The sequence below is a fragment of the Canis aureus genome, chromosome 1 (genome assembly GCF_053574225.1).
Source record: "Canis aureus isolate CA01 chromosome 1, VMU_Caureus_v.1.0, whole genome shotgun sequence".
In the NCBI taxonomy this organism is placed as follows: domain Eukaryota; kingdom Metazoa; phylum Chordata; class Mammalia; order Carnivora; family Canidae; genus Canis; species Canis aureus.
In genome coordinates, this window is record NC_135611.1 from 85,386,365 (window position 1) to 85,447,312 (window position 60,948).

The following is a 60,948-nucleotide window of genomic DNA, read 5'->3' on the forward strand; positions in this document are numbered from 1 at the left end:
GCTATTAGATTAGCTGCTGCCCACAACTAGTGGTTTATTCTCCACTTCCACATCCCATACACCCCCTTCTTCTTCTTTTTTTTTTTTTTCAAATGTGTGAGTTCCTGGACAATACAGATTTTGACATTTCTCATAATATAGAATGGCTCAAAAATCATTACAATCAACAATCATTACAATCAACTGAGTGAAATGGCTGGAAGATGCTTAAATGCCTTTAGTGCCAGCTTCTCACTCACTGAAGCAGACCTCAGACCATCTCTCACCACTGATTAGGCCATCACTTAATGCATTTCCAGCAATGTAGCTGGGACTCTGATTTCATAGGGAAAAGGAGAAATGGGGGGGGGAGGATGAAAAAGTTGAATGTTTTCATATGAACGGAAAGGTTTCCCTTGATCTTTCTATATCCTATAACTTGACATCAACAGCATTCCCCTTCTAATTGTGCTGACAAGAGATTGTTTTGGATTCTATTTTAGGGCAAGCTTCTTTAGGTTTCATGTTTGGCTTCTTAGTCACAAGATAGCACTAAGTGTGAGGTTTCCCCACACATGTGTATTATTTAGACATTTATTATGAGAATGAGCTGTATGTGCATCTCAAAGAAGGTCAAGAGAGACCATGCCCTATAATGGAGGGAATTCTAGGTTGTGAGTCACTAAAAAGCAGGATAAAATGGAAACATTCCCATAGTTCTCAGGGTTTAGTTCCTTTGTCAGTAAAACAAGTAAGTACTTGGACTAAATGTTATCAGATATTCTTTTCATCCTAAAACTCCTAGAATTTCTCCCTAAAACCATGGAACAAATATAAAAATGCTCACCAAATAATCCATTTCTCCAAATTTCCCAGCCTCCTTTGGACTTGGTTTGGGACCACATACTAGTTCTAGCCAATGGGTTGTGAGCAGAAAAGAGGTATGTCACTTCTACGCTTAGATATCTAAGAGCAGGTTTGATTTAAGATCGCCAGATTTAGCAAATAAAAATACAGGGTACCCAGTTAAATCTGAATTTTTAGTAAATTAAAACATTTTTGGTAAGTATGTGCCAAGCAATTTTTTGGACACACTGATACTGAAAAAGTTATTCATTGTGAATTTAAAACTCAAAATTAACTGGGTACCCTATGTTGTCTGAGAAGTCTAGTTTAACTTTTAAGAATCTCTCATCCGCTGCTGAAGCTACCCCTGTTGACCTAGAAGCATAACTAGCTGCAGGAAGATGAGATTCCTGAAAAGCTAGGAAGAAGTTAATTGCCTTGGAGAGTCCTACAAACAGCATCAGAATTCTCAGGGGGGAAAAAAAAGACTTTTTTAGGTTAAGTCTTTGCAATTTCAAGATGTATTTTTTTACAGCTTTATTGAGGTATAATTGACATATAGCATTATATCAGTCTTAGGTGTATAACATGTTGATTTGAAAACTTACATGTTACAAAATGATTACCACCAGCGCATTAGTTAACACTTCCATCATATCTCATAATACCATTTCTTTTCTGTGGTGAGAATATTTAAGATCTACTCTCCCAGCAACTTTCAAGTATGTAATACTGTATTATTAACTATAATCACCAAGATGTACATTAGATTCCAATAACTTGTCTTAGAACTGGAAGTTTATACTCTTTCACCAGTATTTCCCCATTTCCCTTACCCTCCAGCTCCTGGTAACACCATTTACTCTTTGTTTCTATTAGTTCAGTCTTTTTAGATCCCACGTGTAAGTGGTATCATGTAGTATTTTTCTTTCTCTGTCTGGCTTATCTCACTTAGCATCATACCATTGAGGTCTATCCATGGTCTTGTAAATGGCAGGATTTCCTTCTTTCTCATGACTGAAGAATATTCCTTTGTGTACATACACTTCATCCATTTATGGACACTTAGGTTGTTTCCATATCATGGCTATTGTGAATGATGTTAAAACAAACATGGGAGTGCAGATATCTTTTCAAGATCCTGGTTTCATTTCTTTTGGGTATATAGACAGAAGTGGATCCTATAGTACTTCTATTTTCAATTTCTTGAGGAACTTCCATGCTGTTTCCCACAGTGGCTACATCAATTGACATTCTCACCAACAGAGGTTCCCTTTTCCCCACAACCTCACCACTGCTTATTTCTTGTCTTTTTGATAGCAGCCATTCTAACAGGTGTGAGGTGATATCTTATTGTGGTACTAACACTACAAGAGGCTATTTTCCCTTAGACAATTTTCTGTTCCAATAAAGGGAACTGACATTCAAAACAATTCAAATTGACTCTCCATAGGATGTTCCTATGAATGTTCAAACCATAGAATCTTCCAATTTATTATGTGACAGGTTCATATTTTAGTCTACTCTGTCTATCTAGGATAGAGTTGGAAAACTCAACTGTCTTCAGGAGAGAATATATCAATAAGTAAAGCATTCCAGGAGTTAGAGGCATTTGGAGAAGCAGGGAAGGAGGGGGCATGTTCAGAACAAAGGCAACCATGTGACTCATTATCAGTTAAGTAGCCAGTGGGGATATAAGCCCAGTATTGCCAAAGATTCCATTATTCAATGGAAGCCAGAAACTCAAGAGAAAGATTATATGAAATCAGCTATATCATATATTGAGAATATGTTGAAGCACTGAGCCATGATACTAAATAAAATATGCCTATAGACTCATAGTTGCAGCCTTTTGTTAGCCATTAGTTGTTGAAAACTAGAAAAATTCTAGGAAAATGATATGATTCAAGAAAGGGGGAAAAGTTTTGAAAACACAAAGCTATTTAGGATACTATCAAAGAAGAGATCTCCAAAGACCTGCCTTTAAGGAGAAGTAATAATAGTGGCAAGCTATATTCAATTTCTCCTTTGGCTGGAGATAATTAACAATGCATGACTTAAACAGTCTGCCCACCAAACTCTACTGGAAAAAATGACCCAGTGAGCTTGTCGGTGTGGAGAGGGGGCAACAACTGATCCAAATGGAAGAAAAAGTTAATCAAGCTCCATTCATAGCTGTCTATCTAAGACTAACAGTTAATCTTTACATTCAGCTTCTCCCACCCCTCAGCTTCATTTCAGCCACACTGACCTACTTGCTGTTTCTTAAACTTGGGGAGCCCAGCTCCCATTCAGGGGCTTTCTTCTTGCCTGCAACTGCCTTCCCCAGATATACATGTCACCTCCCTCTATTCCTTTCATGTCCTTAACTGAAAGTCATCCTGTCAATAGGGCCTGCCCTGACTACAAGATCCCAGTTTTTTTTTTTTTTTTAAGATTTTATTTATTTATTCAGGAGAGACACACAGACAGAGGCAGAGACACAGGCAGAGGGAGAAGCAGGCTCCGCGCAGGAAGCCTGATGTGGCACTCGTCCCAGGACTTCGCCCTGGGCCAAAGGTGGCACTAAACCTCTGAGCCATCCAGGGATCCCCAGGATCCCAGTTTTTAACCGGCCCCTCTACATCCACAGGCCCCAGTCCTGTTCCATGTCCCTCTAGCACTCAAGTGTAGAGTCAGAATAATGCCCTTGGCTTATCTCTTCTCCCCTAGCCCATCTCTTGTCCCCTTTAGCTGGAGATACTAGTTTCTGACTCCTATCTTCAACTTATGTTCTACCCCTTCTATTAATTTTTGTCTTCCGCCATTATATCTCTTTAGAACTCCAAGGGTATACTTATTGACTTTAAATATTGCTTTTCTAAAAATAGCATCCTAGCCTAAATCCAAGAAAACAGCATAATTTCTCTGAGGATATTAATTATAGTTTTCTTTAATGTTTTCATGTTATCTTCTGTGGCTTGCACTTGTGTTTATCAGTTGGTCATGTATGTCAGAGGCTTCCTGCAAACGCTTGGTCACCCGTGACTATCTGCTCATATTTAAACTTGAGGCTCCGGGAAGCATGATTGCATTCTCTGCTTTCCCAGGCTTGACTTGTCACCTTGTGGGCATCAGAGTGTGGGGATCTGACTGGTGGGTTTCATTCTAGGCAGCCCCTTGGTTGGGATAGTTGGGTTTCCCACAAAGAATCTTCCAATCCCTTGGCCAGGAGGTACAAGCCCAGCTGCCAGGTTCTGAGTCATACATGGAAAGGCAGGCATCCAATGTCTCACTGTTTGGTAGGTAGCTCTGCTTTTCATCCTCTGCTATCAGTTCTGCTTGCCCAGCCTTCTTCTGGAATTGGAGTGACATGGTTGCCTAAGTCTAGAAAAAAAAGGCAGAGATGTAGGAGTATAGTTGCTACTTACTCAGACTCTCATCCGATCCCATGATTTAGATCCACCTTTACCAGGACTCAATTCCTGAGCCACCACAGATCAGCTTGATTCTCGACTTCCTCTCTTGCTAACTCACTTCTCCATATTTTCTGTGTTTTACCAGACCGGTTTCGACTCACCCCTCTGCCTCACAACCTTTCTTCCAAATTAGTCTTTTGTTCTTATGGACTTCTTTGGTTATTCTTTTAATGACTTTCCTCCTTTTCACTGAATGTTTGGGAAACTGCGATTTGACCCTGGACCTGGAAAACTTAATAGCTATCTACTTTACCACTGGAAAACTGTTGCTCATCACAGACTTTGGTGGCAAAAATGAGACCTGTGAAAAAGTGTTGACCAAAAAGAACAATAACTTTGACCCAGAGAACAATGACATCTTAAGGATAGGCTATGGTTTCAACTAGGCAAAAAAGCTTCAATATATCAGTTGCAGAACTGCAATGATATGGAAAACTGTAAGTCATTTGGAAGAAACTGTTTTGGGAGAACAGAAAGGAACATCATTTTTCCTACCAGACATATCTTTCAGGAAGGACTAGTGGAGAAAGCAACCACGGTGGAGATAGGTTATTCAGAGACAGTCTCATGTAAAGATTGTTGCAGGGGAAGGTAGAGATGAAGTAAAGTGAGAACTCAAGGGTTAATTTCCTTAGGATGTTGAAATAACTCCTGAGACATGAGACTCACACAGTATAGAAATAACTGGACAGGCAGTTGGGGGATCAGAGTTCTGGAATAGCTTGTAGTTTAACTTGTTTTCCAGCTGAGTGGTGTTGGGCAAGGGACTGACTAGGGTGCAGAGGCTATTACTTAGTTGGCAGTGTTAACCCCACACATTTCCCAGTGAGTTAAAATTATAAGGCCAATGACATTAAGTGGTACTGAGTTGAATACTGTTTTGTTTTAATAGCAATACATTTAATGTCATAACTTACATATAAAAACCTATAAATTTTAAGGATATTTTTCCTGGAACGCTTGGCTGGCTCAGTTGGAGGAGCATACAGCCCAGGATCTCAGGATCGTGAGTTCAAGCCCCATATCGTTTGTACAGATTACTTAAAAATAAAATCTTTTAAAGAAAAGATTTTTTAAGATGTTGAAAGAAAACAGGCAATTAATTTTTTAAGATACAGTAAACAATAATATTTATGGCATGCAGACATAGTAAATATCTTAAAGTGATTAACCCATGAATGGGCAATATGGGAAACACTTGACTTGCTAACTTTCTTCTCTGTATATATGTTTGGATTTCATGCATGGTTTCATTTCTACTTTTTTTTTTTTTTTTTGAGGGCATATTGAGAAGACACATTTTTAAAGTTAAAGAATCAATTCAAAATGCTAGCATCAGCTTCCCATTTGTTTTAAGGAAGATATTTTTTCCCCTTCCAGAACATGGAAAAGCAAGGCTATGTACAGTTCATTAAGACCAAGGATCTTAGCAGAAATGGTTTGCTGTAGGCACTGTTGAAACAGATTGGTTATAGCACCCTTGTCTAATAATACCAAGGAAAGCAAAACTATGACAGGCATCCAACTTGGCAGTATTTTCCCCAATGAGACCATTTTGTTTTTGGCAACCAAAAATTAAAGCTTCATCAGATATACATAAGAAATGATTCAAAAAAAAAAAAAAGAAAGAAATGATTCATAGCACTGAAACTCCAGATCTTGCTCTCTCTTCCCAGGAATACAGGAAAGCCAGTGCATTTACCTGTAGAGATGGCATTACAGGAAAATATTTTCAGAGTACTCTTCCCAGTCACAGACTTCTATGGATTGGAGAATTTTCCCATTTCTTCCATGATAATGAATAACAACATTAAGACAGATGTTCTCCTAACTGAATTACGTAGAAATCAATCAATCATTTGACCCTTAGGTGATTTAAGGTGAAAAATGTAAATTCTTAGATACACCACTGTTATAGTGATTAATCAGTTTAGTTATGTTTTGGAAATTACTGTAGATACTAAATATGCTCTTTTTTTTTTTTTCCATTGAAAAATGGCCAATCTTGAAAGGGACATTAAATTGCCTCAGCACTGGTTTGGAGGATATATCTAACCTCCAGCTAGTTAGCTGTTTGGCCCCAGGAGTGATACTAACCTTCTCTAAGCTTCGAGTTACCTACCTACAAAATAAAATAATAAGAAAATGCAACTAAAGAGGTATGCATAAATATTAAATAATATAACATATTAAGCGAATGGAAAGAGCAATTGATGTATTTAAGATTAAAGGCATTATTTTTGCATTGATCTACACAAACATGTTCCAAGGTCAGTTTGGTACTGTAGTTAAAATCTGGAAATGTCAGATTTTTTTCCACATAACAATACTTTTATTAATGTCATTCGTTAAATTTCCACATTTTTTTCCTGTTTTGCTCTATTTCGTTCTCTATTATCTTCTCTCAAAACCATGTAGTTGCTTGCATTGTTTCCCTGCATAGTGGAAGATGTTGGCAGCTTAGGTTTTTTGTTGTATTTTATTTTCAAAGATGTGTTCTCAGACCTTTAAATGTGGCTCTGCATCTCTTTTTTGTATTGTCAACTTTTTAAAAAGCTCGATTCATTTAGCTGTGCGCAGGCATGTTGTTAGAATGAGGCTCTCACAATCCACTTGGGAGAACAAATAAAATCTTGCAGTCTTTGCTGATGCATAATCAATAAGGACCTGGCTGCCAGAGATTTTACTTATCTTACAGCTACCTCTGCAGCATAAATGGAGATTAGAACACTCAAGGGTTCTGGTGATATTCATAAACTTTGCTGAAGGATTTTGGTTTCAGACTTAATGAACCCACCTTGAATGCTTTTATCATTTTTCATCTGCTGGAGATAAATTATCAATCTAAATTCCCTAAAGACATCCAGTCTTAGCACCCTGATTTATTCTTAAATTAGTAGATTCAAATCTTTATCTCATTCTTGTTTCTGAGCTGTGCTTCAGAGAGGATATAAAAGCATGGAAGTGTCCTGATATGACAGTTGTGAAGGGTACCACAAACTTCTCACTATATTATTTCATTTTTTTCATTTAAGAAAAAAAATGACTCAGATACTAACTGTATTAGTTTTCTAGGACTGCCGTAACAAAGTGCCACAAACTAAGTGGCTTAAACAATAAAAATTTATTGTCTCATAGTGCTGGAAGTAGAAGTCCAAGATTACTGTGTTCACAGGGCCATGTTCTCTGAGGACTCCAGGGAAGGATCTGTTCTAGGCCTTTCTTCCAGCTTCTGATAGTTCCTTGTCTTATGGCAGCATGATTCCAATCTGCACTTGGCTTTCTCCCTATTTGAGGGTCTGTCTCTGTGTCCAAATTTGCTCTTTGTAAGGACAGCAATTATTGGACTAGGGGCTCATTACTCTGGTATGACCTCATCGCAATTAATTTACATCTGCAAAGACTCTATTTCCAAATAAGTCACACTCTGAGGTACTGAGGATTATGACTTCAACATATAAATTAAGGACAGGAGGCACAATTTAACCCATAATATATTTATGAATCACATTTTGGACAGATAGACTCATTTATGAATCAATCACTTTATTCTAAGACCTAGTCCATAATAAGTGCTTATTCTTCAGATTGGTCCCTAGTAGATGACTTTACAGCAGAGGACTCAGGGTTTCATTCAGAGGTATCTGTTGACTGTGAACTGACTATATATAGAAATATCTTTTCCTTGTTGTGGCTGAGGTTCATAGTATGTAGTGTCTCAGCAGATGTAAAATACACAGAAATAAGGCATGTAAGGTTCTGATATGGCACTGACTCCTAAAACAGTCCTGTCTCTGAGTCTGTCTAAAATGTCAAGATAGACCCCTTCATGAATGGATGCCTAAATTGAGGTATAAAATTGTGAATATGTTAATTCTAATTCAGATAAATTAATCAATTGTTAAATCTTCTGATTCCTATTTCACAAATGATGGAACTTGATATAAATTCCTATGTCTCATTTGGCCACCCTAAAATTCTCTAAACTTCTAGGAGTGGGTCTTCACCACTCACACTGGCATACAGAATTTAGTGAAAAGTGTGGGTTATGATTTTTGGTATGCATTTTACTTATAGTAACAGAACTTTATTTAGGAGGCAGTCACTTAAATAATTCCTTTTAAGGACTATGGCTTACAGAAAATCATGATTCCACCTAACAGAGTATATAGCACACAGTTCTTGCTTTAAAAAAGTATCTGTTGAATGAATAAAAGTGATTTACCAAGAGATCAGTGCTTGTCCTACTTTAAATTTTTTTCATAAGCATTCATTCACCATGGACAAAATTTGAACTAGAGACTAAGGAAAAAGAGATTAAGGGAGAGAAAAGGCTGAAGATAGAAGGGTAGGCAAAATGACAAAAAGAGAGAGGAAAAGAGAGAAGCATATAGAGGGATTAAGAAGAGATTATAATTCCTCAGTTGTATGCATTACACCACGCTGCTCTTTGAGAAGTCATTCTTATTAAAGAACACTTGTACCTTCAAATAGAACTTGGAATTTGAAATAGCTTTCAAATATTCAACTCACCCATTTAATGCAAAATAAATGATTTGTTAAAAGGGAGAAAAAAAATCCAAGAGGCTGAGTCATGGCAAGAAGTCTTAAATCCGATTGGTTTATTTTGATTGCATTTGCAAGTACCTGATGAAAATGTGCAAATCAGTCCATCTCAGCATTTCAGGCTTCCTGTTGATTGTGTGACAGAGTTGCCAGGCACATAACACATTTGTTTTACAGCACTGCATGATGAACTCACAGTGTTTTACCTCCAGGACTGAAAGTCCTTAATTTGTTCTTTGAGGAACAGTCTGTTTTCATCAGGAGACATGCTTTGCGTTGATCAAGCAATTCTACAGAGAGTGACATTAAAGAAAAAGAATCTGGGGATCAGGGTTAGCAAGGAAGTATCTGCCCAGTGCCCATGAAAACATAGCAGTTTTAATTTCCAATTAAACACATTTATCAATTTTTAGATGAAGTTTTCACAATATGTCCACAACCAGCACAACAGCAATCTCCAGGGCGAAGAAAAAATGAAACAAAAGCAACAGGAAAAAATGATCAGTGAATTTGTAGTGAGTGCTCTGTTTAAGGGAAGTAATATTAAGTGCCAAGGAGTATGAAATGTGTTTAAAATACAGTTTTGATAAAACATTACTGTCTGCTTAAGAATCTATTATCATTTTTATAAATCTAGTTTGAATAAGTTGTGGGGTGAAAAAATATATATATGTACAATAGATATTGGTTTTCGAAAGCTGGTTTAGAATTCCTCTTGGGAAATACTTTGAGGTATTTTACATATATATATATATATACACACTATCTCCTACATGTTAGCTACCTTCTTCGGGTGGGAGATGCAGGGATGAAATGACAGGTGCTGTCCCTTCCCACGTGGAGACTATAGTCTACTCTGAGTTCATCCCCACAGGCCACTGGGAGTAAAGGTGAGGAAAAAAGCAAAAAAGATTCACATTGTGCTCAAGGTAGGAAAGGAGCAGTAATTTAGGGATAAGGGCAAACACAAAATCAAGTCAAAGGTAAAAGTTTGAGAGAAAAGAGAAGACCATGAATAAGGAAAAAAAACCTTAAACCTGAGGTTGTAAAAAATGACTGGAAAACGATTGAAAAACCAGACTGTCCAATATCCACTTTAAAAATATCTGTGTAGAGGTCTCATGTGTCAGGATCTTTGTCATTACCTGGGAATAACCAGAATCATCCACTACACCGCTGGAACTACCCCCAGACATAGAGAGTTGGCACGCAGAAGAAGCTGGAAACAGCCGAGATGTCCAGCGTAAGCAGTAGGCACAGGGTGATGCAGGGCAGTCTTGGGGAGGTCAGGATCAAAGATGAAAACCTGACCAGATCTTAAAGGACACAGTGGGACTCCAAATGAAATCCACTACAGAAATCTCTCCTTGTCTCTCTCGCTCCTTGGGTGTGCGAGCTCATGGATACATTTATGAATAACATACGAATAAGTCACTTTTAAAAAGAATTTTAAGTTTGAATCTCAAATTCAGCAGCCAGCCACTTCTGTTTGGTTTCTTAAATCGTAAAATTGATCCTGCTGGCAACAGCCTCACTTCACATAGCCTCGGCATTCTCATCTGTGCATTAGAGGCTTTCTCTTTCTTTTCTGCAGCACATTTCCAAAATCCAAATTCAAGAATAGACATTAAAGCAATTTGTAGATTGCCACCTGGTAAATAAGTAATTATAGCAATGACTTTGTATTTGTTCAGCTCTGAACTCTTCATAAAGCTTTTGACCATATGTCGTCTGCTTTTCCATTCACAAAAACTCTGCAAGGTAGACCTCATTGATCCTCCTGGCAGACAATAAGCAAAGTTCAGAGAGGCCAACTGAGTAGCTCAAAGTCCCACAGCAAGTAAATGGCAGAGGGGCCACTTCCTCCTTCACGAGCAGTCCTTTTCAGCAGTGTCTGGGTGGCTCAGTGCATTAGGCATCCGATTCTTGATTTCGGCTCAGGTCATGATCTCAGTGTCCTGAGATCCAGCATGCATCCACTCAGTGCTGGCATCAGGCCTGCTTAAGATTCTCTCTCCCTCTCCCTCCCTTCTCTTTCCTCCCACTGCTTGTACCCACACAGCATCGCATTCTCTCCCTTAAAAAAAAAAAAAAAAAGAGCAGTCCTTTTCTATAACCTCCATTTCCTTTTTGCTCTTTAAAGAGACATCAAATAATCGGCAGCAGCTTCAGCTTCACCTAACCCATCCTGCCTTCTGATCATAGTGAGCCAGCTCTGTACAAATGACCCATTGCCAGAAATCTTGGACTATCCAATGTTTCGATTTAGTTAAAAACAAATATCCAGAAGTATGGGGAAGGTAGACTTAAAAAAAAGAAACTGAAGACATTGAGGTTTAAAACAGAGCTCTTATCGTGCTGGGTAATTGCTTTTCATAGTTTTTTTTTTTTTTAAGCAGAAAATATAGATCCATAATATGCTAATGAACATTCACACTCACAGCATGCGCTGTAATGACTCTGGTGGAGAAGCACGCAGCTTCCATTCGGTTGGGAACAGGCTGCCAAATGAGATCATATCTAGTTTCAAGCAATCAAAGATTAAACAGTATCTGTAGCTTACTCCAAAATACACACACGTGCACACGCACACCATGACTACCACCATCACCACCATAAAATAATATTTTAAGTTACCATAAAATAGAAATGTAACCAGAGAGGAAAAGGAAGCTTTAGAGCAAGTAGTGCAATTGAGCCAAAAAATTAAACATTTTTAAAGGTTGAAGTATACAAAATAAATTACGGATCTGATGGAAACTCCATTCTCACCCACTCTAATTGTCAATCACAATCCTTAGAAGTGCCAGAAGCTGAGAGACATAACATGAATGAAGAAAAGTTGATGTATGATTAAACACAGGACAATCACCTTAACCCTTTGCTTAGACCGACACAGCTTCTCTTCTCAGTATGGATGGGCTTAAGCAGGGATATGCTTTACAGAGGAGTGAGAAGACCCCTGCCCCCCCTCCCTCACAGTAACATAGTTGCCAACATTTCAGATCCCAGCACATCAGACTCAAATAATTTACTAATGGTCTCCCTGCATCATTTTGCCAACTGATGGGAGAAAACCCAGAGTCAATAAATAGCAGATTATTTTTACTATTCTTCAGTCTCTGATGAGTGACTGCACATTGCGCAGCCGTGATTTTGTGCACTGCTGTCACCTCTGCCTTCCTCTGTTTTCTCTAAGAACTAAAACAGATTTGACTCCTTGTCATAATTTGAGTCTATATTGTTAGTGCCTTTCCATAAGATGCAGTCCATTCTAATCTCCTACACCTCCTTCTGAGGCACTCCATGCAATACTGAGATCATACTATCTCAGTCCCAAATATCTATCTGTCTATCTATCTATCTATCTATCTATCTATCTATCTATCTATCTATTTTATTTTTCCCCCAATTTAAGGCAGCTTTATATCTAAGTGTATATGGAAGTACAAGTGAATGTACAGATGTGTCTTCATTTGGGTTCTTCCAGAAGCCAACCCTGAAATAAGGATTTGAGAGCAATTAGGGTACTTGGAACATTATCCAAGGAAACAGTAGTGAAGGGTGCTACTGACAGGTTGTGTTAATTCTCCTGTACTTTCATTCTGCTGTGCAAGAAGGCAGACCTAGCTCCAGCTAACAAAAAGCCACTGGACAAAGAGAAGCAAAGTGTGGCATTTAGAAGTCAGAACTCCATGCATTACGCAGTAAAACCCCCAGAGAATATAATGAAACACCAGCATAATTTGCAAGAGGCTAGATATAACCCAAATAGAATAAGAGTAGAATCCCCATCATCAGGATGCTGTTAGGATGAAATGTTTACATATGTGTAAACCACGTAGGGTCTATGTATGATAAGTATTCAGTAGGCATTATTATGTTAGACCTATAATTATTAAGATTTTTAAAATAGATTATTGTGATTATATATTTTACCTCTTTGTTGTATATTCATTTTTTTCTCTTAGTAATCATTCATTTCTGTTTTTATGTGTTTCTTGTCTATTCCAGAAGTTATTTTCATGACTTAAAATAATATATAACATGTAAACAAATCAAAATGTAGAAAATAGACATTCAGAATTATAGAATGAATCAATGAAGATGAGAAACAGCTATCATAATGACCTGCACATTTGTTTTGACTGGCTAGACATTTGTTTACAAGCTATTTAAAAGACAATGTAAAAACAGCAAGATTGCAAGCCAAAACTAGCTTCTTATTTAATCTGAGCAAAAATACCAAGGGAAGAATAAGGAAACTTTTCTGAAATCCATGGGCCTGGGTGTTTGAAGGTCCAGAGACAACATACGGAAAATTTTGGCCACATATAAGTTTCCATAAAACTTATATTCCATTACCAGGAATATAGAACTCATCAACATATGATATATGTTTGCCATTTATACAGAGATGTACTGTGGACATAGTCATGTGAGGTTTCTCCTGCTTCTGAAATCCCAAATGACTTTAGTGTGCAGAAGGTAGGTCTGGGGCAGCCCGGGTGGCTCAGCAGTTTAGCACTGCCTTCAGCCTAAGGAGTGATCCTGGAGACCCAGGATCGAGTCCCGTGTCGGGCTCCCTGCATGGAACCTGCTTCTCCCTCTGCCTCTCTCTGTGTCTGTCATGAATAAATATATAAAATCTTAAAAAAAAAAAAGAAGAAGAAGAAGAAGGTAGGTCTCTTCTTACAGACTCCTACAGCCCATAGAAAGAAGAGGTAGGTTAGTGGTTCTCAAACTTTCTTGGTTCATGACACCCTTAATGTTTAGTAATACTTCTGTGTGCATCAAAGCCAAAATTAATACCTCCCAATTCATTAAGTAGTTAGAAGTTGGGTCCAAGAAATTGGAAAAGTATTTATGTTATAGTAATAAAAAAAAACATTGATAATACAGTTGACCCTTGAACAATTCAGGGGTTGGGGGCACTGACCCCCTCACTGTTAAAACTTTATGTATAATTTTTGAGTCCCTAAAAACTTAACTACTAATAGCCTGCTGTTGACCAGAAGCCTTACCAATACCATACACAGTCTATTAACATATATTTTGCATGTTATATATATTATATACTGTATTTTTACATTAAAGTAAGCCAGATAAAAGAAAGTGTTATTGAGAAAATCATAAGGAAGAGAAAGTACATTTACAGTACAGAACTGGGAAAATATACATGCATCAGTGGACCTGCACACTTCAAACCATGTTGTTCGAGGTTCAACTGTAATACACACAAATGTAAAGAAAAATAATAGTTTATTTATTTTAAAAATAATACTGACAAAGGGATGTGTTTTCTGTTGGGCTCTGCATACTAACCTTACTTCCAACTTCTAACAGTTGCATTCTTCAACTGAAAATAATCTCTGGCCTCAGAGCATCATGATCTTCACCTGCCACTGCAGGTGAGAAGTACCAGGGAATTAACATCCCCAAGAGCACTCCCAACCAAGCAGTAGTAAGAGTCAGTGCATGAATGCTCCAGCTCCCTTAGCCATTAAGGGCATGACTCTGAGATGTTTGTATTTATCTCCCAGAGCTCCCCATTGGGATTAAGCTCCATTTATCCACAGTGAGTGTTTGCTTGATAATGTCTCCTTTTATTGACTGTCTTTGTATAACTTTCCTACTTCCTCCTTCTAATATTGCCTGAAAGCACCTCCTAAGCAATAAACTACTGTACTGAACCCTGGTCTCAAGGTCTTCTGGAGAAAATCAAACTGAGAAAAATGAATGAATGATTCATCAATCTTATACCATATACTAGCTATTCTTGTAAAGTTTCTCACTTCTTTCCTTTGTTCTTTATCCCAGCTCCTAAATTAGAGTGTTATTTATCATAAATAGGCACAGAACTAATCATTATATTCTCATGGTGCCTAATCACAATTCATTCAACTGAAATGCATCAAGCCCCCAGTTTTGCATGCTGTGTTCAATGCTGGAAATACCAATATAAATCAATATAAATAAGACATATAATTTTTGCTTTCAAAAGTTCATAGTCTCAAGAGTAGAAAGACTTATCAACTGGTGACTATTGATATATAGTAAATACCTGCTGAAAGCCCTCAATAAATAATTCTTGTATACCTGAATTAATAAGCATCCTTCTTGCTCCCATAATCTTCTTTAATTTTTTCATTATGTTCTTTATTTCTTTATATAACATTCTCAGAGGAAAGGAAGAGAAGTGGGTATAGGTCATAAGTCACATGTTAGGACATGTCCCCTTTGTCATCTCTGCAGTAAAAGTAGGCTCTATTTGGTCCATTTGTTTTGAATAATGCATTGTGAGACCAAGACTGTAAGTCTCACCTTGGGCAGACACATGGAAAAGAAAGCATGAAAGAATTAACACAAATCCATCACCACTGCTAAGGAAAGGGCTTAAAATTATCACTTGTGGTGGGAGATAGCTTCATGCTTATTAGTAAAGGAGATAGATTTATGAAAAGAATCATCTGGATTCTTCCCCTTTACCCAACTCATTAATAATAAAGTTCCCTTGGGAAAGTCCTCTTCAGCAGTCAGGGATCAGGAAAGTGCTACCTAGGTCCATACATATTCAATTCAGTAGTCCCTTGCCAGTTTAGCCATGACTTTTTAAACAGAATTAAGTTAAATAACTAGATAGATAGATATCCATAGAGATATATAGTGAAGGATATAACAAATTCATAATTCTTTGCCCACCATCAACAGCAACAACAAACATGAATAAAATTACTTTAAAATAATTAGGAGTTGTTTCCAAGTTAACTATATTTTCATCAAAGGTCTAGAGCCAGCCTTATTAGAACAGTAGAAAGAAAATAATTCTACTTTCACACATGATGTCATAAAGTGATTCATAATGTGAGCATGATAACAGCTAGCAATCACAGTTTGAAGACATTAGCTCTCAGAAGCTAGATGCAAAGGGAACAGCCTCAGTGGCTGCCAGTATGATGGCTTGAAGGGAATGCCGTATTTCCCTTGAACAATTTAGTGCTCTGTTGGTCAGATACAGCCCACAATTTATGCCCCTGGGGTTAAGTGTTGAAGGAAAAGAGACTTAAAACTCAACTAGGGGGTTCCTTCAAATGAATCACAGATAAGGAGATATTGTGTTTATATGGTTATGGTCACCATAACATGGTCACTATAACAGCCCTCTCTAAATGAGGACGTGAAAAACAGAAAACTCTTCATTGCCGTCCCATTTCGTTCATTTTCAGACAGCAAGAAAATTAAGTTATCTACACCCGTGTGCATGCATGTGTATGCACAGCCAGTAACAGGCAAGAATATTTTAAGCCCTTGTACAGAGTCAGACATGATAACTATGTCCCTGAAAATTTTCACAGCCGGCTACTGCTTAAACACAGGGAACCGATAAGTGAAGAAGAAATTTGTATTTTAACATATTCAACTCCTGGACATTATTGCCAGGGATAAAAGAACAGGAAGCATGTTAGAAAAGTACACTTCATTTTTTTCTCTTCATTATCATTTTCCATTGACCTTTTGGAAAATAGTAGCAAAGTAACTATCTTGTTCACCCCTTTGTTAGATTCAATATAAGGAACTCACAAACACGACCAATTTCTGTTTTGTAGTGCTTCCTGGTTGTGTGTCTGAAAGGAAAGAGGCTTAGGGTTTTTATATGTTTGTATTATTTAAGGGATTTTAGATATGTGTGTTGAAGCAAGGGGAAGTAAATAATCAGTTTAGCAAAACTCTGCCATTTTGAACTAAAAGGGAAACTGCTTGAATTAATGCCTGTGTTGGAGTCAATACCATCTTTTTCCCTCCTGAGTATGTTCAGTACCTCACACTAGGCTAATAAAATGTTGCCTAGAAGCAGTCATTAGAGAAACTACTTTACTAAATAAGGATGTAAATAAGAATGAGTCACAATTTGTAGTGTATCAATTGTTTTAAGGGAATATTCCAAAGAACAATTTACATAAACCAATTAAAGACAACCCCAACAAATGAGTTTACATGATAAAATCAAGCCATGGGCTCCTCTAACTAGAAAACTAATAGTCCAAAAGTTTGTAGACATTTACATAGCAAGCTTGATACAAGTATTGCACAGTACTAACATCCACAATTCTCATACCCACTCCTTTTACTTTTATTGAACAAAGAAAAGAAGCACTGGTAATTCTCCATAAACAGATACACATAGACATCCATCCTTTCTTTTTTCTTTTTTTAAAGATTTTATTTATTTATCCATGAGAGACATAGAGAGAGAGAGGCAGAAACATAGGCAGAGGGAGAAGCAGGCTCCCTCCGGGGAGCCCAATGGAGGACTCGATCTCAGGATCCCGGGATCACGACCTGAGCTGAAGGCAGATTTTCAACGACTGAGCCACCCAGGTACCCACCCATCCTTTGTTGATGGTTAGCACGGAAGAAATAAAAACCTTATGTATATTTTGCTCCTGTTATCTGGGGTCTGTAGGAATACCATAAAGGGTGAAAAGTAGAACATCTTACAAAGTAAAAAGAAATCAGCATACTGATCACAAATGAATGGCTCTTCTGGAACAAAACAAAGCAAAATATGAACAACAAAAATAGTCTTTTTACCTCCCAGGGAATAATTTTAAATACATATGTGTTTTTAAGATGCAAAACTCATGCTATCAGAGACCAAACAAACCAGAGTGTTGCTATGATAGTTATGGTCAAATGCTAATGAATCAATTCAAGGTAGAGTAGAAATGAGAAGAGAATTAAGACAGCACCTTTAAAAACATGATTCTCCTAATCAAACTAGGAGACCAGACAGCAGGCAAATGCCAAGAAATAATGGTCTGATGTCTGCCCTTTCCGGGACATTTGTGTTAAAGAGCAATGTAATTTTTAAAACGTGGGAGATAACAGTGCCCAGGCAAAGAAAACAGTGCATTTTAAAGTATGTAATGAAGAATTTTCCTTGACAGGCAAGGAGAGCAAACCCTGCTACTGGATTGATTCAGGATAATTTACCACCAATTCTTTAAAAGATACTCTTTAAAAATCATACAAAAAAAAAAAAAACCCAATAGCTCTTTGTTTTAGCTTCAGTCAGCCTCTATTCATCAGTTATCAATAAGGAAAAGACATGACTTATTTTTGTTATTAAGAAAACACTTAAATTTCCTCCACTGGTCCCTTCATCATTTTAATTTGAATCTCACAGGATCTTATACAGCATCTAAGCCAACATCAAAGATTTAAGAAGTAAAATGATTTGCTTGGTCTGCTAAATATTTGGAAACCAGACTTCACCTAGAATGGACTATCCTGGCTATATCTCTGAGACAGCTGAGGGGAGTGAATGTTTCCTTAGTGCAGAGATAGAACAATAAGCAAGAGAGACATAGCAGCTCATATTTCCATTTTTTTTTCCTCATCAGTGTCACAGAACCCTCAACGATTAAGTGTTCTGGTACAAGCCGCATTGCAATAATCAACACAACGAGTCTCTTACTAAGATGGGGAGAGTCTGAAGAAAGTGTGTCTTAAGACAGTATAGCTAGTCCTTGGTTTTTCTGGGAGGATGGTAAAGGAAAGTCAGGCTTCATTAATGTCAACTCTGATAAAATTTCTGGGGACACAGGGACTTAAGTTATGGAGAGGTGGACTGAGTCTACCAATTCTTTCTAAACCAACATTTAACAAAGCTTTCTGAAAATATTACATATGGCATGTATCAACGTATGACATGTGGCCAATAACAACAAGTGTAAATTTAACTTGGGAAATTAGATATGAGAGGCATACTAACTCATTAATAACTTGTATTATTGAACTCTAGAGACAACACACAAGTAATTAGGCATGACACAGTCAATGGACAGTTTTGACCACCGGTGCTGTCACCATCAGAGGAGCAATGTAGTATTTTACAGGAGTGGGGGAGTAGGGATGTACTTTTGAATGTTCCACGAGACTTGATATTGAAAAGAGCCTTCTTGCATGCACATCAAGGTTAACAAAGGACAAAGACAGTGGTAGTCAGGAAAGGCTGCACTACTGTTGAGAGGTGTATTTTCATTGGAAAGGAAAGTCAACAGCAGATAAATAACATAAGTAATAGCATCTACTAGAATTCGTTGTCATCAGTGAGCAGCAGCCCAGCTGTGGAGGGGATGATAGAACTAACAATTATGATCCTTTCATCCAGAAACCTATAGACCTAAGACATCTACAAACTGTACTTAAGAGTATACACAAATACAGTTACCAAAAATAATGTGCTGAAGGAGATTATCATTATCACTTAGAAGGGATAGTTCTTTTTTTTTAGGATTTTATTTACTTATTCATGAGAGACACAGAGAGAGGCAGAGAGAGAGAGAGGCAGAGACAGGAGAAGCAGGCTCCATGCAAGGAGCCCAATATGGGACTTGATCCCAGGAATCTGGGATCACACCCTAAGCCGAAGGCAGATGCTCAACTATTGAACCACCCAGGTGTCCCAGAAGGGGTATTTCATATTAAAAACAGAGGAGTCAAGAAAGCCTAATAGAGGAATTACAGTAAGAGCTAGGTCAATTGAATTTCAGTGCAAAAAGACAGAAGTGCATTTAAGTCGTAAGGTCAAAGTAGGTGTAGTTAGAAATGACCACTCTTTTCAAAGGGATTTTGGGTAATGAAATTGAATGGAAGTGTTAGGTTTGGACTGTGAACTTCTTGAATGCCACACTGAAAATGACATTATACTATAGAACAGAGCTGCCCGATAGAACCTTCTGTGATGAGGGAACTGCCTTATATTTGCATTGTCCAATATTGTAGGCATACGTGGCTATGGGGCATTTAAAATCTGGCTAGTGCAACTGAGAAACTGAATTTTAATTTTATTTAATTATAATTAATTAAAATTTAAATTTAAGTAGCCACATGAGGCTAGTGGTGTCAGTGTTAAACAGCACAGCTCTGGGGAGTGGGGAATCACTGTAGGTTTTAAGCACGGAATGACAAGATAAAAGCCATATTTTAGGCAAGTTAATTTGGCAGCAGTGTTTAGGAGAGTTAGGTGGAAAATGAGTAGTTCTCTTGAGATTGTACTGAATTTATAAATCAATCTGGAAGAATTGACATCTTTAAAATATGAGTCTTCTAATCATGAACGTGATATGTTGCTACAGTTATTTAGGTTTTCCAATTTTTAAATACCCCTGAACAGGTTTTATAAGCTTATAGCATCATAGTTCATAATAACAAAAATATAGAAACAACCCAAATGTTCATCGAAAATATAATGTGTAAGTAAAATCAATGATGTGTTCTATTGCAAGGAAAAGGAAAGAGCTATTGTTATAGGCAATATCATGAATATATTAGGTAAATGAAGTAAGATACAAAATGATACACTTAATATTACTCCATTTAGAAAAGATACAGTAATAGGCAAAACAAAAGCCGTTATTTATAAGAATTATAAAATCATATAGAAAAGCAATTATTTATTGTAAAAGTCAAGATAATGATTTCTTCTACATGGAAGGGATATAGTTGGAACATGGGATATTCCTAGGATTATTGGTGATATTGTTAATAACCTGGTTAATTCTCAATCTGTGTAGTTTGTATTGAAAGGCAGTTTCAGTGTATATATTTAGCAATGACTAAAGGCATAGTAGCCATAAAGGTAAAGTCATTATTTAAAACAAAAAAAAAAGACATTGCTCAAAAGCTTCGTTGTTATCTTTCACAAAACCTCTATGCTACAGGAACCCATTTCTTTAACATTATTACCAACAATGATATCAAAGGTCATACATATTCCATTTATATATTGAAAATCACAGGGTTTAAGAAAATTTGCTACTTATTGGTTATAATTTGTCCTACTTGACAGTCTTTCATTATCTTATTTCATACTTGTGTAGTTTTCTATTGATGACAAGCCTACTCTTGGCTAATACTAAAATTTCCAATATTGATAAGATTCTGAAATTAGGTGAGCTTGCTAAGGCAAGAGTAATGATAATCACAGACCACCTAACAGGCAATTAATAGAAGGGACCTCTCATCTCTCAGCTCCAAAAATAATAATAATGACCAGAAGACTTCAAAATAAGTATACCTGTTTGACAAAAATAAAGAACAAAAAAAGAATGGTATCATGAGTCAGTGTCCCGGGTTCCCTGTACTTTACAAATTTGTAAAGATTATCATCCCAATGAAGCTAACATTGGCATATGTCAGCTGGATGGTTTAAGAAAAAGCATAGCAAAGAAAAGAGAGATGAGGCTTTTTAAAGAGTTATAAAATTTAATACCGTAATCTCAGGGGCAGCGAGAAGATTTAAAAGAGAAATCTTGCCTGCATTCTCTGAAGTTTTCTATACTTTTTATTTAGTTACTCCCTGATTCCTTGAAATGCTTTTTAGTGTAAAAGAGAAGAGTGGAGGAATGTTTGGAGAGAGCCAAGATTCCCCCAGGGAGGTAAGGGGTAAAACATCTTGGGAGAGAGGAGGAAAGGATCCTGAAGAAATGGAAAGAGGGTTATTAGACCCAAGTACAGAAAGAAAATTAAAATATTCTGAAATTCAGAGGCCTGAGTGAAGGAAATCGTGGGGAGCTTCTCAGGACCTGAGAAGGGACTATGATGCTGAGAAGCCAAAGGGCCTGTGAGCAATTCCCTGACGGGTAGCAAAATTGCAATGAGAGCCCACAAAATAATTAATCCTAAATGCTGAGAAATAGGCACACCGGCAATACGTGCCTTTGCTTTGTTCTAGTTTCTGAATCTGAGTTCACAGTCCACAGCGGTGTCTTTCTTTTCTATCGGTAACACTCTGCACACATCTACAACATTTCATTCCTTTCTGGTGATATAGCTATGAATGTGTTACACATATCTTTGTACAGTTAAAAAAAAAAAAAAAACAAAGCCTTACCTTTATTTCAAATGATGTTTTCATAAGAATCCACATTGCTTCCTGATTAACTTCTCTACCACCATTAAGAAAGTAAAGTTGTACCTATATGGACTTGATGGTGTAAAATTTAGGCACCAAGGTGGTAGAGATAGACCCCTCTAGAAAGCTTCTCCTCCCCCCCCCCCTTCCACTAATGGATTTAACATCCTTAAATTGCAAAAAGCAGGACCGAAAGGTGATGTTTTGACAAAATGAGCTCGGTTGTTTGGAAGCAGCCCCCAAGGCAGAAGCTCTGAATTGGGGGCCTGATGTGGATTTCTCCATAATGCAGATAAAACTTCATGATATATTTAAATCCTCTTCCGCAAACATTTCCCTGATTTGTTGCCAAGCTGTCACTGAATTTAGTAATCCAGACAGATTACCATAGGGGTTCTATTTTTAGGGTCCTTCTGTTACTGTGGCAGTTGCAGCTGATCGGATTACAGCTATATCCTACCCATGTAAAATGCATTGATGCTTCAAGAGGAACCTGCCCTCCACTCCCGTAATTACAATGTCAGACTCATCGCTGGATATTTCTCTCTGAATTTATTTTGTAGCTCCATCGTGGCCAATCCATTATTAACTCCTGAGATGGTGTGTTGTCTTTTAGTTTTGCTTAGTGCCTTTCAATACTAGCTCACTAGTGTGTGTGTGTGTGTGTGTGTGTGTGTGTGTGTGTGTGTGTGTTTTGGCGGTGGGGAGGGGATGATGGAAAATGCATGCTGTGGATCACAGAGGACATATATAATTTGTCTGATTCTGAGACAGGAAAATTAGCAACGCAGACATTTCTCTCCCATGAATGACAATACCTCCATCTAGTGGTGAAAATGAGCAAAATATTTATGTTGCCTTCAATGTCAGAAGAGGAAAGAAGCATTTACAAATTAGTCTCAAAACATAATTTGTATTTTACCTACAGAATATAAAATTTCTCCTAAGAAAAATATACATTCAGGTAGCCAGACTGGACCCTTCCTGCAGCCTTTGCAAGGGAAAAATAAGTCCATTTACCTCAGAGAAATTTTAGCCTCTGGAAATGACTGACCCTCAATGTTCAGGTGTGCAAGATTGGCCAATTATCTCTTTTATGTTTTTTTTTTTTTTATGAGGCATTGGAAGGGAGACAGTTATAAAGCGTAGTGAAATAACAAGTTGAATTATTTCATTTGGATTTTTGTATTTTGTCTAAGAAGTAAATTTCCCATCTCTCATAAAACTACCTTTTATTAATTTCATACTATTTACACCTCAGTGAACTAGAATCTATATTATACACATATATTCAGGTAAATTGCATCTTTTCCTTGAAGGAATAAAGGCTAAAGAAGAACGTTGAGGCTTTCTTATTTCATAAATTACTGCAATCTCAATCCAAAAGCTCTTGCAATATAAAGCCAATAATTAAAGGCTGTCTTTTACAAATGCTCTTGACTGTGTTTTTGTTATCTCTTAATGCAAACTATTTATTGTTTTTAATTAATCTTCCAACTCATATCAAGTTATATCACTTGTAGTAACAAATTATTTACATAAGTATAAACATATAGTCAGCAAGCAGAAAAACCAAGGTGCCAATGAAGACAAACACCAACTTGCAGCAAAGCCCCACCAGGTGGCAGCACTCACGTGGACATGTTGGAAATCCCGGTCCTTAGACCTAGAGTACTCAAATCTCCACTGCTTTGATGTGCTGCAAGATTTTAGTCTCTCCAGAAGGACTGAGTCCAGTAACCCACAGCAAAAGGGCCAGATCTTTCGAGTCAGAATGCCAACTGATGGATGTAAAATCGAGGATATTCCTTTCCTGAGACTGTATGTCAGAGTATACAGAGAGAGATCATAGAGAGGTATGGAAATAAATACAGATGTGTGACATACACACTTACCTATTTCCTAGTTCTATGCACTGAGCAGCCACAAAGGCAATCACACTACCGTAGCTATGCACACCTAGTGACCGGATCATGGTTCCTTAAATAATTTTCCCATAATTGAGCTAGGGCTCTTTGGAGGAATGAGTGATTTCAGGGCTCCTATAAAGAAGTACAAGATGACCTTGCATCATATTTTTGCCCAGAAAATATGAAAGTTCTCAGAATAGTGGGGACATGTCAAAATGACACAGAAGTCAGCCCAGTGTGTGACTTCAGACAATATGCACATCAAAATAAATTATGATACTAATGGATTATAAGATGTCAAAGTCATAAATGTCAAAGGCAAACTGAGGAACTACTCCAGAGTTAGGAAGATTAAGGAGACATGAGAACGAAATGCAACATAGGATCCTGGATTTAATCTTAGACCAGATATTTTTTGGGGGTGGCAGATAGCTCTAAAAGACATTATTGGGACAACTGCAAAACATAAAGTAGGTCTACAGATCAGATAGGAATAATGTATTGATGTTACTTTCCTGACTTTGAGAATTCTATTTCGATTTTGTAAGAAAATATTCCTATTTCCAGGAAACACCTAATGAATGTTTAGCAGTAAAGGCTAAACGTTACTTTCAAATGGATTAGAAAAAAGCATGCGTATATTTGTATGTGTTTGTGTGTGTGAGAGAGTGTGTGTATTGAAAAGACAGGACAGAAAATAGGTCAAATGTTAAAATTTAAGAATCTGAGTGAACAATATATGAAAATTCTTTGTAGTAGTCTTACAACTTTTCAGTGTCTGAAATTTTTCAGAATTAAAAAATTTAGAAATTTAGTGTCTAGTAAATAATAATAACATAGTTCCTGGGACATACAATTTTCATAAATGCCAAGCTTAAAATTCATGATTTTCACAGAACAATGAATCACTCATTGGGTATGAGGAACTAAAGTCATATGCCTCTATCATTTATCATTTAATAATTTTATGTTTAAGGGAAAGAAGACACTTTAAAATGATGCTTACAAACTTTAATTAAAAAAACTGAAGTGGACACAGGATTTTGCCTTCTTCTTTTTTTAGAATCCCCCTGAAATAATAGTAAATATATACAAGAAGAATAAATTACTTACAGTGCTAAAAATAAGAAAAGATGCCATCAACCAGCCACAGAAACCTACATGTTTGTAATATAGAAAGCTGGTAAAATCCTTTTGATGGATAACTAGAATAGAGAAAATGACTCAAAACTTATGCAGAAGGTTGAAAAACAGGTGGAAACTATTTCTTTGTATAGAATCACAAAGTGGTCAAGTTCAACATTGGCAAAGATGGGGACAGTGAGGGGTCCAAGGCTGTCCTCAGGGTCATTAGTAAAAATCTGAATATAGAATGGATGAGCTTCTGTATTTATAGCAGGTAGATTATATACCCCCTCAAATAATAGCCCCAAAGGAGAAGGTAATCGTGTGGGTACAACCTTCTCTATCTCCCTCATGGGGTGCAAAGGAGTGAGGGCGTCAGCTAGAGAGAAGGCAGAGAGATCGCAGGTTGTGGTCCAGCTGGCTCCTTGGCCAACCCCAGAGCCATGCACCTCTAGACCTCCTATTATGAGCAGGAAATAAATCCTGACTTGTTTAAACCATAATTTTTCAGGTTTTCTTTTATTTAGAGCCAAAATCATTCCAAAGCCAATTGACCATTAAAACACACAAATACAATCATTAGAAACGCTAAAGAAAAATAAAATAAAATTAATGCATGTTTGTAGGAGCAAGTAGGACTGGGGAAGGTAAGAGGGATCTCTTTTACAGGAGAGATTTTAAAACTTTCTAAAGTTCCTAAACTAAGAAATAGATGGATAGGTTTGTGATAAGAATTTTTGAGTTAAAACATTGGAAGTAAAAATACAGTTTCAAGTCAATCTATTCATTGTCTCAGATAATACGAGAACAAATTAGGAAAAATGACTTAAATGATTTAAAGGTCAACATTTTAATAAAAGCAATACAAATCATATATGCTGGGAATATGAAATGAGATCTCATATCGTGTGATATAATCATTCTCTTAACATGTGAATACTTATTTGTACAAATCAAAAAACACATCAAAAAGTACATACCACGATTCCAGGCATTTCCTAAGTCTCCGTTTTGCAGTTTGTTTTCAAGAATAAACAAAAGAAATACAAAATATCTTACTTTTTTTTTCTTCTTCTATGCAGCTGAGAAAGAATAAAATGCTTGCAGTGTAAGAAAATTTACTTAGTCCTTAGAACAGAGTTTAAAGATCTGTGGAGGGCAGACCGGGTGGCTGGGTGCTTTAGCGCCGCCTTCAGCCCGGGGCCTGATCCTGGAGACAGGGGATCAAGTCAGGTCCGGCTCCCTGCATGGAGCCTGCTTCTCCCTCTGCCTGTGTCTCTGCCTCTCTCTCTCTCTCTGTGTCTCTCATGAATAAATAAATAAAATCTTTAAAAAATAAAAATAAATAAAGATCCATGGAGGGAAGTAATTATATAATTACCCGATTTCACATGCTCTCAGTGCATGCTTTTTTCCCTTTCTTACATTTCCATTTTCAGTATTGTTTTTTCATTTCTCCTCATTGTATTAGGCACATACTCTCAGTTTGAAGCTAATATCTTAACCATTTGAAAACCCCTGTTTAGAGTTAGTGACTTGACTTTGAACAATCTGCAATAAATCTAGGGGTCCATTGGCCCAGCACCAAGGGCAAGAAGCAAAAAGTATTTAAAAGCAAGAATCAGGGCACCTGGGTGGCTCAGTGGGTTAAGTGTCTGCCTTTAGCTCAGGTCATGATCTTGAGGTCCTGGGATTGAGCCTTGTGTAGGACTCCTTGCTCAGCGGGGAGCCTGCTTCTTCCTCTCCCTCTGCCTCCTGCTCTCCCTCCTTGCATGCTCTCTCTCTCTCTCTCAAATAAATAAATAAAATCTTAAAAAGAAAATAAATAAAAGCAAGAGAATAGGGATGCTTTCTGCCATATTTCGGTTTGCAAATTACTGAGTTCTAAATGGAGTTATGCATTCTTCTAAATCATATGCAATCTTAACCAGCAAAATGCTTCCAGCTAGTCAACATTTTGTGTGTTTGTGTTGGGATTTGTGTGTTTATGTCTACCCCAGCATTGGTGGCAATCAGTACTGTTTGTTACTAGCACAGTAATGATGAGTCTGATCCTGTCTCTCACAGATCCATTAACCTCTCAACAGGACTAAAATTCACATTCAGATTGAAAAGTGCAGATATGGTGAGCTTTGGTTCCCTGGGGGACGTCCAAGTGTTGAACAAGTCACTAGATGTGCAAGGCTAGAACTCTGAGGAATCAATGCTTACTCATTAGATTTGAAAGTCATCAAAAATGCAGATGGAAGATAAAAGCATACGTATGGATGATATCCACACGTGAGCCAAGTATACCACTGTGGTTAATGTCAATGCTACAGATTGAATGTGCCCCCTCCCTCCCCAATTCATATATTGGAAGCCTTATCCCCAAGGTGATGATATCGGGAGATGGGGCCTTTGCAATGTGCTGAGGTGTTAAGGGCAGAGCGCTCATGAATGAGATTTCAGAGCTCTTATAAAAGAGGCTGCAGAGCGACCCATGGCTCCTCTGCCATGTAAGGTCACTGGGGAAAGACAATTAGCTGTCTATGAATTGGGAAGAGGATTCTCACCAGATACTAAATCTAAACTTCCGAGCCTCACAACTGTGAGGAACACATTTCTCTGTGTATAAGCCATCCAATGTGTGGTAACTGGTCAGACAAAGACAACCAATAACACTTCAGGAGTAGGCAAAGGAAGAGGAATCTGTAGAAAAGGAGGAAGGGGGAGAAACTGGAGGGAACAGAGGATGGAAGTCACAGGAGGAGGGGACACCGGAAAACACCCTATCAAATGCAGCAAAAGAGCCCAGGAAAGTAAGGACTAACGAGGGTTATTGTAGTGCTAAAGTCACTGTAGGCAGGCCAGGGTCACTTCTGAAGAGTAGCAAGGAATAAAGAGGGGTAAGGAAGCTGAGGAAGCTGAGCTTGTCGCTGACATGAACTCACTTAGCAAGTGTGGACTCAAAGGAGGACCAGCATGACTTGTGTGATTCCTAAAAATCTATGCTCCATGAATCAAACGCAGTGAATTAGGGAAAATGGATAAATTGGCTTTTTGATGCCTCACTTCAAATGGAAATAATAAATACAATACATAAAAACATTTCTGTTTCCACAGCACACATACAGCTTTTCCCTTTGTTGATCATTGCTATTTCTTTATATTCTTTTTTTTTTTAAGTTTTTACTTATTTATTTGACAGAGAGAAAGAGCACAAGTAGGCAGAGTGGCAGGCAGAGGAAGAGGGAGAAGCAAAATCCCCAATGAACAGAGAATCTGATGCGGGGCCCAACCCAGGACCCTGGGATCATAACCTGAACTGAAGGTAGATGCTCAGACCCACTGAGCCCCACAGGCACCCCACCTTTATATTATTTTAAAAATGTTTTTCTGGGGACACCTGGGTGACCCAGTGGTTGAGCATCTGCCTTTGGCAAAGGTCATGATCTTGGGGTCCTGAGATCAAGTCCTACATCAGGCTCATTGCAGGGAGCCTGCTTCTCCCTCTGCCTGTGTCTCTGCCTCTCTCTGTGTGTCTCTCATGAATAAATAAATAAAATATTTTTTTAAAAATGTTTTCCTATCCTTCTCCTGTCAACAGTTATGTCTCCTGGGCCAGATAGTAAACCATATGAGGAAACTAGAACACACCTTCTAGTTCTACATTGAATTTCCTTAAGCAGTTCTTTGTGTACACTTAGGAGGAAGTTTTTAAAGTTTATCGCTAGATGGCAGTAAAGATCAAAAGTTGAATGAAACCAGGCAGGGAAACTTCCATGAGTACTAATTTTGAAATAATTATGAATGTGCACATTTGAAATCAATATAGTAGTTATATTGTTGAATGCTATTGCTAATACATATCTGGAAATGATTCTGACATGTTGTTGGTGCTTAAAAAACAGATTCTTTTGGGGAAAACAATGGAAATACAAAAACCAAATGGTTAAAAGACACAACTTAGTGATGATGTGTCTGTTTGTATGACAACTACACCCTCCATGACCCCTAGAGACACATTAACAAGCTTTTTAGATAATATGAGAATCATACCTAAATCATACCTAAAATATTAAAGTCCTCTTCTGTGTCTTATATCAGAAAACATGCTCTTCCCCAAAATGTAGAGCAACTTCTTCATTCAGTATTTTAGCATTCTTCATTCTAGCATTACCTTCATTTTTCAGAAATAGTCGGCTAATGAAAAAAGTATAAAATAACATTAGGACAGTGCATAATAATTCCCAGTGTACTTAATGGCATTTTCTTTTAGTTTAAAATAATTTTTACAAGTTCTAATATTTTGCCAACTTTTTATTTTAGAAAAGGTATAGGATTCTGTGCTATTTGGGGGGCATATTTATCATTTGTTTCTTTGCATAACATGAATAGTTATGATAAAACAATTTAGCTATGTAACCTTTGCACTCCAAACAGCACCATTGTGACCTTTGATCAGAGGTGAAGGGACTTCTGACACCTATGTGGATATACCTTCAAGAAAGAGTCACAAAAACAGGATGGTTTAGTGAATAGCCTGGTGGATCAGAAGTTCATCCTCTTAGTCTGTTCTGATATAATTTTTCACTCAGCAGCCCTGTGATGATTAGCCAATTAATTATTTTTTAAATTCTTTTTATTGGAGTTCAATTTGCCAACATATAGCATAACACCCAGTGCTCATCCCATCAAGTGCCTCCCTCAGTGCCCATCACCCAGTCACCCCAACCCCCGCCCACCTCCCTTTCCACCACCCCTTGTTTGTTTCCCAGAGTTAGGAGTCTCTCATGTTCTGTCTCCCTCACTGATATTTCCCACTCATTTTCTCTCCTTTCCCCTTTATTCCCTTTCACTATTTTTTATATTCCCCAAAGGAATGAGACCATATAATGTTTGTCCTTCCTTGATTGACCAATTAATTAATCGAAGTGCATAGCTTATGCTTATGTCTGATGGTACCAGACACCAGGGGCATATACTGAGCTATTTCTGCTTTTATTCTGTAATCTTTTAAGGCGGAGAATTCTTGAACCTTTTACATGAAGATGGGAAAGAACCAGTAAAAGGGAGATATTTAAAATAACAAAAAAAGCGATAATGAGTCCCATGAAGTGTAAACGCTTCCCTATGAGATGCATTTATGTATCCGTTCCACATAATCCATCAAAACACAGAGAAACAAGGAGATGCAACAGGTCAGCTGTATACACTTTAATAAATGGGTTTTACTCCTTTAAATAAGAAGTAAAATTTGCAATTTTATATGAAAGTGGGGATTTTCTCGTCTGATATTTTGTTCCAGGAAAAAGATATAAAACTCACCCAAAACATGGGGCACCTGGGTAGCTCAGTGGTTGAGCATCTGTTTAGGGTGTGATCCTGGGGTCCTGGGATCAAGTTCTGCATCTGGCTCCCCTCAGGGAGCCTGCTTCTCCCTCTGCCTATGTCTCTGCTTTTCTCTATGTCTCTCATGAATAAATAAAGTCTTTAAAAAATACCTCATGCAAAACAAAATATCAATATTTACTTGTAGACTTTTTTTTTAAATCTTAGAAAAACTATCATACATGACTAGGTCCTAAAATTCACATGAGTCATAGTTTAGATGAAGAGTAAATGTAATTTACTTTGTCTTTGGTTGATCGGGTCTTTCCTCCAAGTTCCCAAACACTAGAAGAAAGAATTATCTTTGAATCTTATCTTGTTTAAAATCCATTAAGAACAGTGCCTCTGGGAACAAATGGCTAGTGTCTCATATCCCAAGATCACCACCAGAGTCAGGTGCCCCCCAGGTAGACAAGAGATATTAGCCAGAAACAGAAAGGCCAGGGAACACCAAGCCAGAGATCTCCATCTTCTCCTCTACAATGACACCCTTCCACTGAGCAGATTCCAGAACATCCTAGAGGGTAGCCAAGGGAAGAAATGGAAAAACAACAATAACAACAACAACAAAAACCCAAAAACCCAGAATCTAAGCTCTTTTTCTCAGACAGGTAGAAGAGTATCTAAAAAATTATTAAATCACACCAGATGGCACTAAAAGTTCATGTTTCCCCTCCTTAAACTGCGTATGAAGGTTCATGGTGAAGAATAGATTTTTAGACGACATAAAGGAGCTACATTCGGAGTCAGCTTCATGAGTACATCTGTGCCAATGCATTGGTTCAGAAATGGCCCATTCAGGAGAGCCCCACATTTGATTTCATGGCCTGCTCCCACCATCTTGAAATTGTTAAGTTTTGGATAAGGAGCCTCACATTTTTACACAATGTAAATTGTGTACTTTGGCAATGTACTTTGCCATGCAGCTATGCCTGGTTATATTCTCTCTGCTTCTTTATATTATTCTAGGACTTCATTTTTTTTTTTTTAATCCCACTAGAGATAAACCATTGCGTTTTTCCCCCTTTTCCTTTTGAGAGTTACTGTAGCAGCTGGTTTTTCTTGGACTATATGGAGAAGTGTTGTGGGTACTTATCTGATATTTTACTTCTCAGGTAATAGATATAGAAAGACTAAAGTAGAGGACTGAACGTGGAGGATTTTAAAAGAAAACACACAGGATAAAGATATTTGAAATATAAACGTTGAGACATTTGAAATCAATAATTGGTTTGCATCCTGACAACGCAAACTTGCCAGTCGTTACTGTCTTCATAAAAATGGAATGACAATTGTTTCCAGCAAGAAGCAAAGAGCCTGTTTCCATTAGACAGGCCCAAACAAAGCAGCCTTTTTTCCAAATGGGTTGTTTGGTAAATGACTCAGCCTGGGACTAAGCTTGAGTTTCTGTGGATTTTTGTGGTAGGGCCTAAAACACACACACACACACACACACACAGTAGAATTTTTGATGTGCAGATATATTCAAGGCACTTTCATTTCCTTTTCTCTCATATCTATTTTTTGCATTCTTCTCTGCTTTTTTTTCACAGATACTGTCTCTACTTTTACATCAGATCCATTTGTGGTTCCCTATTCAAAGAAAAAGACAGTCAATAAATAAGCTTTCCAAAACTGACACTATTGAATGTAATAATCTCCAGTGAGACAAGAATACAAAGAATATAATCCACAATTTAGCTTACTATAGGAAACCATTGATCTTTACAGTAGCTAGGAATAATCTGACACTTCTGATACTGGAGGGCACACTATAAAGCACAACCATAATAAAGGAAGGTTTAATTGGTAGAAATGCATTGCTAACCTCTCATAGTAGCAGCTGCTACTATATATTAATATTTCCTGAGTTTTTTTTTATTGGTGCTAGGAGCCGATAATCTCACTTAATTTTCATCACAACTCATCAGACAAGTAAACTGAGGCATAGAGAAGGTAAGAAACTTGGCCAAGATCCATATTCAGTGAGTGATATAGGATTAGGATTTGTGTCAAGCAACCTGATTAATTCTTAGTTGTGAAAACACTGACTTTTGAGTCAAAAAGTAAACAGTGGTGATAATTTATAAGAGGGTGTGTTGTTGACACATCAGTGCTAAAGAAAGAATTTGGAAGGTGGGTTGCTTTGGTTACTGAGTCAATAACCAAGTTTCTGCTGTTAAAGGTAAGGAAAGGATCATTTCCACATGACTGCGTTTTAGGTTTCCAGATACCAACCAGTTCTTTTCCTGTATTTCTGGCTCAGCCTGAAGGAGATACACAAACTCCAGTACAAGGATTTCTATTCAGACCCTCTTTTTTTTTTTTTTTTTAAGTCATTTCAGCTTGGAGCTAAGAATGAGCCTCATCCAATTTAATCACCACAAGATTTATGCCATTGCAAGAGATGGATGGAAAATCAAAATTCATTCAGTCATAGTGACTATTTGACCTATCATAGCTAATCATCTTAGCGTTTGGAGGCACTATTTTTTTTCATTTTCTCTTGGATGGTTTAATATTAGCTGTTCCTCCTGTTTCTTATGCACCTTATATTAAGTGTTACTCTAACTCCATTAGGTCAACCCTTACAGCAACTCTGTAAGGCAGGAAGTAGTAGTAACAGTACTAGAGGTAGTAGTAGTAATGGTCTCTTACTGATGAAGAATAGTAGTTTAGAAAAGGTCATTATTATTCTCAGAGTCTATTAATAAGCCCTAGAGCTTTGATTAGAAGTCAGATTTCCTGGGACACCTGCGTGGCTCACTGGTTGAGCGTCTGCCTGCAGCTCAGGTCATGATCCAGGAGTCCTGTGATTGAGTCCTGCATTGGGCTCCCTGCAGGGAGCCTGCTTCTCCTCCTGCCTATGTTTCTGCCTCTCGTGAATAGATAAATAAAATCTTTTTTTTCTAATAAAAGGTGTGACCTTTTGAACTATAGTCATACCAGTGAATTGTACACACCTTGTCAACACCCCCACGAATATTTTTCCCAAGATGGTTCTCTGATATTTGTGTCACAAGGACCAGAATAGGAGACTTGTGATGCTTTTAAAGCAATGTCAATTTGTGAACTTGCATAGCTACTCCATGGATGATATTGCAAGTAGTGGTACACAGAATGTAATGACTGGCTATCGCCTTACACATGGCATATCATCTTTTTACAACAAAGGCCATCATAATATCGCTATTCTTGCCCAAATCCCCTAGGACCCTGTTACTTTGCCTTTAATGGGTAAAATGTAATTACCTTCCCCTTGAATCTGGGCGGCTCACTACTTGCTTAAAACTAAAATGAGGGCAGCCTCATGGCTCAGTGGTTTAGCACCACCTTCAGCCCGGGTCATGATCCTGGAGATCCAGAATCTAGTCCCATATCAGGCTCCCTGCATGGAGCCTGCTTCTCCCTCTGCCTGTGTCTCTGCCTCTCTCTCCTTCTGTGTCTCTCATGAATAAATAAATAAAATCTTTAAAAAATGATGTGTCAGAAGTGATGCTGCAACTTCTGAGGCCAGGTTGTAGGTGATATAGCTCCTGCCATGGTAGCCAGAACATTTGTGGTAGAGCCAAAACTGCTATGTCGGTGGGCTTACTTCCCTGAGGACACCATGCACTAAGGAATCTCAATCCAGTCTACTTGGAGAAGACTTATATCACCGTATAAAGAGAGAGATGCCTGGCCAGCCCTAGACTCCAATGAACTACAATTGTAGGAGATTCTTCTAGCCAGAACTGCATAGCCAGGAAGAGAGAGGATTGGAGGTGATTCCCTACAAAGGTCTTTGGTGACTGCAAAATGATGAGGGTGCTAGAGCAATAAGAAGATTGCTATGCTTTTTTCCCTCCTGTCTCATCCCTTCACAGCTCTCAAGGTTCTTGCCTATTTTGAAAACTCTTGATTTTCTATTCATTCTCAGTCCTTTACTCCAACACACTCATATCTGTAAATCCCTTTCTTGTAAATTAACCAATCAGTCTCTGTTGCTTGCAACCGAAGAACAAACTGATTCTCCTGATGTTTAAGCTTATAGATGCCAATTACTTTGTATCAGCACATACACATATACTCATCCAACCTCATTTTTAAGTAAAATGCTTAGTTTAGGGAACCTGAGTAGTCCCAGACATGATGAAGCCAGGCATATCTGAAGTCTGGCAGCCACTTTAAGACCATGAGGTAGGTAATCAACATAAGGCAAATGCCAGATGATCACAAAATTTCCCAACATCATTCAGCCTCAATGCAAGCAGTGGTCTTCCCCTGGATTTCTTGTGGGAAAAAAAAAATTATTCATTTAACCATTATTAGTCAGATTTTTCTGTTAGTTACAGAGGACCACAAAATTAATTGATACATGCACAGAAACTATCTTTGTGTATTCCACATGTATGGAGTTATGTAGGAACTAGGACAAAAGAAGAAGAAGAAAAGTCGAAAGGGAATCATGCTCAAAGTAATTAACCTTGCACTCTGGTGGCAAAGATGTCACTTGAGGTGTCACATAAGATATAAAGAGCAGACTTGGTCACTGTGAATATTCTAATTTAATCATAAGAATAAAAAAAAAAAAAGGTTAGATAGAAGCAAGGAGCAATACTTTAGGAGACACTTTAGCCAAAGATGAAGTATGCAGAGCATATGTGTGTTGAACCTAGAGAGAAAGGGGTGAAAGACCAATGAATAATATATGCGGTATAGTATATGGTTTTGCAGTATTATATATTAAATAATATATGGTTTTGCAATATTAAATATTCTTTTATATTATTCTTATATTTATGCAGATTGTTGAAAATATTAGCAATATTTTGTTTGAGAAATTGATCATCGGTATTATACAGTTTCTACTCCTCCATGCTAGAATCAACAAGTATTTAGTGTATGTGTGTCTGTGTGTGTTAACAAAATCGTCATAGGCTTACAAAAATTCACGTATCAGGCAAAAAGGGATAATGGAAGGTTTTTCAGCAAATGCAAAGTGCTAGCTACCTGTTTTATGTGTTTGTTTATTTATTTGCATATTTAAAAATTTAAGTGTATGTTATCTACAAGGGACTGGGTAGGGTACTAGAAAAACAGAAGTGAATAAAACAAGCACAGTCCCTACCCTTAAGAAGCATAGAGAAGAGAAAGGACAACTGAACTGGCAGTTGTAATACGGTATTGTGGAAGCATTGAGGGGCAGGCCTCACCAAGATTTTGAGTTTCAAGGAAGACTTTTTGGAAGAACTGTCATCTTAACACAGAGCTGAAAGCCTTAGTGTGAGTTAGAAACACAAATGGAGGGAATGGGGGATTTCCCTAGAGTTTAACAATTTTGTGCATAATATTGTCAGAGGTTTATCCTATACCACAGTGTTTACCAAGAAGAATATCTTGTCCATATGGAAAAACTAATTTCTTGGCATCATGTTTAATTTCAGTATCTAGTCACAGAGCTTGAGGCTTTTTGTAGTCTTTTTCTTTCTCTTTGTTAGCCAAATCTTGATAATAAGTACACTTATAGCTAATAGTTGACATTTATATCTCCAATTATTTTTCCTTTAAACCTATTCCCTATTAAAAGGAAATGAGCTATCAAAAAAGAAAATTGACAATGAATAAATTGCTTTGCATGGCCTTAGGAAGTAGATTCACACACACACACACACAAATATCACTATAAGCAGAAGAGAACATTTTTATTTTTACTTGTTATTAAAATAGCATCTTTGTCAAAAGATGTGGCTTTCTGAAGTAGCTTCTCATTCAGTTTCTCTCCTTCTTTGGCCTTTCTTTCCATACATAACTTCAGTGAGATGGATCTGGGGTCAGGAATTTATGTTAAAATTTATGTTCATTCATTCATAAACTATATGAACCTGAACAAGTCAAATGACCTTTGGGAGCTTTAGATTTCTCATTTATAAAAGCAGATCACATTCCTCTCACAGATTTGTCTGAGGACTAAAAAAAAAAAAAAAAAAAAAAGCTTCTAAAAATAGTTTTTAACAATGAATGATTCTCTATAAATACATTTATTCATTCAATCCTTCAACAAAATGAAATAACATTCATCCCTCATGCATTCCCCATTTTACTGTCTTTCCACAATTCTGTTACCTATTTCCCGTTTTGCTAAAATATTTCATATGTGTCTGTATTATAATCATTACATTATATTGTCACCTGTTGCACAGGTCCTTGCTTCTGGATTTATTTTAAGTTTCAAAAGTTAAGAACTGTTTTTTAATAAACTTTATTATTTTAGGACACTTTTAGGTTTATAGCAAAATTATGCAGAGTTCCAAATACCCTACCTCTATCCCATAGGTTTCCTTATTATTAACATCTTGCCTTAGCTAGTGCTAATTGTTACTCATTGTTATAATTGATGAACCAATATTGATACATTATTATTAACTAAAATCCTGTGATTTACATGGTGGTCTATGATGTGTTGCACATTTCTGCAAGTTGTAAACTGTAGGTTTTGACAGATGCGTAATGTCATGTCAGAAGGCAAGAAAGTCTGCATGATAAAGTTTTCAGAAGTCATCTTCTAAGACAGTGGACAGGGAAGGAAAGGCAGGCAAAGAGAGGGTAACTCACTTAGGCAGTTTCTCTAAAATTAATTTAGAAGAGGAAGAGGTGTGGATGCAGTCTTGACCAGCAGATACATTCAAGCACCTTGACTCTATTTTTTAGAATAGTACTGATGAAAACCCCTTGATAAATTCATCCTGCCTCGATGTGCCGCCTTAGGTTCCCTCTGATTTCCCACTCAGGTACTTTTCCAACCAAACAAGTACACAAAGGAGGTACAATATATAATAACAAAAGACCTAAAAATGTCAGAGGCTATGATAAGCAGCATATCTGTCAGTCTTAGTTTGGCTGATGTATTATGGCCCAAATATTCATGATTGTTCCATAGGATGTATGGGACCAGGTGTAAGTGGAAGAAAGTGAAGTGTGGGGATCAAGGCAGATAAAGCTACAATCAGGTGAATGCAGCTAGGATGGTCAGAGATTCAAATACCTAACTGGATTATTCTGGGAATAAAATAAAATAAAATAAAATAAAATAAAATAAAATAAAATAAAATAAAATAAAATTAAATTAAATTAAATTAAATTAAATTAAATTAAATTAAATTATTGCCTATGTGGTAAGAATACTCTCAGGGGAAAATAACTGATTTCTTTTACAAAAGTGCAAGAACAATTTGACAGAGGAAGCAAATGGTGTGGAAGCCACTCAACATGCTAAGGAAAAAAGAGAGAGCGCTTTGACCTAGGTTTCACACTTTACACAGAAATTATTTCACTACGGATCACAAACTTTAAATGTTAAATGAAAAACTTTTAGGAGAAAACAGAGGAGAAAGTTTTCAGGGATTAAGGTCCATTAAAAGTCTGTGTATGAAAAGCACTATCAATAAAAGAAAAAATGGAATAACTGAACCACATTAAAATTTAAAGTGTTTGCTTTGACAAAGACCTAATAAGAGGATGAAAAGACAAAGCTGCAGACTGAGAGGAAACATTTGCAAACCATATATTTGACAAAGGACTACTATCTAGAGTATATAAAGAATTCTCAAAACCCAACAATAAATAATAAAGTGTCAAAATACAAAATAGTGGCAATATCAAATGCTGACAAGGTTGTGGAGAAACTATAATACACATATATTAATGGAAAAATGAGGTGGTACAGGCACTCTGGAAACAGTTCGACAGCTTCTTTGAAAACTTAACATGCAACTGCCATTTTTTAAAAAGAGAAATTTTTATTGCTGTTATCATCTCATGTTCACATTGGTTTGTGAAGCAACAGAATGTTCAATTGTTACAATGCTAATGCAATAAATCCATTATTACACAGACCTGCACTTAATTATCTGTATCTGGATGATCACATATAAGGAGTCCATTTTCCAACTCTGTGAATATTTTCTCAAGTTTAATTTGCAAAATCTATTTCATTAAATGATTATAATTTAGGATTCAAGTCCTTGCCCTTGATACCAAGTTAAATTATTTCATTATACACACACACACACACAAACAAACACACACACATATACTCAGAATAGAAGGACCAATGACACACAGTTGTCCTGCAAGATCATTTTATTTTCTACTGCACAAACATCTTTCTCAGGTAATGTTATTAGGACAATCTTTTATGAGGTTTTATATTTTGGGATAAATATAGTTTTAAAAAAACTTACATGGAGTTGCGATATAAAAACAATTTATAGGCTATATTTTTTAGAAAGTATTTAGCTAGACTGTATTCCTGCTGAGAAAACTTTCCTATTTAAGTCTATGATATGGAATGAAAAGATATGATTAAAAAGTCTTCTGATCAAGAAGCTTGTGATCATCAAAGGAAAGTTAGTCTCCGCAGAGAGCCACCAGGATTTTTTCATAATCTCCCTTGGTTTCATCCTGTTGATTAAGAAATAGAGTATATTTAATGCTACCTGGAACCATAGTCAACATAAGGGATTTTTAATTATAGAAGAATTATGTATTTATATATTTATAGATGTAGAACATATATCACAGTATGTAAACTCTAGGATCTTTGATAAGAATATCATTTATTGAAATAATACAACTAATATAGCAGATAACTGATATTTGTTCATTGATTATTACATAAAAAGCAATAGCTTTCAAAATTCAGATTATATTGATTATGTTGTATATTACAGCCATTATTTTCCAAGAATGAAATATCACACAAAATTGAGTAGGCTTAGCACAGTTTAATTTCATATCATAGTGAAGGCTATTTGACTCACTCACCAGGGAGAAAGTGATAAGCCTGTGATTTTCTCACTTTTTCTTGATAGATTTAGTTATCCGATATAAGTGACAACTTAACTTTAAATAGTCACCTATCTTTCAATCTTTCAATAAGTTGAAAATCCTTGACTTTTCTTTCTTTTTATTTTTAATGAAAATTTAAACATGCATGTTATACATTTTAATAACAAAATCTAGGAAAAATTAGAATGATAAGTTTCTAATTTCTGACCAATATTCATTGCAAAATAAATCATTATATCTCCCTACTAAAATATTCTGGTTGCTAAATTTATGTTTGGGAAATAAATATTTCCATTGCTACTAAAATATTTGTGTATTTGTGTAGTCTTTTTTAGTGCAGAACTTACTAATCCAGCGAAAGTTCAATTTACTTATAAATTATGCATCCTAATAAAACAAATTAATCTTACATATAAAATCTATAGATATGTAAGTCAGTTTTTCTTTTTGGAAAAGTTGCAAAAAAGACTGCCGTTTGTGGAGATGGCATTATGAAAATTATAACGTACCAGGATGGCTTGGCAGAGAGAGACACCATACAACTTCTGGTAGCATGCTTTGATATCATTCATGTCAATTTCTGAACGGGAAACCATAATTCTGATCAGTGTCTTATGACGAGTTCCAGAACCCTGTTTAAAGCAAATGATGGTAAATGTCATACTCAGAGCGCACTCTTCATAAAGCAGGTATAGGTTTGAATGTGCAGCTCTTTTGTTTATTCATTAAAACACACACATATGCACACACAGACACACACACACACACGCACTTGACACAGGTGGAAATAAAATGACAGGAACACAACAACAGCATTGGCAGCATGTAAGAGCTTTTACAACCTCCTAATTGGTCTTCTATCATCCAGTCTTTCCTTGGTCTAACCCATTCAAAAATTACCAATAATAACATGAACTTCTAAATTGCAAATATGATCATATAATCCATCTGTTTAAAACCCTCAATGGTCTCTGGTGGCTTTTAGGAGGAAAATCAATCATTTTATTTGGGTTTACAATGCCTGATTCCACAATCTCTTCTTCCACTGTGCACCATCACTCTCATTATATTTATTATCTTGAGAGAGTCATGCTAACTTCTCCCCTGGACCAACTTTATCCTTCCATCTCTTCCACCCTTGCTCTCATCTGGCCAATTCCTATTCAAATATCAGGTCTTAGTTTAGCAGACAGCAAGTCTACATTGATTTCTCCTGCTCTTCTATAATGTTAGGTATTCATCCTTACTCACCTAGATAATTACCCCCCTAGATGGCAGCAGGCATGTGGTCTAGGACTGTACTGCCTACCAGGTGCTGGCACCATGTTTATCATTTTACCATTTCAGAAGGATTCTTTCTTATTAATTAAATGGTTAGATCTCTCTCTCTCTCTCTCTCTCTGTGTGTGTGTCTCTCTGTCTCTCTGTCTCTCTCTCTCTCTCTCTCTCTCAACTTCCTTATTTTGGAGTTGCAAAGAAAAAAAAGAGACAACCTAATAGCTTTTCATAATACCTGTATATAGGTGGCATCCCGAGGAGAATAAAGTTCGAAGTTGAAGTGGTATTGCAAATATATCTTAATAACACTTCAGTAATTTTAAAACAACATTTTAAAATCTTGGAATGAAATACGAATCCGTGGCATGGATGACAGAATAATAAAAAAGGCAAGTGAAACTTAGAAAGGAGGAAATTATAAAACCCACAACCTTGGTGGAAATAGGCTACTAACGCATTAAAAGAAAAAAATACATAACTTTTCTCTGCTGACTCAGGTTTTATGGAAACAAGTATACCACGAATTACTGACAAGCTCACCTGACCACCTTACCTATAAAAAAAAATAGGACAAGTCTGACAGAATTTTATTCCACTAAGTATGTGCATTGCCTCTTGCATTAAGTGGAACAATGATTCTTTTTTATTGGGAAGATATTAACATCGGTGTGGTGTGCAAACAATACAGTTTCCTGTTTTTCTCCCCACAAACAGTAATTTCACCCCTCAGCAAAGCATAAAAATAGAATGTTACCTTCATGGCCTCATGAAGCTTCTCAGCAAAGAACATAGGTTTGCTTGTGGCACACTTCACTGCAAGACAGGCACACTTTAGTTGACATATTTACCACATGAGAAGAAAGATACATCTGAAAGTTTGACCAGCAAAATTCCATTCTCCACTCTACTTCCTCATCCCTCCTCTACTAGGGGATATTTAGCCTATAAAAAGCTCTTCTCTAGATGGCGGCCTTGAGGAATCTTTTCCATGACAGCGTCACCTATCTCCTCTATCTTAAATCCACCCAACAGCAACTTCAGTTCATACTCTCCCGAGAATACTCTTCTTGGACATGAGGAAACCAGTAGATGATAAAGGCCATGGGGGCATACCATAAATATTTTTCTTAAGTTGTAATAAGAATTTTTTTTTCAAGTGAAATAGGACTTGTTTCCAGTATAAGGCATCCACAAGATAAAACACTAACAGATGCAACCACAAGATAAAACACTAACAGATGCATCCATTAGTAATAGTCTCTACCTTGCTACTCAAAGTGTGACCAAAAGTATTGACGTAAACTGGGAGCTTGTTAGAAATACAGAATCCCAAGGCCCCACTACAGACCTGCTAAATCAGAATCTGCATTTTAACATAGTTTCCAGGAGATTCGTGCACACATTCATTTGAGGAGCACTGCTTTAGAACATAGGCTCCCAGGTCATCGAAATAGTATGGGAGACCTTTAAAACCTTTTTCTTCTGAAGAACTTTCCAGAAGGTCCTGGAGACCTATGGAGCTAATCCCTCTGGACTTGTCTAAGATGACTCAATCAGCAAGTGACAGGATTTGAACCTGCATTTATTTATTTCCAAACCCCATGCTCTTAATGGCCACTCTGACTTTCCTCTGAGCTATGCCCACCCTGGTGCGTCACTTGGCATAAGTAAATGCTTATGAGAAAGCATTTCCCACTTGTCCAACTTTCTGAAAAAGGTAATAATATCTGTAATTATTAAGAAGGACATAATATACCTTTAGCTAAATATTCATTGCTGTTATCTTACATGTTGCCTCTATATAGAACATAAGTTTATCACATCTTAGGATTTAAAAAAAAAATTATATTTATTTATTTATTTATCTTTAAGTAAGCTCCACACCCAGCATGGAACTCATCACTCTGAGATCAAGACCTGAGCTGAGATCAAGAGGCAGAAATTTCACTCACTGAGCCACTCAGGCTGGGCAGCAGTTTTTGGTTTTGTTTTGTTTTGTTTTTGAATTGTGGGACAGCCTTGATCATTTCAAGTTAGAAAACTCTTCCCTTTCCGTGACTACATACCGATAGCCGTGAGGCATTTCTCGATGTCACCTTTCATCTCCAGATCCAGAACTTTGTTCATGTCGTGCTTACTGTACTTGCGGTATTTCTGAAACACTGAATATTAAATTTAAACTAAGAGATGTACAAAGCATCCTATGCTTTAGCAAACTAGCAAAATCAGGGTAACTGACTCAAAGCATTTCTTTGGATGACTGACTCTTCAAAACACACATTTTAAAGCTAATCGTTTCACGGAGTGTATTTTGGAGATTTTGTCTTCTCCTAAGAATGTAACTCGCATGGCTATCCTGGTGCTCCTGGATATTTTGGGGACTTCTCACACATGTTGACTTTTATTAGAACTGGCATGTGATTGACAACCATGGCCCTTACCGCATCAGAGCTAAATGCCATACCGAATGGATCTTCCCTTATATAAAGAGCTGTGTAGTAAATGTCTCTTACTTTTATCCTAAAAAATCACTGTGCTATTATAAGATGATGAACTTAAAGTCATCATTTGGACTTCCCCCTTTGCCTTGGCTTCCAAGAGGTTCAGAGCCAAATCTTGTGCTCAAAGGTCAGAATTCTTGTTGCTTTTTGGTCTGGGAGCATCTCTATGCCTTCCCCCCGCCCTCCCCACTTAGTCCGGACTTTAATGTTTCTCTTCATTGTAATTTCATTCTGTTGTATGTGTATATTTTGTCACAACTATTCCAAATATTTTGGGGGAGTAGAAATAGTCAAGATAATTAAATGAAGCTCTACCTGCCAAAGTCACAAAGTATGTCTCAAATATGGTAAAATGGCGACTGTGCAAAGTTGGACAAATGCTCAATGCACTCTTTCCCTTCTTTTATTTGTCCTCAAAAAACCTGCGTCTTCTATAAATGGTTTTCAGGAATTTTTTTTCTTACCTTGGCGAAGGTGGGGATAGGCTCTGGTGGTAAGGATGGTAATGAACACATTCACATCTGTTCCTTTTCTCCTTTCTCCTGCTTCATATAAAGCCTATCAAGAAACAAAAACATAGGGGCACCTGGGTGACTCATTCAGTTGAGCATCTGCCTTTGGCTCAGGTCATGAATCCAGGGTCCTGGGACCAAGCCACAGGGTGAGCTCCCTGCCCAGTGGGGAGCCTGCTTCTCCCTCTCCTTTCCCTCTCTCTGTCTTAGCGCTCTCGCTCTCTCTCTCTCTCTCTCGAATAAATAAATGGAGTCTTTTTTTTTTTAAAAGAAACATAAACATTTGAGTATCTACTGACTTGATATCTGCACAAGAATGTTAGATCTCTTCAAAAATTTTCTAGGCAGCTGCTTTGTGTCCAATTTAATCACAGTCGGCAATGTTAAGAATGCAAATTCCTTAAAGATAGGGAGGGACCTTAGTTTGGCAAGTATCTTCCACAGTATGTCTCCAAGCACCCTGCAGACAGTAGAGACTGAATGTATTTTTTTTGCGGAATAAATATTTGCTGGATTAAATTGCTTTTGGATTATGTTCTATATCAAGACAGCTCCATGGGACTCTCTAAAAAAAATTTTTTTTACTCTTAATTGTTCAAAGTAACTATCAGCAAGTACTAATAAATCAATAATACAAACATAACCTAGATCTTGAATTTTGATATAGAATTTCTGGAGTCAGATTCTGACTCTGCAATTTAGTTGCTCTATAATCTTAGATAAAGAATTTAACCTTATTAAACTGCAGATTTTCTTCTTTCGTAACTGAAAAAGATAATCCTTCCCTTACTGTCACAAGCATGCTCTGTTAACTTTGATATGTTAATTGCCATCATCCCCCTGGGCCACACTAATCCATGTAGCTGCCATAAATATACATCTAAGAGCCCTGATAGCCTTACAATGGAACGCAGATTCAGAAATGGCATAAGTAAATAAGAATAATTTTTTGTTATGGGGGCAATTATTCATAAACTAACTTCTGTTCTTCGATATGCTTGCATAATTTCTATTATGCAAATTTCTATTATTTTAATAATGGCCAAACTTCTGATGGACAGAAGTTATTTTGGACATTTCAGGCAAAAACCTGGTATGTATGCATTTATTCAACAAAAACTTTTACTGAGTTCCTTTTATGTGAAATATAATGTACTGGTATTGTGAAGGGAGTGAGTATGCACACATAAGTTTCTATCCTACTAACTCACTGTGATGAATGTATAGACATAATACTGTCCCATGAGGAAAGCATATGCAAATAATAGGGTTTTTTAAATTTTTTAACAGAAATTCCAGCCCTAAAATGGCACGATTTTTCTAATGTTGCCAATGGATTGGTGTATACATAACCAACAACCTCAATGAAACTATGTGGATCAATATACCAGAAAGCATATAAATATATTATTATAATCTTTTATAGTTATAATATCATTTCTATAACGTTTTCGTAATATAAACTTATATCTACAAACCACTCCATTGTTCCATTAAAAATGTTGTGCTTACTCTTTCCACTTGAGTTAAAAATTTATTTTTCCCTTTCTTATACACGGTAAAATAAAAATTCAGAGTTTTCTCAACAAAACAATCCTTGTGAATGATAAATTCTCATTTTCTTTCAATCCTTCCCCACTTTGTGAATAATTAAATCTTTTAAAACATAATTTTCCTCTCTTGGGTTATTCAAGAACAGGCTGGGTGTGCATCATTCAGGGAATGAACATTAGGGGCCATTGGTCTCTCAGAGGGTCTTAGTTTTGCTTTCACATAGAGACATCAAGCGGTAACCCCACCTAATGCAGAACCTATCTGACATGGGAAATCCATTCCAGTAGTATTTGTCAGCACTTGCTTACCCTGGCATCCGTATCGGCCAAGTCATCATTTACGCCAAAATCCTCAGATCGATCACCCTGAAAAAAATCCCATTCTTTGGTAAGTGGTTTTCCAGCATGTAATCACATGATTTACTTAATTCCTCTAAAATCAGATAAATAATATTTTTTGAGAAAAAGAGAATCAAGTGCTTATTTCGAGAGAGAGGGAATCTCATTTTACTCTTCAAAAGGAAGAGGTCTGTCCTGAACTAGCTGAGGTACCTTAGCAAGAGAAAGCAGAGCATTCCGATAATCTCCAGATGTGTCTGAGGTGATATCTTTAGCCAGATCTCTCTTCAGTTCTGAGAAATGAGAAAAGCATATTTTTCAATAAACCAGTGAAAATGGTAATAAAAATAATATCTGACATCTGTGTACTGGCTTAGCATTTGCAGTGTCAAATGTTCAGTCACTTAAGGAATATATTTCAAATATTATTTTTTAAATAAATCAGAGCAAGTAAAATTTTAGATCAGCAAATGTACTTCCTACAAGGCAATGAAAGCAATTTAGATAATATTGTGAATAAAACTCTAACAGTCATACAAACTTTGCTAAAAAGAATAAATTGCATAGGTATACTTAATTAAAAAAATTAACTTTGAAATAAAACATGCCTGAATTTATGCAATGGTATAAATTAGAATAGTTATTTAAAAGAATAAGCCAGAAAAAAAAAAGAAGAAGCTGGGACACCTGGGTGGCTCAGCGATTGAGCGTCTGCCTTTGGCCCAGAGAGTGATCCTGGAGTCCCGGGATCGGGTCCCACATCGGGCTCCCTGCATGGAGCCTGCTTCTCTCTGCCTATGTCTCTGCCTCTCTCTGTGTGTGTCTCTCAAGAATAAATAAATAAAATCTTTAAAATAAAAAAATAAAAAATAAAAGAATAAGCCAGAGGTACTTGCTTGAACACAGATTACTTACTTTAAAAAAGTATAAATACCTTACATGTAATATAGTTTATGTATATATATGTGTGTGTAAGTATGTATAAATATAGATTTACAACTTTCTTTTGTCTAAATACCCTAATTAAACCTAATTAATTAATGCTGTATTAGCCAAAAATTAACTGAATTTATAATTGACTAGAAGACAGGACAGTTAAATATTAAGGTATCACTGCACTGTATTTGGGGTATAATGGAGAAATATAGATATATACCTCCGTAAACTGCTTTATCAAACAAAAAACTATTAATGATGCCTTTCTTGACTATTATTACTAATAAAGGGATCTAAGATAAACACTGGTAATGAGATATAAATTCCTTCTTCTGATTTCTTTATTAAATTTCTCTGAAAACAATGTGTGAGGGCTACTATATTCCCTGTGATTGGAATGAAAATCAAGCAGAAAGATCCTCTATGGTGTTGCATTTTGGCTGGGAAGCCAAAAATGTGGAGGGTTTGTGAAACCAGAAAAGGAAACTCATGAAACTTCCAAAATTGCCCAGGACCCAGTTATAGCTACCCGCTTGTTGACAGCGTCGAGCATATCATTTAAATGAGATGTTTCACTGGATAGATAAAATGAGCCATGGACTTTCATCCCCATGGATATAACTAGAGATAAAGAGTAAGTGAATCATTTATATTCATAATAGTAAAGTGAAAGTTCCCATCAGAGGATTATAAGCACTGCACTCTTTACCTTTTCAAGGACAAATGGAGAATATCTTGTTTGGAAATTTCTGTTCTTGTTATCTTTCCAAAATAAAAGAGAACGGAACATTTTTTTGGGCATAAATCTCAGAAAAATAGGAATGTATTTAGGAAATGCTTTAAATTCAATGCTATGAATTGAGTTTTCCATGACAATAGTATGTAACATTTGTCTTTGAAAGACAGTTTCTATTAAAGTGCTAACTTGACAAGGGGTGGGATACTGTCTCCCTTATCAGCACCCTAGCAACTTGAGGGCTATCTGGTAACAGTGCACATGTGCGAGATACATCCCTAACAATGAAGAAATATTTTAATATGAAGCATTTCCAAAGCCACATCATTAACTCCCACGTTCAATTTAAAGAAAGGTGTTGCGAGATACATCCCTAACAATGAAGAAATATTTTAATATGAAGCATTTCCAAAGCCACATCATTAACTCCCACGTTCAATTTAAAGAAAGGTGTATCAGATTTAGTTTCCAACTAAGGTAACTTGGACTGTTGGGCATTAAAACATACCTTCTCTATAGACTCTGTTAATTTCTCTGATTTCCTTGTTAGTTCTTGATGCCAAAATTTCATCCAGAGTGTCTTCATCAGTTCCAAGGCCCTGAATTGAAAAGGAAATGTAGGAAAAACTTTATTCAAGAGCATCTGCTAGTTTTGGTGTCCCAAAATTTATTTGAATCTAGCATTTAGTAAATTTCCTACAGTATTTAATAAATAGCCACAATATTTAATAAATACGATAAACTAATTATATTAGTCTAAAAACAAAAGCCATTATTTTGCACAAATATATAAAAAGTGAGGTCTAGGATTCATGCAGTGACAGACATCATGAGGGGAGTGGAAATAATACATCCGCTAACACCACCATTTAATTAATCAATTCATTCATTCATTCACTCGCTTATTTTATTCCCACTGATTGGCATGCCCTGTACTGGATGCGAGGTTATAACAGGAGGTATAAGTAGACTTGACCTGTACAATCTGTTGAGGAAAGGAATTTTGCTTTTATCAATTCTTTACCTTCATGGCACCACGAAGTTCATCAGCATCAAACTGGGCTGGAGTTTTTAATAGAGCCAAAACAACTTCCTCGAGGTGACCAGAAAGGGCTTTCTTCAGAGCTTCATCCAGGGGCTGTACCGAAGAGATTAGAGTCAGGGCTTCTCATAAGAAACATGCTGGGCGGTATAGCAATGTGGGGTTGCCCAGCCTTTAGGTAACCTTTCTACTGATTTCTAAATCCAGCCATCTTCTAGAGCTCCTTTCTTTCAGATACAAAATATGGTATGTAGAATGCTATCTTCACTTTTTAGATATAGAATGATGACAGTGAAATGTACTGAATTCACTGGTAACTTCTGAAAGGACTTCTTTGAGGGTTTTCTTACATGATGAGGAAATCACAAATCTTAAAACATATAGATTTGTATATCGATAGAAACAGAAGTAAGAATGCTCTAAAAAATGCATTAATAATTTTCCAGGCTTTGGAGTTTGCACTGCTCAAATAAGCACTATAATCAGACATTGGCATTATATCATTTTCTAACTGCAACTCCTTAAAAAAATACCCCTTATTGGTTTTAAAAAATACAAATCTTACTTTTAAAGTAGAATTATACGAAAAAACTTTACACTTAGACATTAAATTGCTCAGGTTAAATTTTAGCAGAAGACATGTCAATCAGAGCATACTCCTTATTGCCAATAGTACTTTCGGTATTCACTATATTCAAATTAAAGACTGGTCTCCATTAGAGAAGTTATCTGCAAAGAACCAAGATGATTAATGATTGACTTTGCTAGTATTGATTACATTGCAATCAAATGGGTAAGTACTATAATCTTAGTCTTAGTTGTAAAGGGAAAACAGTGTTAGAGACTGAAAAAAGTAGGTAACTGTGCTTTAAAATCCATGTCTAGACATACATGTAACTGAAATTGAGTATCTAAATTTACCACTCCGACCTACCTTTCCTTTTTCCTGGAGATATGCTGCTTTGATCTGTTGACGCTGTGCATTGTTCCTCTTAGTTAGAATGTCAATGATGGTTGCTTCATCCACACCTGGAAATGAAAGGTCACCAGGCTTTAAATCAATTTTCTTGGGATGCCTGGGTAGCTCAGTGGTTGAGAATCTGCCTTTGGCTCAGGTTGATCCCGGGGTCCTGTGATTGAGGCCTCCATTGGGCTCCCCACAGGGAGCCTGCCTCTTCCTCTGCCTGCGTCTCTGTCCCTCTCTGTGTGTCTCACATGAATACATAAATAAAAATCTTTAAAAAAAAAGACCGTACATGTGAGGAGAGATGTTGATGTCAGCACTGAGTTTCTGCTGGAAATAAGCTGGTAAAAATATCAGTCATAACAATGGAGATCCCACTTATTTGACCAAAATTTGCTAAGTGCTGCGAAAGGCAATATATCTGTGTTTCACAGATAAATCTTTTTTATCTTCAAAATGAAACAGACGTTTCCAACTGCACGTGTCTCTTTTATGATAGTTATTCAAATGGCCACTGGGAAATATCCAGAAGAGAACTGTTTGGGGAACACGTCATTACCTTTAACTGTTATTGCGTTGTGCAAGGCAGCAACATCGGAGGATGGATTGAAGCTAGGGTAGGGGCTCACTGCTGACCCAGGACCTCCTTTGGATCCTTTCACAGTTTCCTGTGGATGACAGAGAAACAGAGTCATGTCCATTCATTCTCATTAGTTTCTATTCTGATATTTAACTAAGTTATTTTATTGTCACTTGACTTACGATGTATTCCTGCTCTTCATTTTCAATAAACCAGGCCTGTTTGAGGAATTCTGATACCATTGCCATTTTTAAAGAAGTATCTGGAAAGAAAACAGGTAGATTTTATTACAGAACACCAACCCATCACATATATACATCACTCTACTCTCTCACATACTCAAGACATAGAGTAGCTTTGACCTTATTTTCAGATCACTTATTAGGAGCATAATAAAATACTAGATGTAAGCTTTTTAAAAGGAGAGTCTTATTCCTCAAACAGAACAGCCTCTACTCAGACATTTGGCTCTTTCTTGTCATATTTAGTCCTAACCTTTAAGGGTCAGATGATTCTACAAGGAAGTGTGGAGGCTGAAGAGAGGGGCTGGTGATTTACTTCACTGCTCTAAATTTATAGACCATCCACCATGTGCTAAGCACTGAGGGCCCAAAAAATGTTGAAACTTCATCCTTGCCTCAAGAGAACTTCCTGCTAGTGTGTGCTTCCCGAGGGGGGGTGGGGGGGAACAAAAGCTTAGAGGCAGCGGTAGCTGATCTGAGCCTCTCTTGAAATGAGTCAAGATGAACCTGACAGAAAAGTTATAGAGAACAAAACAGAGAGAAGGTTGTCATATTTGGGACATTGAAAGTTGTCTACTGAAGGAAGAAATGTTGACAGAAGCCCAATCAAAGAAGTTTAAATGTATCTCCAAAGCTTTAGGAAAACATGAATGGTTTTCTAAAAAGAGAGCAGCATGATTCCTTTTATATTTCAGAAAGATCAGTCATCCTATATCATAAGAGGACGGCAAAGAGATGGGCAAGATGAAAGATTAGAGGCTGTTTAGCAGGCCTTCAGAGAATCTGCGTGGGATTGGTGAGGGCTGAAAGAGAAGAAATGGGGAGAGAAAGAGCATAACATTTTACGTTTATAAGGTAAAACAATCTGTGACAGTCTACAAAAGTTGATTCAGACTCAAAATGTTAAAAAAGTTTGACAAAGAGATATTTGGATGGTATTTCTCCTTCAAATAATTCCATTTCCATTTTCCATTCCTTGGGATAAAATTATTTCAGCCCCTGGAGTAATTGCTATTCTCACATTTCTTCCTGGTTGAGCCATCCTAACTACTAGTCCTTCAAATTTCTCCACCAACACAAAAAACCCAGATCATATACCAGGTTCTTTGTTCTAACAGGAAGTATCAGGGTGAAATTGCAACATAGATGCCCCCTTTAGGCAAATCCTATCTCAAAATTTTTGGAATTGCTCTCATGGTTCAGCAGTATTTTTGTTTAACCAACCATGTATATTTTAAAAACCTGAAGCACGTTTAAAACCGAATGTGGGGCACCTGAGTGGCTCAGTGGTTGAGCATCTGCCTTTGGTTCAGGTTGTGAGGTAGGATCCTGGGATCAAATCCCACTTCGGACTACCTGTGGAGAGCCTGCTGCTCCCTCTGCCTATGTGTCAGCCTCTCTCTGTGTGTCTCTCATGAATCAATAAATAAAACCTTTAAAAATTTTTTAATTAAAAAAAAAACCTATTGTGCTCCGTTTATCCACAAAAGAAGTTATCAGTGATCCTTTTTTTGTCTGGGGATGTGCTTTTAGGAATCCGAGGTCAAGTGAAGCATCTCTCTCCACACTCTTTTGCTTATCCCTCTGGAGACTATGACTGTTAGTACATCTGAAAAAGTCTGGAAGGGCAATCTCAGTAGTTTTAAATTCTTGATACGAAGCTAAAGGAATGATGAAGAATAAAACCCATAACCTGATTCCTTAACAGCATGTTCAGACAAAGGATTTCAGCCACACCTGCTGAAAAATAATCTGTTTCAAGTAATGAAATTAAATACGTGAAGGAAATCATATCTACAGCAGAAACTATCTCCACTTTATTATCATGGGGATTGTTCGAATTACTATTATGTCATCTGCGAGAAGAACCAATATATTGTGCATTCATTTAAAGTAATCTCTTCCCCACCCCACCCCCAGCAACGGATAAATTTGAAGTTATTTCCTGAGGTGAAGTCATGATGTACAATTTTGCACTAGGTTTTAGCTCCCATTACAGTCGTAATCTGGAGCAATTGCTGCGGGCACGTGGAGTTTCATTTTCCAATTATTTAATTGGCACATCCTGAACTTCTAACTATTTCTGGCAAGATTTCAGGTATGTGAGATTTCCATTTTTATAAACTCATCCATGCCCTTCATAAAGTAGAATCCTCAAAATGAGTGATATGATTGGTCACTTAGTAAAATACTCTTCCATCAGTGAAACAGGCATTCCAGTATTTCCATTCTTTTCAATTGGGCAAACAAACAAAAACTTCAAAAGAGACCAGAGACAAAGGATATTGTCAACATAATTTTAAAAATGCATCTCAGGGACCCTGGCTGGCTCAGCGGTTGAGCACCTGTCCTTGGCCCAGGTTGTGATCCCACCTGCTTCTCCCTCTGCCTATGTCTCTGCCTTTCTCTGTGTCTCTCACAAATAAGTAAGTAAGTAAGTAAGTAAATAAATAAATAAATAAATAAATAAAATCTTAAATAAAAAAGAATCTCACAACTTAAAAAAATAAATTTTGTCGGGATCCCTGGGTGGCGCAGCGGTTTGGCGCCTGCCTTTGGCCCAGGGCATGATCCTGGAGACCCAGGATCGAATCCCACGTCAGGCTCCCGGTGCATGGAGCCTGCTTCTCCCTCTGCCTGTGTCTCTGCCTCTCTCTCTCTCTGTGTGTGACTATCATAAATAAATAAAAATTTTAAAAAAATAAAAATAAATAAATTTTGTGAAACTTAACAGGACTCATTTTTTTTCACTTCAAAAAAATGCTCCCATAATGCATCGATTTCTTCACATAACACAAAACAACAATAATAAGGGGTCTGAATAATTTATTTGACACAACAGAGTCTATACAGGAGATATCTTTGTAACATATCTCCTGAGTTCCTGGATCTTACAGTTTGAAATAATTTGGATGGTCTGAAAGCATGGTCTGGAAAAGAAAAGTAGCCTGAATAGATTGTCTCAGAAAAGCAATGTGAGGAAAATGGAATCTCAGTCCAGCCAAATAATATCTACTAGCTCTCAGCTTAAAGACACAGGCATAGTGGCAGGATATAAGAAATTGACCCGAAGGAAAGAGATTTTATTATGTACTAGTAGTTAACTGCTCAATGTCAACCACATATATTAATAGAAATCTTTAACAGTTGCAACATACCTTACAAATACTACAGTAAAAATATTTTTGCCAAAAATGTAGAGGAGACTGGGACACCTGGGTGGCTCAGTTGGTTAAGCTACTGACTCTTGATTTCTGCTCTGGTGGAGATCTCAGGGTTGAGATCGAGCGCCCATAGGGCTCCACATAGGCCATGGAGTCTGCTTACAATTCTCTATCTCCCTCTCCTTCTGCCCCTCCCCTAATCCACTCCAGACTTCACCACTCCCACTCTGCTCCAGTGCACACTCTCTCCATTAAAAAAAAAAAAAAATCTGGCCAAATTGAATTGCTAAACCACTCTATCTCTTCAATAATTACCCTCTGCTTGAAAACTAGCATTTGTACTTGATAAAACCTATTCAATAAATTTGAAGGTTAATACTTGCTTAACTATAGATGAATAATGCATACAAAGATATTTTATAGACTGCTATATGTTATGAAAATGTCCGATATTATTACTATTCAGAGAAATATTTGGTCTAAGAAATAGAATTATACAGTTAAAAAAATAAATTAGATAACCCCATGAGTTCACAAAAGATTTTCTTTTTTTCTTTTTCTTTTTTTAGTTGTACTGTTTATAGTAGGTACTTAAGAGCACATTTTATTAATGTACCTTGGCTCAATATATACTTAATCTGACTGCTAATGAGCTCTGAAACCAAGCTTATCTCATCCTTAACATCGTCTAATTTGATGATGAAATTGGCCATTTATAGAGAGATTGACCTTATGGAAATTAATAATATTTCAGAGTTCTTCTAGTAAATGATCTGTTTGTGAACATGCACTGTCTACCAATCTCATTTATCTGTGCATAAATGTGTAACTTTCTAGAGATGAGCATTTTCTTTATACTTATGTTTCATAAAGACACCTTTCTTTATCTCATTCAGCAAGGAATTAAAGAGAGTAAATATGCAGAAAAATATGCCCAAGATATTAGACAGAATGTAGGATCCATGCTTGTTAAGCTATATCATAAAGGTATTCCGGAAACAGTGCATTAGTAATTAAACCGACCCAAAATGTGGAAACACTAAGAGCTGGTATCAAAATCAATTTCCTGATTTTTCAAAAACCGCACTCCAGTTGTGTCCTCGTTTTTTAATATATAGAGACAGGAGTAAGTTAGAGGCATAGGGACGTCATATCTGTAGTGTTCTCTCAAATGTGATAGCAAAAATATAGCGAGAAGGTAGAAGAGGAAAGAAGACAAAACAAATGTGGCATATTAACAATTGGGGAATCTGGGTATAAAATATATGGTAATTCTTAAGCAATATTCTCGCAACTCTTTTGAAGGATTGAATTTATTACAAAAGTCGTTTGTTTTGTTGCTGTTGTTAATCACCATTTCTATCTCTGTTGGCCTCATGAAAGACAGCTTCCAAGATCTGTGACAAACTGAGTTTTGTGGTCTCTCATGCCTTCCTCGTGACAATCTAGAATGATCAGTTGTACAGCGATACCAACAGTGACTTGCCTAGGACAACATCCTTTTTTTTTTTTTTTAAGATTTTATTTATTTATTCATGAAAGACAGAGAGAGGCAGAGACACAGGCAGAGGGAGAAGCAGGCTTCTCATTGGGAACCCGATGCAGGACTCGATCCCAGGACCCTGGGATCACGTCCTGAGCCGAAGGCAGATGCTCAACCACTGAGCCACCCAGGTGTCCCTAAGACAACATCCTTATTCCAATGTTCTACTTGGGAACAGTAGAAACAGTATGATTTCCTGGCAGTGTTCTAGACGGAAGTGGCAAGCATCAAGACATACATAAATCCATGCTGTTTGATTGCATATTCTTTTAAGCTAAGGACCAAAAGACTGGCAGGAAATGTTATTTTTAATAGCTCACACTTGAGGATCAAACTCATTAACAGTGAGTGGGCCCATGGAGACTGTGGCAAGGTTTGCCCTAGGACTCAGGTGTTTATTTTTCAATGCTTTGGCTTGTGCCCAGTTTTTCCCTTGATTATGTATTTCAGAAGTCCTTCCCACACCTACCCATGTGGGAGAAGGCAATTAGACTAGCCAACGGTATGACTTATGAAGAACCACTTTCTGAAAGGTAGTCTCATGAATGTTCAGCTTCTGGGCCTTTGGACACAGTGTCTCCTTTGCCTGGAATGCTGTTTCCTCCTCCATATTTGCTCTCCTTGGCCAAACTGGTACTTCTACAAGGACTCAGCATAGACCTCTTCACACCCTCCAGAAAACTCACTCATTGGTTCAGCACTGGGCTGGGTGACCTCCTGCGCTCTCCCAAGGCATCCTCCTGCCCCTATGCTACTCCCTAACCAATTTGTATCATTGCTTTCTACTGACATATCTATATTCCCTGGCAGCATTACCATGAGAGCAGTGCTAATCCACATTCATTATGTACCTCCAATCCCTGGTATTTACTATGTTAATAAATGTTACAGAATGAATAAGCAGTGTATTAGTGCTAATTACTTAGGAAACATATCTATACATTTAACAAATGTTTCCTCCTAACTGTAGGATATAAACATAAGAATTGAGGAGTGCTGAGCCCTATTTTGATTCTCTTTAACTGACTTTAGGGCCTCAAGAAAACATTTAACTTCTTCAGGGGTCTTCATTTGCAAAAATAAGAATGTTGGAATAAATAGTATCTAAAATGTGTGATAGCTCTGAAGTGCCTACCTTAAATTTCACCTCAAGTGGACAGAAGAGGAGAAAATTAAGGAACATAGCATATAAACTATATCTGTTCTGATTGTTCCGATAAAATTTTATCCTGTTTTAAAGAAAAGTGAACTTATTTGCTTCAAAAACTGCTTTGGGTTTATCACTGAAAAAATAATAGGGCCATTGGTTTAGCTGTTTAGCTCTGATTTTAAATATAACTCTAGGCTCTAGAGAAGGTTAAGAACAACCAACTCAGCAAACTACTTCATCCACAGAAATTTAGCTTTGCAGATCTTTTGATTGAGAAAGCATTTAATAAGCGTGAAAGTCTAAATAATGTTATTATGAACTATTTATTTTGTCAACATCAGTGAGATATTGGCTATCTGCCACATGTGGCTGAGCCTGAGGCCCGGGTGGTAACATAACTTCTGGAGAAGAGGCCATTTCAGAATTATGAAACGAGCACTTTACCACAGTTGAATCATTCTGCAATGTTCCTTCTTTTCCAGCTACCAAAATACATTCCGGGTGCAGAGGGGAATGTTACTTTTTCAAAGTTCACGTATAATTTTAGACATCAACAAGGCAAGAAAAACACACCTTTCTTCAGCAAGCTAGCATTAAAAGTTAGACATCAGGACATTTAACATTCAAAATGGGCTAAGAAAAATTCTTGGAGGAACACTTGTAATGTACAATTAGCTGGATATGTTATGATTCAAATTCTCTCCCTTTTGCAAATATATCCAACACCAGTAAAAACTCTGCTTTAGACTTGCTTTGTGGTTTTCTAAGGAGCTTACGGCCATTAGTTCTCATTCACAATCCAGATGCTACTAAGTAGAATAATTTTTAGAGGACCCAATTGGCATTCACAGGAAATAACTTATCTGACACCACCCAGAAAGTATTTCCCTTCCCTTTAGGTTTTCAAAGCATCACTGGAAAAGCTGGTCTATGACACAGAGACCACAGGAATAAGAATGTGGCCACACCCTCTTTAAATGAAATGTTTAATAAGCGGATCCTCTGATTTATTTACACTGCATAAATAAACATAACGTAATTTCAAATGTTAATTACAAAGGGCATGATTATCACTATGAGGTCTGACTCTATATGATTCTTATCAAAAAAGAAAAATAAGATAGTCCTGCTACTTTGAAACAGTTTTCCTGAAACTCATCTCTAACACTTCTGTTCTGCAAGCATCCACCCTCCCTATGTATAACTCGGAGGAGGAAAACACATTCTTTCTTCTTTTTTTTTCCCCATGGTAACTCACCAACAGTACAATAAGCCAGGATTAAGCAAACTGTCCATATTTGTAAACTCTATTTCTTAACAAAGTAAAACAGAACATTACAATCTGTGGTTTCTAAAATATAAATACCCAATGTGATTTCACAGAAAGATTTCTCAAAGCATACTAAATACGCCTAGCCCTAAATCCTGCAGAAGCAGTAACACTTAACATCCCGAGGGGAAAAGTTTCAAAACAATCAAAACTAACTAAAAAGAAAACTAAGACTTACCCTTTTTTTCACTCCTTCTTCCAAAGCACTAAGAGATTCTCCTCTGAACGTTTCACACTAGAAGAGAAGCCTTGTACTTCTGATTTTATAGAGTTTGAAAGGAGGCCACACCTAGCAACCAGAAGTTAGTAATTGGTTGCCTTTTTGTTTGTAATACGTGGCTCAGCCTTGCCCGAAACAAAGTGAAACAAGTCTTGCAACAAAACTACTCACTAAACCAACTCCAGGCAGACAGCACAAAGGGGGAAAAGAAAAACCGGAAGCACAGAGTTTTTTCCCCCCTTCTTAGTTTGCACTGCTTTTTCCAAAGTAAAATGCAATAGATTTTCAAGTTGCAGCAGTATTGTCTACCCCAACTCTGCTACCAATGATTGACACCTATTTTTTTTAGTTAAACTGGTTGTGAAATAAAAAATATATAAACCTCAGATAAACCCAAGAAAACCCTTTCAGTCTGAATCCCAGCTCCATCACTTACTACTATGTGACCCTAGGGACATATTTAATTTCCCTGAACCCTTCTACTTTTGTAAAAATAGGGATAATATTATCCAGGCAGTCTTAAACACTAGAATTCTTGTGACAATTGAGAAATAATGTATTTTTGTAAATTTTAACATCATACCATGCTGATTAAGTTTTATTTATATTTTACCAGCATTTTTCTTACCTTAAAATAAAAGACTTGTTGGGGCAACTGGGTGCCTCTGACTCTTGACCTCAGCTCCGGTCTTGATCTCAGGGTTGTGAGTTCAAGTTCCACATTGTGCTCCATGCTGGGCCTGGAGCCTACTTAAAAAAATGAAATGAAATGATGAAATAAAATACTTCTTGTGCTTGTATATAGCTTGTGTATGTAAATAAGAAATATAAAAGAAATAAATCCCCAGATTATCTCAAAATTGTAAGCAAAGTCAATGTTAGAACTATGATTGTTACGACATTTTTAAAAGGCCAATTTACAGTAATTCTTTTATATAGAATCAGTTTTGCAGATAGATTTACGTAGATGCTTGACATTCTAGAGTAGTTGAACAATAAACCAAAGCACTAGAACTGTAAAATGAAAAGATTAATGAAGTAGCAGCTATTACAAAACAGGTGCCTTAAGAAATTTCTTACCTGACACAAGAAATGGAAATTTGTTTTGGTAGCCTCCATAGTGATTCAGTTTTATTCTCCACAAATCCTTACAAAATTGTATGTGATATTTCCATTAAACTATGCAAAAGTATAAACTCTTTTATAGTGTGTGGTTCAGTTTATAGGACATTTTAGTGATTTGTTCTTTTGCCTCTTTTCCTTGTAGATATTTCAGGTAATTATACATATGTTATTATACAAATATATACATACATATGCATATATATATTTGTCAGCTTTACAAAAACCAATGAAAATGCCTTCTTAAGATTGTCAGTTTTTATAACACATCCTAAATTCTCAATGCTAATTTCAATGAAGTCAACACATCCTGACATGGGATGATCATCTAATCTAAATATTTGGGAAAATGCCAATCTATATATTTGGCACCCTCCATGTATACGCTGAACGAATTAATTAGCTACTAACTAATTGTTTCATATTACTACATTTCATTTGACAGATAAAGACCAGCTTTCTAATACTACATTTATTTTGTCAGGTGTGAAGGGAAAAGATAATGAAATTTGTTTTTCTATTTGTATTTGTAGTCCTAACTCTGGTAATGGAAAAGTTGGAACATTTCTGCACAGTGACATTCTTGTGAAATGAAGAAAAAAGTCCATGTGCCTTTTATAAAATACAAAGACGTAAAAGAAATACATAGGTTCATTTTGTTTTGTTTTTGTGGTTACCAGTAGCATAAATCCAGAGGACTTGCTTTATATACTTGGATTTGCAAGGCACTGGCAAACCTAAAATAGGAACAATAAATGTAGTCCTTGTGGAAGAACTGAGAAAAAAAAAAAGAAGATTTTTTTTTCGAAATTAACTTTTAGCTGTAACTCTAATAGCAAGTGAAACTCCCAAATATAAAAAGTAAAGCAAGTCACTAATCATAGAGGAATATTGATGTGAATGATCTGTGGGAAAATTTCTCCCCCCAGACAATCAAATGGATTCGTGAAAATAAAAGAGAACATAGCATATGTTATCACTAACAGCTGAGGGATAATCAGGAGTCCAATGTTTTTTATGTATTTGAAATGCCACCATACTGCAACCCTGGAGACATGATTCACCAATCTTACTGCTTCTAGAAGATGAGTCATCAGCTCCAGTTACTTCACACAGAGAGAAAACAAAAAGGAAAGGAAGAGAAAAAAGGGGAAAAGACCGTTAAAAGCAACCACAATGTATACATTTTCACAGCATATTTATTTCTACTCCTTTAGTGTAGGCCTGGTAGTAAAGATGAAGCAAAACAATGAGACAACATACGGTCTCACTCACACACATTATATGTTAACAGAGCAAAAAACTATGTGCCTAAGACTCCAGCAAAAGATCTGACTTAGGGCCGCCCTGGTGGCTCAGGGGTTTAGTGCTGCCTTCAGCCCAGGGTGTGATCCTGGGAACCCGGAATCGAATCCCATGTCGGGTTCCTTGCATGGAACCTGCTTCTCCCTCTGCCTGTGTCTCTGTCTCTCATGAATAAATAAATAAAATCTTTTTTAAAAAAAGATCTGACTTAGTAAGGGATTTCCCTGCACCTCTTTATGTTAGGCTCAGTCTCAAGCATTACTCTTCGTATGGAGAAAGAGGTATATTCAGAATCACCAAAGATAGCATTTCACTGAAATCCCAAAGTTCTTTACACCCACTATCCACAGTCCATGGAAATATTGCTTTCGTTGGTTATTTAAAACGTATTCACTGGTTAAAGCATTTTGAGAAATAATATTATAGATGGTTTTCTCTTTACCTCTAGGTATATCAATAGGCAAATAATTATCACATGTGCACATGCACACTGAGTTCCTGGGGTGATGATGATGATTATTAATGCTCATGTATTCCTGACATCACATGGAATAGAAGGATATATATTGTTTTAAATCTTACCTGCCGGGATCCCTGGGTGGCGCAGCGGTTTGGCGCCTGCCTTTGGCCCAGGGAGCGATCCTGGAGACCCGGGATCGAGTCCCACGTCGGGCTCCCGATGCATGGAGCCTGCTTCTCCCTCTGCCTGTGTCTCTGCCTCTCTCTCTCTCTCTGTGACTATCATAAATAAATAAAAATTAAATCTTACCTGCCCAAGTTAATGAGGTAGTCAAATGGATAGTGAGGTTCACATGAGTGCATCTTCATTGGACCTCATGTAAGGAAAAATAGGCAAAATTATCTGTACAGTACAAGTGGAAGACATTTTGTTTTCTTAACATATCAGTGTAGGAAGGTGATTGACTGAGAATATGATGGATTAACATTTTGATAAGTTATATTGTTTTCTGGTACAGATTCAATGATTCAACAAGAAAAAATGAAAGGAATCACCCTGTCCCTCAAAAAGTAAACCATGACTGGAATTCCTGAGATTGGAATTTCCTCATGTCCATGACCTTTGGAAAGAAAACAGACATTTCTCTTTAGATCGAGGTCCAGCAAGACAACTTTTTGGGTTTTGACTAACCAGACACATCTGTAGCAGTGTGTTTCAATATTTAGGTCAAAATTATTAGTAGAATATGAAGTCAATTTACTATGTACTGACCAACATTAAAAAAATAGAATAGAATGAAAAGGATGATTACAGAAACTATCAGAATGTTTTACACATTATAAATATTATTTTATGAAATCTTGGCTTATAGTGATATGTGTATATGAGTGCATGTTATAAAGATATAAATGTATTTCAACTGAATGTTGTGTTTAGAAAAGGTAGAAAAGACTAAAGATGAGTAGT

At 36.9% G+C, this 60,948-nt stretch overlaps 1 protein-coding gene and 1 long non-coding RNA gene across 2 annotated transcripts; both read right to left on the reverse strand.

Moving 5' to 3' along the window:
- Positions 1 to 3,741: 3,741 nt before the first annotated feature.
- On the reverse strand, positions 3,742 to 15,658 carry LOC144319102 (uncharacterized). The gene is made up of 3 exons (XR_013385014.1): positions 15,586 to 15,658; positions 14,949 to 15,173; positions 3,742 to 4,191 (listed from the first exon to the last, which is right to left on the reverse strand). It is a non-coding gene; the product is annotated as an uncharacterized LOC144319102 (long non-coding RNA).
- A 22,621-nt stretch (positions 15,659 to 38,279) lies between these two features.
- On the reverse strand, positions 38,280 to 57,245 carry ANXA1 (annexin A1). The gene is made up of 13 exons (XM_077906895.1): positions 57,054 to 57,245; positions 49,629 to 49,708; positions 49,426 to 49,534; positions 48,837 to 48,931; positions 47,885 to 47,998; positions 47,369 to 47,459; positions 45,402 to 45,481; positions 45,159 to 45,215; positions 43,249 to 43,342; positions 42,350 to 42,445; positions 41,038 to 41,096; positions 39,515 to 39,637; positions 38,280 to 38,618 (listed from the first exon to the last, which is right to left on the reverse strand). Exons 2-13 carry the CDS (start codon positions 49,692 to 49,694, stop codon positions 38,565 to 38,567), a joined length of 1,038 nt encoding a protein of 345 aa, XP_077763021.1. The 5' UTR covers positions 49,695 to 49,708; positions 57,054 to 57,245; the 3' UTR covers positions 38,280 to 38,564.
- Between the last annotated feature and the right edge of the window lie 3,703 nt (positions 57,246 to 60,948).

Coding starts and splice junctions, on each gene's coding strand:
- ANXA1 (XM_077906895.1), bottom strand. CDS start 49,694: ATGGCAATGGTATCAGAATTCCTCAAACAGGCCTGGTTTATTGAAAAT. Junction 48,932..49,425: donor CAACGCAATAACAGTTAAAG/GTAATGACGTGT, acceptor TTTCATTTCCAG/GTGTGGATGAAGCAACCATC. Junction 45,482..47,368: donor TAACAGAGTCTATAGAGAAG/GTATGTTTTAAT, acceptor CTCATTTCTCAG/AACTGAAGAGAGATCTGGCT.